General features: G+C 34.2%; 1 non-coding gene and 1 pseudogene across 1 annotated transcript; both read right to left on the reverse strand.

Moving 5' to 3' along the window:
- Nucleotides 1-16,165: 16,165 nt before the first annotated feature.
- LOC126019760 (U6 spliceosomal RNA) lies at nucleotides 16,166-16,274 on the reverse strand. Its single transcript, XR_007499384.1, has one exon. It is a non-coding gene; the product is annotated as a U6 spliceosomal RNA (small nuclear RNA).
- A 14,014-nt stretch (nucleotides 16,275-30,288) lies between these two features.
- On the reverse strand, nucleotides 30,289-30,435 carry LOC126019309 (uncharacterized; annotated as a pseudogene).
- Nucleotides 30,436-72,089: the final 41,654 nt, after the last annotated feature.

The raw sequence follows: 72,089 nt of genomic DNA on the forward strand, positions 1-72,089 counted from the left end.
TACAATTATAGTTTCCCTTGATTTTTATTCCTTGATTATTATTATCCAGCATCATTGATCATAGGTCATACATCATTTTACATCATGATAGCACATTGTTTCTGATAAAGGCATTACGTTGGTAAATCACAAAATAAAGAGAAGATCACAAAATGCATTAAAATGGATTGTTTTTGTAAGCCTATCTTTATAAATCAGTGGACCAGATTCATGTTGACATAACCTTTGGAAATGCCAACTAAATGAATAATTGGAATTTCCAACTAGATGAATAGTACTCCAGGATGTAATATATGGTCTACAGTTTCAAATGACATATAGAACAGTTTCTTTTATAATCACGATTCATGAGTCCAGGAGAAAGAGGAGTAAATTTTTAGTGTTACAATAGACACCTAATAGAATTGCTGACAAAACCATTCGACTTTGCTTGTCTCTGAGTCTAAATTCCTGAAGAGGATGCATTTATATTAATGCCTATGAACTGGTTATACTAAAATCAAAGTTTAAATTATACTTTTCATGTTTACTCTAATAAGTAAATAACCAGGTAAGATGAATGTTTTTATTCTGGTTTGGTAGTTATACTTATAAAGAAGAAATTATATTGCTATCACATAATTCAACACAGATGTATAATGTCTAGAACTCAAAGGTATTTCTGTACTCAGTGATTACACTCAATGGAAAATTAAAATGTTCTAAGATAGGATATTTTATGACTCTAAACAAAAACTAGTTGGAAGGTGACTGACAGAGAAAACTTTATTATAACAATGTAGATATAAATAACAATTATGATTATTGACCCAAAAGAAAGTGTAATAGTGAAAAATATATTTACCAAAATATTTCAATACCAATTTGTAATGATAACTTCAATATTTTCTTCTTTATTTGATTTTTATATAGCAAAAGAAATAGTAATAATAAGGAATTATGTACTTCAGTACTTGTCTTAAAATTATAAAAATTATCAATGAGAAGGACCAGAGAGATAGGGCAGGTGGCTACAGAACTTGCCTTGATTGCAACTAACACAGGTTTGTCTCTGAAACATTATATGTTCTCTAGAATCCAAACAAAAATAATATTTAAAAGAAAAGCTATGAATAAGCCCTAGCACTGCTGGGTATACATCCATGCAGATATATCAAAGAGGAAATGCAAATCATGTAATAAAGAAATGAATATAACTAAAGGAGGAATAAAGTGCTCTTTCTATTATGTGGGAAGAAATAGCTATTCAAGAACCAGTTTCATTATTTTACAGAACATAATTTTGCTAATATTATATTTATAATTTATAAGAATCATAAATATGGCTGGAACATTACTATGGCAGTTAGATTTCTTCCTTGCTTACAGCTCACCTGGTTTGATCTTTTGTACCACATATGATCCAAGCACAGCCAAAAGCGATCCCTCAACACGGAACCAGGATTAAGCCTTGAGCATTGCTTGAAATGGTTCAATAATCCCCCCCCAAATAAATGTGTAGGTAAATGAGAAATTTATAAGTGGTGAAATGTAGTGGAAAGTATTATGTCAAAACATTGTTACAAATGTTCTTCTTTTTATAATTCTGATTTTGTTGTGAGTCGAAAGAACTTTTGTGAAAATTGAAGTAAGTTGTAAAATAGCACTTACTTTACAATATATAATTGCTAATTTATGAAACTAAAACTGATCACAGAGACCAGAGCTATAGTACTCTAAAGCACTTGCTTTGTACACTGCTTACCAGGTTTGTTCCTCAACAACCCACATGATTTCTTGAGACCACAAGGAATAATTCCTGCGTGTAGAATAAGCACTGCTTTGTGTGCCCTCAAACAAAGAAGCAAAACAAAAATAAACAATAAAAATCATCAAAAAAACACCTGGATTTTCTGTGTGTTTTTCTCTTTTTTTATTTCTCTAGTGTGTGGCAAATGCCTCTGAACTTTTAGAAGTCCATTCCTGCAGTATTTCCACACATTCTGACTCCTGCTTATGTATTAATGTTCTTTTCCAAGCTTATGAATGCTAAGTTCTTCTTTAAGACAAACTCATTATGAAATTTGTAAACTCAGAGGCAAATTAAGGGACAAATTTAGTTTTTAGAAGTCTCACATTACTATCACTTACCTCATAATTTCCTTCTTACTATAGCTGTCCTCACTGGCATTTCATTGCCTTTTTTGCTTGACTGCCAACATGACATTGGGCTTCAGCAACGAGAAGATAAATGTGAAGCCTCCCAAAATCTATTTAAACAGCTTTTTAATTTGTTTTGAGATCAATTCACAGTATCAGTTGCACGTGTGCCATCTAGTTGTTCTGTTTCTGTGATTGAAGTCTGACACAATTAGTGAGAAATTTTAGCCAGTAAGAAAAAATGTTATTATTCTTAGCTTAATGGTCCTAGCAAACATAAGAAATTAAAGTTTAATATTGACATTCATCTCAATTAATAATTTTCATATAAAATATATGCATTTCTTACCCATTATATTTTACCAGTTTTTAAGAAAAAATGTCTATTTGCATAGCTGTGAGGAATGCACTTTAGCTAAAATTGACAAGAGCCAATTACTTCATTTCAGTATAAAACCAAAAGTGTACCTTACTGTTTAAAAAGTACAAGGGTGCTTATTTTTAAAAGTATTTAATAAGTGATAATTTTGGTATTTAATTATTATTTCTAATTTCAATAGCTTCAAATGCTTCTTAAATTTTAGATTACATTTCAATTAGTGGTAGTTTTTTTTTTCATTTATTTAGATGAATTGACAAGGTTTAAAGAATATTGTCTTAGCTGTGGGCATTTTTACAACAAAACACATTTTCAGCATTTAGATTTATTTTTTTCTTCTAAGTATATTCCCCCTGGGTAAAAGTGCTATTACTTACTAGATTAAAATATAAAAGAAAAAATATGGGCTTGGCACCTGACAGCAGTTATCTCTTCCAGCTCAAGATTATATTATTTTCCAGATTTGAATTACTGTGGAAACAGATGGACAGTCAGAAAATAAATGGCATGCTAGTGCATTTATTATCTTATAAAGCACAATGAACTCATAAATATTTTAATTTGAATTTTTGGGCAATAGCTTAACTTTGTCCATTTGTCAATAGGGCTGTTGTTACAGTGGAACTATACAATTCAGATAAGAGTGAAATATGGCATAATATAAAAGCAGTTTAGAAGATAACTGTAATGCCATAGTTTATAAGAGTAGAAAATGAAAAATGTGGCTTAAAAAGCACAATTGAATATGGTATTGTGACTTATTATATACAAGTCATCTTCTTATGTTAAAGAAAATTTTACACTGTAACAAGTCTTTATATATTTAAGAAGTATATTTTATGTCACTTGTCTAAATAGGAAAGAATCTAAATTGAAGTTGCATCAAAGAATGAAGCAGAGGAATGAGATGAAATCCAAAAGAATAATAGCTCAGCAAATAGATTCCTAGTGTCTGCTTTCAAAGGAGAGCACAGATTAATGGATATCAATGAGAAGCAGGGCAGAGATTTGTATAGTAAAAGATGTTGGGAATAAAGAAGAATCAAATGTAAATGACTAGTAGAAAAGTAATTCAAAACATTATTTTTATGTTTTCTCTTAATCTATACCAGGATTCCAAAGATTTTATTGTACCCTGAACTTTAAGGTAACCTATGTAAATTTCATTTCAAAGAGGAGTACAAGAACAGGACATAACAGACCCTTAAAAAATTTAGTATACAAGAATCTTGACATTTCAAATATCAGTACTATAAAAGATTGAATTTTAATTAAGATAATTTACTTTGGGACATAATACATAGATAGTATAATTGCTTGCCTATGTGCGACTGACCCTTTTATAATCACCGTTACCAATATGGTCCCTGAGCACAGAGGCAGGAGGTATAATCCAAAAATAAAAACAATCAACAAAACAAAAGAATGACTCAGTATATAGATAGATATGCTTTATTTTGTTTTGTTTTGTAATGATTTTCAATCACACCCATGGTCTCAGAGGTTACTCCTGACTCTGAACTCAGGAATCATTCCTAACAGTGCTTGAACCTTTTGGTTGCTACGGATTAAACCTGAGTTGGATAAATGGAAGGTAAGTGCCTAATGTACTGTATGATAGTTGTGGGCTCTGGCATACCACATGTTATGTCCTAAGGAGAATAAAAAATTTAGGAAGATTAGTGGACTGGAACTATAGTACAGTGGATACTTTGAATATGGTCAGGTTGAATCCTTGGCAACCATACGGTCCCTTGAGTTCTGTCAGGACTCATTCTTGAGTTCAGATACAGGTGTAACCCCTGAGTCCTGCCAGGTGTGACTCAAAAACAAACCAATCAAAAAATGTAGTAAGATTATTCATGTTACAACAAAAATAAAATTAAATAAATTAGAAAATTAAGGTGTTATTGAATGATTCTATTGATATGTGAAATATGAATTAGAAAACCAAACAGAGGGGCCGGGCGGTGGCGCTGGAGGTAAGGTGCCTGCCTTGCCTGCGCTAGCCTAGGACAGACCGCGGTTCGATCCCCCGGCGTCCCATATGGTCCCCCAAGAAGCCAGGAGCAACTTCTGAGCGCATAGCCAGGAGTAACCCCTGAGCGTCACAGGGAGTGGCCCAAAAACAAAAAAAAAAAAAAAAAAAAGAAAACCAAACAGGTTGACAACAATCAACAAAATAAACTCAGATTTCAAACTAGGTGTTGATTACTAGAAGGAACAGGGAATAAGGGAAGTAAATATCAATCTCTTTTGGGGGTGAGACAGTATTAGGACTTTGTTGATGGAATAATATTTATACATATGTAGCGGTGTCAAACTGAACTCCTGAAATTTTACAATAATAATAAATGATGAATCAATAATAATAAAAGGCTAAAGATAAAATAATAAGGATTTAATAAGGAATGTCTAGATATTGGCAATGTAATTAAAATAAATATTTAATAAAATAAAATGTATGTAAAATTTAAAATTATTTAAAGTTCAAAAATGTGAACCTAATAAAAGAGCTTAGGTATTGAAAGTTTGAGAAATAAATCCGTGGTAAAACATCAAGACTGACTGAAACAATTTCAATAATGTATATTGGGGCATTTAATCCAATGTTGGTGGATGGAGGGTTCATAGCAAAATGTCTCTTGAAACAAACAAGTTAAATAATGAAGGTCTTAAATAATGATTTCCTAGTACATTTCAATTTGAGGTAAAGTTCCACTACATGGAACATTATTATTGTGATCATTCAGATCTCAAATCAAATATGTTTATTTGAGGCTCTTTACTACCTAACCTAGTAGACTCTTGATCATTCTACTTTCTTTTGTTAGTATTTGAGAAATTATTATCAATGCTTGCAAAGTTAATATGTTGTTAATTTTGGGATAGTATATAATTTATTTATTATATTATTGATTTGACAGTTTGTTAAACACATTTTTCTTATGTTTACCTTTTCATTGTTGACATTTTGCTACCTTTTTGTTTTACCATTTGTCTATCATTTATTTATTACTGAATTGTTAATTAAGCACACGAATACATATTTTTCTAGTGCTAATTATAAAGACAGCTTTGAACAGACCATCAGGATAGAATTTCCCTCTTATATTCTCAGTTTTGGGAAAATAAATGAGATGATTATTAATTTCCTCCATCTGGCATCTTTTTTACTTTAACTTGATCAAAAAAAAAAAAACTCAAAATCATTCCATAATGTATGTGAAGCAAATTAGTAACTTTTCAATACTTTTCACATAAGTTGTTATAAATAGATCTATATGAATTAAAGAGATTGCATTTGTATTTAGATAGACAGGGGTATGTTATGGGAAATGTCAGCAAGAAACAATATGATCCATTCCTTGTATATTCCTAGTAAAATGGGTAAATGACTAAAAAAAATATGATCAGACAAAGGTTACAGTAACTAGGATGTAGTCATAGAAGAGGTAGAAAGGTGACATCACTTTAACTAGTGAGGAATATTTGGGATTTATGCATAACCAGGCAAAAAGGCTAACAGGTGAACAAACTCACATGGATAGAATTTAAGGACATCACTTCCTTAAACTGACGAGAAACTGATACTCAACACCTTATACTATGTTTGCCATATGGTTCAAGGTGTTATTGTATCAATGAATTATTAATCAATTCATTCATCGACTAATATTCATCATCCAACAATTTGATAAAAGTAAAACATAAGGGCAGCATAACAAAAAATTTCATAAATCATACTTTCTCTCAAACATTTTTTGTTTCTTTTTTTGTTTATTTGTTTTGTTTATGTTTGGGCCATACCCGATGGTGCTCAGAGGTTATTCCTGACTATGTGCTCAGAAATAGCTCCTGGCTTAGGAGATCATAATGGATGCTGGGGACAAAAACGAGGTCCATACTGGGACAGCCATGTGCAAGGCAAAAGCCCTACCACTGCACTATCACTCAGGTCTCACTATCAAATATTTTTGGAAGTTTTTTGCTCATACAGTGCAGTATTTGTATTACAAGTTTGTAACTGATCTTTTTAAAATCAGAGAGATATTTTTTCTATTCTTAGATTTAGATGATTAAACGATCAAATGGGTTTCTTGAAAGAATTCAGCACTCTTACCTTTGAGACCATGAAAATATTTTTAATGTGCAGAATATAGTAATTCTTACTCTTGAAGACCTGAGCAACTTCTAAGTAGGTATATTTTATATTACATTACATATTAAATATATTATATTTATTATATATTTTATATTTCATTTGAATGTATGGACAAACTATATTTTTTTATCTTAGCGTCATGAAGCAGGCATGCAGGTAGGTAAGAAAGGGTCTCTCCCAAACCAATGAATTCTTGAGATATGATGAAACCTAGAGTCAGAGTTTGGAGTGTTAGGCCAGTAAAACCCACAGAGATATGGAGACACCATACATAGATAGTCAAAGAAAAAAATGTTTATTATAGTTCAGTGTTGAGGCCTCTCAGATCATTGTGACGCTGAGGGCCTTGAGCAGCTTTCATCCAATGCACATTTTATACTTTCCTTATACATACTAGGGGAGACAAGGCCACATTCCTACCTTATTTGTTAAAAATAAATGAGAGGATAAAACGGAAAGAGGCAGTAGTTAGGATACACCAAGACCTCCTGGCTAGCTTGCAACACTCATCAAATTTTAGGAGTTTGCCTCCCCTATACCCATCGTCTTGAGTGCTATCAACCCTATGGGGAAGCCCATTTCCCTTCTTTTCTTAGGATAATTGCTCCAGGTGTGTTTCCTTTTCTCAGGTTCCTTAAACTGAATTAAACAAACACACCAGAATTAAGCAAACATGGTGGTTAAAATAGTCTGACAAGCTTATGACCTACATATTTTCTTTCTACTTTGGAAGTCTAATTTCTGGTGCTCCCTAAATTTGACAGGAATGTCCCTGTTCAAGGTGGGTTTTTAATTTTTACACGACTATTCTCGTCTTACAGAAGCAGTTATTTCTTTGCAAAGTGTCTCTCCTGACTCTACTACAGAACCGGAGAAAATAGCCCCACTAATGGGAGAAGTTACAGCAAGAACAAAGACCAAGAAAAGAATCTCAAAAAAGTCAATCAACTACCCTTAAACTTCCCCCCGACAAATAGGTTAGCAACGGGACTTATATCTGGTTAGAAAGCCTGTAATAGTCAACTTGGAACAAAGGTGTGGTGCACAGGTGTTTCAGGGTACATGGAGTTGTATGTTGCATTGCATCTATGCATTCCCTTCTTGAGATATGGACTGTCTACTTTCATGCTGGGTAGTTTACTGGTTCTCTCTCTCCTCTCTCTCTCTCTCTCTCTCTCTCCTCTCTCTCTCTCTCTCTCCTTCTCTCTCTCTCCTCTCTCTCTCTCTCTCCTCTCTCTATCATCTCTCTCTCTCTCTCTCTCCTCTCTCTCTCTCTCTCTCTCTCTCTCTCTCTCTCTCTCTCTCTCTCTCTCTCTCTCTCTCTCTCTCTCTCTCTCTCTCTCTCTGCCTTGGAGAAGCCTGCACTCTCTCTTGAGCTGGTTATCCTCTCTCTGTTGCCTAACCTCGGTACCTCTCAATAAAACCTATTTCTACTTTACTGTTCACCGCCTCCAGAAATCATTGTCCTTGAGAGATGGCGACGGACTCAAAAGTCCTTGGTAAGGTCTAGGACTGACTTTACTTTTCTTGCTAGAGCAAGGCCAGCAGACCAAGATCTTCCCGGCTGTTACTGGGATAGAGAGAAGCTGCAGATTTTCTTTTAGGGGCTTCTGCCTCTTCTCCAGCTAGTTCACATAAGTCATCTGGGACCAATGATTTCTGTACACTTGATAAATGGAGGCTAGGGAAATGAATTATCAGACTCTTGATCCAGTAATTGACATAGACACCAGAGCCTGTGCTTTATATCTGCAAGCTCCAGGCCAGATTTCAGCTGGCAGCTTCTAGTCGTAGACTGAACACAGTAAAACACTACTTTTTCCTGAAGGGGAGCTTTGTCAAGGGTTCTCTGGTGGCCTTGATGAAATGACTTAGCACTGAACTGCAGAAAGAGATACTTTTACCTAAAGCTCTTTCTGTCTCTGTCTTCTATAGGTATAAAACATGTCTGGACCACTTTATCTACCTCCTTCCAAATTTACTTTCACAGGCAGTTCACTTAATTAATCTCCTGCACATAGTATATCACGTTTTAGGTTCTTCATCCTCAGGTAACCCAAACCAAAAAACAGTTCTTAAATTGTTCTAAAAATTATAGGCTCTAAATGTGTTTCCTATTCTCTTAACAAACTGTCAGGTAATGTCACTCTAGCTTTTGAAACTAATTTAAGAAATGAACATTAAAACTTGAAAAGATTCTGCTTTCTGGGGCTGGAGCGATATAGAGCAGCAGTAGGGAGGTTTGCCTTGTACATGTGGCTTACACAGGACCGATCTTCCTGGTCTCATATGGTTCCCCAAGCCCAAGAGCTGTTTCTGATAGCATAGCCTCACTGGGTGTGGCCTCCAAAAGAAAAAAAAAAAAGAGAAAGAATCTGCTTTCATGAGGTATACCTATTTTGCGTTAACCCTTTCTGGGTTATAATTAGACTTGTAGAACCTTGAAACAATGTGTAAAATGCACATCTGAAAAAATACTTTAAAGTATATGTAATGGTTAGAATTCCTTTGTAACTATGAAACTGTAGCTGGTGGTAGACTTTAATTCCTGCATCCCTTTTTTGTTTTGTTTTTGTTTTGTTAGGGTCTGGGAAAATCCCTATCCTCAGGGCACCCCAAGAGTTCCAGGTATTGACATTGAGACCATGCAAGAGCACAGGTGAGATTTTATTCTGGATCCAGGGTCAGTGCCCTGGGACAGATCCCAAAGCCAAAGACCTCAAGCTTTGTCTGAGCAAGATTTATATAGATCATTTTCTTATAGGAACAGTGTCATCATTTCTTACAGGCGGCAGGCACAGTTTGTGCATTTTAAATTATAACTTAGTCAGAAGAAACATACTCGATGAACAAAGAGGTGGTCAATTAAAACTTAACAAACCGTAGTGTTACATATTGGAGATGGTCAGCTTATCACAGTGGGCCAGGATGGAACACCCTGGCCTAGTTAGTTAACAGAGAAGAAAGGAATCACTAAAACTCAAGGTTCAAATGTAGCTAATTGTTAGATTTCTTTGCACAGAGTGGCACATACGTCAGCCTCAGAAGCATGGGAGTTGGGCTTTCTGGCACCGAGAGCCCCCTCTGGTTGGTACTGCAGAAATCACTCTAGGCTTATTATTATTAGCAATAATATAAGAATACTTAATGGCTAACTTAACTTAATGATATATATATATATATATATATATATATATATATATCCTATAAAACTTAAAACTTACTTAAAGTGGCAGCTATAACATATATAAGTATAAACGGGCCTTGATCCTACATGCCCAAGTCTTTAACTCCCAGGCTTGCTGTCCTTGGGAGCTGTGAGAGCAGAACTTGCTTATCTTAACTCGAGCTAACTGTCTGAGGCCTCTTTCTAACTGTCTCTGCGGCTCCCGGCTCTTCTGGCATGGGTTTCTGTTTACAGGCTAGAATTCTAAAATGGGGCAGTCTTTGAAAAAAAGAAGTTTAAAATATATATAAGACCTAGAAACATTTAAGAAATTTTTCCTCATCAGTTTTTGGGCCATACCTGGTGATACTCAGGGGTTACGCCTGTATGTGCTCAGAAATTGCTCCTGGCTTGAGGGAAAATGTGGGACTCTGGGGTATTGAATACAGTCCGTTCTAGGTTAGTACATAGCAAGGCACTCTACCTCTTGTGCCACCGCTCTGGCCCTAATTCCTGCATTCTTGACAAGAAAATACAAATTATCCTTCTCCACTCACTTGGGAAACCTAGAGAAGTACCTGAGAGATTTTGAATTGTTAGTCATTAGTTCACTCTTGCACAAATTTTTGCGACCTGCCAGCCCCAAAAGGGCTCTGTAAAGCTGCAACTGAAGAACAGTTGATCTCATATCATGGGTAATGATTCTTGAAACCTGATTTCTTGACAAGCATTGAACTCAGGGTGGAGAAAGGAATTTTTCTTTTCAGGTAATATATTTCAATTCTAAATCTTACCGGATGTTAGGTTACACCTTATTTTACCTAAAACAAAGATCATCCCTGGTTCCTTTGTATGTATGTTGTTTACAACTTGTATTTACCCCCAAACAGAGATTATTTTACTAGTAAACTTGGGTGGGCCTGGTTCAGGATAGCCTGAGCTATCTGTCTTTACACTGTCCTTACTGTCCCACCCAGGGGTAGTCTCTGTACTCATAAAAATGGCAGTTCTGGCAGGCAGAGGGTTGGAGATGCAAGGTAGAAGACTGCCAGGCTACACGTTTATCACCTTCAAACTGGTTTGGATTATTTCATGTGCAAGTGACCCTTATTCAGACTCATTCACCTTGGGTTGGAGATAGCTGCAAGGTGTGGGGGAGTGATTTATACCTGGGCTTATCACCTTTTTTGTCACAGAAAATATTTTCAGGAAGAAACAAATAGAGAAGTAAATTTAGTTTATTGGGGAAACAAAATAAGGAAAGGAGAAAAGTGGATTGAGGTACAAGCTCCAGAATGTATACAGGGTTTCTCCAGAATGCAAAAAAACAAAGTACACATCCCAAACAATGATGTATAGGCTGGACATTTTAAAATGTATCCTAAAGTATGAAAGTTCACAAATAAAAAGGGAGATGCAGCTGTTAGGGTCCAGAGTCCAAGGATAAGACCACACAATTGAAATGAAGCAAAGCAAATCTTTAGCCCATCTACTAACAAGCTACAAACTGATTGGCCAAGGTCACCTTGCAGAGAAGCAACCTTGCCCAGGTGTCACAAACCAGGTTAAATAGGGCTAGAAGCAAGAAGTCTTGACCTTTAAGTTGATTGGCTGTTGTCTAGGGTATTTCTAGGATGTTTTATTATGTCTTTTTATGGCTAGATCGTTAGATGTCTAGGGTGGTATACTGTGGTTTATAATGCCTTCGGGTCTGCATCATTATTGTTTGAATAGAAACTTAGCCCTTAAATAGAACTTAGCCTTGTCAGCTTTAAATGGAAACTTAAAATTGGTTTAAAAAATAGAGTTTTAGTAAACTGCCCTCACCCCACAGTCCATAGCCAGGTGTTTGCCCATCTTAGGGCATTTGATAATTTTCTTTTGATATTCTTTGCATGAACTTTGTTCCTCTCCCTTGAGGTGGTCAGCCCCATCTCAGGAAACCTCGGGAATCTGGTCCGGAAATTTGCATCCAATTGTTTTTTCTAGATGCTGAGAAGATTCTTAGATGTCAAAGGCCCCTGTGCCTTCAGGTTGGTTTAAGACACTTTATTTCTAACCACTATTACCTTATCTTCCTACTTGCTACAAAATGACTTTAATTTTAAATTTATTTACTCAATGCATCCTAAATAAACTGTCTAATAATTGTATGTGTTTATTTAGATTTTGGAATTGAGGGGTTTTTAGGGGCAGAGTGATAGTACAGCCTGGAGGTTACTTCCCATAAGGCATCTGAGCAGTGGGTTCAAACTTTTGCATCACATGTAATCCACCAAGCACTGCCTGGAGCGATTCCTAAATGTATATCTAAGAGTAATCCCTGATCATTGCCAGGGGTTATTGACCATAAATTAAAGTAGTAGTAATAACAACAACAACAATAACAAAGGGCTAAGTTTAAATATTACTCTGGATGTTAAAAGTAACCCTTATTTTTCTAAATTACTTCAGTGCTCAGCAAATTCCTCTAATTTGCAGAATTCAGCATACTTCTTTTTACAGCAATTTGAGGGCATTTTGCTTTTGATGGACTACTATCTGGGGATATCTTTTCAAAAAGTGATGTCATTAAATTCATAGTTTTCCTCTGCCACAAGAATAAGTTCTAGTTGAGGTTTTCCGAGTTCTCCTTAAGTCACTTTCATGTCTTCTGCTTTGTTTTGTTTTTATAGTATCATTGATAGGATAGGAGAGAAGCCTTGAATCTACAGAGTTTAATGGTAATGGCGGTGAGTTGGGACAAGACATTGCAGCAGTGACTCATATCTTCCCACTTTTCCTCTTTAAAATTTCTAAACTCAAAATTTACAAAATTCTTTTAAAAATTGTTCAGATATAGTAATAACAATAACCAAATAATCAAAACTTTTAGGAAAACAACCACACAGGTTTCTCCCTTTCCCAACTAAGAATAATATGTATAATTCAGGGGAATGTGATTTGCTAGAGGCAGTAGAAAAAGAGGGAAACTTATTAACATCTGATTGTAAATATTGGTGAGAAGTCAAAGAAAAGCAACCAGTGGGTGAGCAATAGAAGAACACAGAATATCCAGCAAACATGATACTCCCCATCAGGACAACACATAATCTTTGCAAGTTACTGCTGTGAAGAAGTGTGAGAATAAAATCACTAGGACAGAAGAACCGTGAAAACGAAAACAAAATTAAAATGAAAAAGAGCACATTATCATGTATTTAGCTACCTGAAATATAACAGTAGAGGGAGCCATTGAGCTGAGAAATCAGACCATTCTAAAACCATCTTCTTACCTACTAATAGTTTTCACCTCATATTTGCTCATTGCTAGCCTCTAGGGAAATTCAGTAATAAGGAGAGACAAGAGTACTCGGTGGCAGGAGAAGAAATATAAATAACTGCAACAAAATAATCTCTGTATAATAATTGACATACTTTTGACTCTTTGATCCTCCATATGCACTACTTAAAATCAAAATAGTTCCCTGAAATTATAAAAACAAGATCCCATAACCTGAAACAAACCAAGTTGTATAAGAGTTTTAAAGGTGAGAGCACAAAAAGAACTTTAGTTGCATACAATTTGTACATTCTAATTAAATTAATCATAAATATGAAAAAATAATTTTATCAGTAATATAATAGTAATATGAGTCATGATCTATTAAATCTATTTTGTTTAATGAAATAAATTGAGTATAAAATTGGTATATAATTATTTGGGTCAAGATTTTCACTGATGGGGCTGAGCTAGCACAGTGGAGAGTACTTTTGACTTGTATGCGGCCAACCCAGGTTTGATCCTTGGCATTTCAACAAGGTTGGTTGCCTGAGCTCTGCCAGGAATGACCCTGAGTATAGAGCAAAGATTAAGCCCTGAGCACATCTGGGTTATGACCACAAACAAACAAATAAACAAGTGGAAAGCAAAAAAATTATTTCAGTGATAAAGTGAATATAATTCAAAATAAATCAAGAATTTAAATAAACTCCCTGCTGTGTTAAAATTTAAGCTATATTTATCATTACTATTTGTTTTAAAACATACATTCTATTTCTCTTCTGTGGATCTGTGATTGCAAAATGGTCTCAAAGCAGTCATTTTGCAAGTAATGAACATTTCTAACACTAAGCTTTGGCTCCATGATATTATTTTCTACTCAAGGAACCTACAAGTCCTCAGAACAATAGTTGCCTCAAGTCTAAGGCAAAAAGTACATTTAGATATTTGGGACTTTATGGCAAAAAAAAAAAAATCCTTAAAATGTATTGTCAAAAAGTATTCTAGAGTGTGAAGTTATTTGCACTAGCAATCATTATAAAGATTAGGGTATTAAATAACAATGATTGCAGTAAATAAAAATATACTAAGTTCATATATAAACAAAATAGGTTTAATACAAATAAAAGCTTTTAAAGTTTAAAAATAATCCCAATAAGCTATTTTATTTGTACAAAGAATATATCTTTATAAATGAGTATTAGAATGAGCTAGTGAGGATAAGAAAGAGAGAATATTTCAAAAATAAAATGTAGTTGTTATTGGGAGATGACTATATCTATTAGCTTCTGGTATATGCCAACTCTGATCTTTTCTGTTCTGTGAAGAGTGGAGGCCCATGTTTTGCCCGAGTCAGAAAGGTTAACAGCTTCATGATCAAACACAGGAGTCCACAGTGACTCACAATTTTTCCAGGTTTTGTTCTTGTCTCTCCTGCACTGAGATTTACAATTGTCAAAGTCATTAGACACTTCCTTGGTCTTGCAAACTTTATAAACTATATTGTAAGCCTTAGGTCTTGATTATAATAGGTAAATTATCTCTTGAACCCCTTGGACATTGTTCTTACAACATGTTGTTTTTATGGTCTTTATTAAAGCAAAGCGAAGAGTTTGCTCGTTTTCCCCCCACACTTTTCTATTTATGTTATAAGGAAGAAAGTTAATTACTAATTCAGAAGCTCTTTGTCTCAAATTTTTTTTCCATAATTTCAGTTGCCATACAAACAAGAACTCCTTGCCTTGGAAATGAATATTAAAGGTAAATGACTCAGCATATTTTTCATATTCTTCAAATGGGGACTACATTTCTGATAAGTATACCACCCAATTAATAAAAAAAAAATCCTTAATACCATAATGCAGAATTGGCATATCTAAAATGTGTAACATTTAAAAATTATCATATAACAACTCATGTGAAAATAACAATTTTGATCTTAAAACCATGACTTGAAATGTTCTGTTAGACCCCAGACCCTGAAGATCCCAGACACTGAAGCTCTAATTCGCCTTAATGAAGAAGCCTGAAGCTGCTTGAAAGTTTCCCCAAACCTTGAAACTATAATGAATCTGTAGCAGCTTGAAAGTTTATTCACCCCATTCCCCCTTTCTTCTCAGATACTGCCCTCCCTATCATTCCCAGGCCAAATTCAGGGAAAATGAGATGTCAGCTTATACCTTAGAGGAGCCAACGCCTCCTTGTTATGAAGGCTATTCTGTTTTTGAGCCCAAAAGGTATCATACCAGATAAAAGAGGAGTGGGACAGGAGTCAGGTCATCTGTGAGCAGTGAGACACCTGTTCAAGGGATGGACGCAATGAGTGAAAATAAAAATTGAAGCAACCATGTAGACTGTCAAAAATAAACTGTTTGTATTAACCAATTAAATACTTAACCTGCTAAAGCCTGTTAACTTATACAAACTGCCTGTTAGTTTCAGCTATAGCTGAATAAAATCATGTTTGCATTTTACATTATCAGAAATGGTCTCTGACTCTCAGCACCAGCTGGGTTATCTGCTCAGACCCGAACAGTTCATCAACATTAGAAATAGACAAGTAATGCAAAGGAAAGTCTCATTCGAAGAAAAAACATAATCTTTGTAATATTACAAAGAGATAACTTTCTTACCATTGCAATTCAGTGGTCATTTTTTTTATTAATCACAAATACTATGTCCTAATCAATAGTAAAATTTATTTAAATTTAATTTTAAAGGTAGTGTTCTTTTTGTTTATTTTATTTATATTTATATTTATATTTATTTTATTTTTTAATGTTAACAGAATACTAAGCTTTTCAGCATGTTTTGGCAAAAATGACACATTTCATGCAAATCATGCAAGATCAGGCCAACTCTAAATGAGGCTATAAATGCAGAATTCCTTGGAGAAAAAGAAGAAACAGAAAGCTGAGAAAATGTCTGCCATGGAAAGACCAATATCTATAAACATACTAATAATCATTAACTTTGGTCCTATTTAATTTAATTTGACAAAACACATGAAATTATATGGGATTGTGGCTAAAGCATATACTTTTTTTTTCTCTTAAAAATATAGAACGCTTCACGAATTTGCGTGTCATCCTTGCGCAGGGGCCATGCTAATCTACTCTGTATCGTTCCAATTTTAGTATATATGTGCTGCTGAAGCGAGCACAGCATATACTTTTTTTTAATTGTCCATGTAACTATAATGTATGGTTCTGTTTAAGAACCACTGGCAGTAAAAACTACTCAATTATCTTATACCTTTCAATCCTATACTAATTTGCCAAAATATAATATGAGTATAAACATTACTTAACATTATTAACATATTATAAGCAACATTAACATTTGAGTAATATATTAATATTACTTAAAGAAAGAACCAGTATTCCAAATCTATGTATTGGCAGGGCAGCTTATAAACCTTGCTTTTCGGTTTTTGGGCCACACCCGTTTGATGTTCAGGGTTTACTTCTGGCTAAGCATTCAGAAGTTGCCTCTGACTTAGGGAGACCATATGGGACTCCGGGGGATCGAACCGCAGTCCTTCCTTGGCTAACGTTAGCAAGGCAGACACCTTACCTCTAGCGCCACCTCACCGGCCCCTAAACCTTGCTTTTCTTCTGAAAGAAAAAAATATAACAAATATTGTCTTTGATATCTAAATCAAAACTTAGGTAATCAGTTGAAAAGGACAGGTTGGGAGTGAGCATATACAAAGATAGAGAATGACAAGCTATAACATAGATTTACAAAATATCTAGATACTGCTAGAATATCTAGGCTCCAGAGTCAAATTATTTGAACTAACAGATAAATGAATAGTGCTAGAGCTAAGTAGTGGACTATTACAATATTGAGGAAAAATTGGTCTGCATAATATGAAACACTATGGATAAATCTTAATAGCATAAATTGAGTGAAAAGACAAATTGTATTTATTTATTTGTTTAATAACTTTAATTACCATAGTTACAGATTTATTCATAGTTGGGTTTCAGTCATAGAATGTACACCACTCCACCAGTGTACCTTTCCCACCACTAATGTATCCCATTTCTTTCCCACCCACTACTCCTGCTTGTGTCTGGGGAAGGCACTTTGCTTTTTGCTCTCTATTCCACCCTCGTCTCTCTATATTGAATTAAAAATATCATTCAAAGCAAAAAAAATTCAAACAATAATAAAAAGATACTTCACTTAATAAAAGAGTATATTTGCACATAATATATCAGATGAAGGGCTAATATTCAAGATCTATAATGCATTCACAAACTCAACATCAAAAGTCCAACAACCTCATTCAAAAGTGAGGAGAGGAGATAAACAGACACGTTCCCAAAAAGGACACATAGGTGACTATGAGGCATATAAAAAAATTGGCTATTGTTAATTATTATTAGGGAAATGCAATTTAAAATAATAATGACACACCAGTGAAAATGGCATATATGAAAAGATTGAAACTAACAATTTTTGGTAGTGAAATGGTGAAGAAGGAATCATTGTTCACTATGAGAATATCCTTACTGTGGAAAACAATATGGAGATTTTCTAAAAACATAATGAGATAGCACTCTTGGCCTTAGCATCCAAATTTGGGGGGTAGATGCCAAACTGCTCATTGTGGCATTTAGAAGAATAGCCAATATATGAAACTACCCCAAATACTACTACTACTACTACTACTACTACTACTACTACTACTACTACTACTTCTACTACTACTACTAACAATGGATGAATGGAACAATCTGTTGTAATATATACATAATAAATATTAAGCAGATATTAAAAATGTGAAAATATGCATTTTGCTGCTTTGCAATGAACTAGTAAGTTTCATATTGTGCTAATGAAGTCAGTCAGGAGTATAAGAACAGATACTGAGTGATATCTTATATGTGTGATATAAAGATAAATAATGGAGCAACAAATGGTCAGAGGAAACAGCTGGGAATTGGTAGAATGGAATAAAGAAAGCAATGGGACATTAGTGAAAGTGAATAATAGTAAAACCATTTTTATTTTATTTTTTTGTTTTTGGGCTACACCTGGTGATGCTCTGGGTTTACTCCTTGCTATGCACTCAGAAGTTGCTCCTGGCTTGGGGGACCATATGGGACCCTGGTGAAATAGAACCGCAGTCCGGTCTGTCCTAGTTCAGCTGCATGCAAGGCAAATGCTCTACTGCTGCACCATCGCTCCAGCCCCAAGAGTGAAACTATTATTAAAATTTTTGAAAATTATAGTGCTTCAATATATATGATGAGTAAGCATTAAAATCAGGTTATAAATTCATATGATAATTTCTTTCTCTACAAGGGGAGCAAAAACCAACAGGTCTCTGTTGTGCCACAATGAGAAGATAACTGCCTATTAAACCATAAAGAGTGATTTCAGCAAAATGTAATTTACCAGGCTCCTATCTCTGACTTTTTACAACCTGCAATGGTGAGAAAATCAAATCAATGTTTTGTTATGACAGTAGGTTTATTTAACTGAAATTCTCTATAATTATAAAGGATAATGCCTCATTATAGCAACAGCAAGATGAAAAATAGCTATATAATCATTAAATAAGAATAATGATGATAAATACATTGTTTATTAGTGCCAATTCACGAAGTTGCAAAAGAAGATGATGCTTTAGGGACATGTAAATAAATTCAAATACAAATTTAAAAGATAATTGAAGGGCGGGAGAGATAGTATGGAGGTAAGACGTTTGCTTTGCAGGTAGAAGGATGGAGGTTCAAATGCCGGCATCCCGCATGGTCCCTCAAGCCTGCCAGGAGCGATTTCTGAGCATAAAGCCAGGAGTAACTCCTGAGCACTGCCGGGTGTGACCCAAAAAAAACAAACAAAAAAGAGATAATTGAAAAGATAGAAATAGCTAAAGTGATAGATGTGAGTGGAATGAAAAAATTAGTGAGTGGAATGGATACGAAACTAAAAATGTGTAGGACCATATGTTTAGAAACAAAACATGTAAAACCATTGAATCTTTAAACTTGTATACATAAAAAAATACAGAATTATAGAAGAGTGGTTTAGCAGGGCTGTAGTTGAAGCAGTGATTGTGAGTGATGGGTGCAGTAGGCTTGGCTTTGGCAGTGTGGGGAACTTGGCCCTTCCTCTCCTCCTGAGCTTGCCAGCTTTCAGTTGTGTGGCCAGTGTACCTGTAATTTTTCATAGTTTGTTTTGCCTCTCTTTTGAGAACATAGCGAGTTTACGAAGCTGCCAGGTGCAGTCATCTTACTACATTTTGGACATGGTTTCAGCTGTAAGATCTTAATTAAGAACAAAAATAAGTAAGTTTATATGTGCTTGATGTTTAAGTTTCAGCAACTTATTTTGTAATAGCATTTAATTTGGAAAGTAAAGTAAAAGCGAAATGTTGCAAGAGCTGCAATTTCTTTTCCCTCATACTTAGTTTATGAATAAATAAATGCTTAAGACTGGATCAGAATACTTTTTGATCTCCTTTCTCTGTGTTTAAAATCTGATAGGGAGTGTCAAAGACAGTAGCCTGGTACTTTTTGATCTCTCTTTTCAAAGCTTAAGATCTGGTAGGGAACACCATCAACTTTCATCTACTTCCCTGTAGACTAAAATTGGTCCCTCATTTCTGTGGCAAGAGGATGAAAGTGTTACTTATTTCAAGTCTACTTTCAGCTTTGTTTTGAAACTAGGTGTCTTGTCAATCTCATTACAAACAGTGGAATAACCTAGCTAGCCCTGGAGAGAGAAGGTATTTCTGAAAGAAAACTTTGGTGAACAGATGTGAGTAATCAAAATCTATACAAAATGGAAACAAATAACATTTCCAAAATTTAGATTTGATATATTCTCAATCAAATATTAGTTTGCTCTTCTGCATAGTTCTCTACTTTATGTGTTCTCAGTATGGACCCGCAGATTTAGTATTTCTAAATTGTCTTCAGTCATTTTCTGTTACTTCTCTATATTTAAAAATTTGCTAAATTCAACTGAAATTCCTTTTTCATTAATTTATTTGTTTTGCATTATAGTAACTATAGTTCATTACTATTTGCTTAAATTTTTGAAGTTCCTTGCTACTAGTTTAGCATCCAGTTCAACCTTAATATAACATATTTGCTGGCATATAAGACAACCCTTCAACCCATGAAAAACTTCCTAAAAGTTGGGAGTCATATTATATGCTGGTATACGGCATGCTGAAACTTGTTCCAGCTTCAGGGATGAGTGATCCGCACCCATCTTACTTTTAAGAAGTAACTTACTTTTAAGACTTTTAGGAAGTTTTTCATGGGTTGAAGAGTCATCTTATACGCTGGCAAATATGGTAGCTTCATATTTTGATATTTCTGTTAGTTATTGTCATTTAAGAAAGATGATTTCAACTATTTTCTAGCAGAAACATGCCTTACAATGAAAACAAACTAAATATTTAAATGTAATAACATTGGTACTCTAATGTTAAGGAATATTATAGAACTTAATACTAAATCTAAGATTTTTCGGATATATGTTCTGATACTGTACAATTTTAAAGTTATAAAGAAGCATAGACTATTATGAACTATACATGCTTATAGCGTACATCATATACAAATGAATTTCATAAAACCAATAGATAATCATCAGACATAATGCTAGAATTACAAAACACTATTTTTTCTGTTGATTATTCAGTATTTCTGATAAGAATTTATAATTTCATTCTATAATCATATGTTCTTTGAAAAGGTTAACATTTCTCAGTTTGATTGGGTTTTTTTTTTGTAGGAAGTTGGGTACTATGATTGTTTTTGACCTGCATAGAAATGACTATGGAATTTTATAATGAAACATTTATATGATCAGATGAACCTTTCCAGCTTTCTTTTTTCAATTAGCACAATGATCTGAGGAGAATTATTATGTTAAAACAAAAGAACTTTGAAGTTTTACAAGGATGAGTCACACAATTTATCGATTATGAAAATTGCCTCTGAGTCATTCAGGCCCACAGTGTGCTTTGTATACGAAGAAATATAACTGTTTGGATTGTATCAATATCAAGGTACTACTATTGCATTATTTTTTATACAACATAACATAAACAATCCTGATTCATACATTTTAGAAAGAGAAAATAAAAAAATTAATAGTAAAATTAAAATATATATGTTTAACTCAAATGACCTGTAATTAAAATTACACTTTTCCAAAATTTCAAATGCTTTAAAAGTGAAACATTTTTTTCCTACTGAATAACATTAACTTGATATTTTTTTAGGTTTTCCAAGTCTATCCTGGTCATTTCCTAAGACATCTTGCATTTAGTCTTTTAGTGAAATAGAAGGTTAACATTAAAATCAAACATCATTATGTTTATTTCATCTATAATTTAGGTTTACTTGTTTTGTTTTGTTTTGGGTGGACCATAGCCAGTGGTTATTCCTGACTTTGCACTTAGAGACCATATGGGAAACCAAAGATCAAATCTGAAAAGTACCCTACAATTGTGCTATTGTTCTGGTCCATAGATTTGATTTTTGATGCATTTATTCATTTTTAAATAATGTCACTATACTGTAATTGAAACTATTCATATGCCAATTTTAAGTACCAAAAAACACAAATAATGGTAGTCACAATAAGCAAGTTCATTTGCTAAATAAGCTTAAATATATATCTTACTTGACCATACTTTAACAATTTAGTTTAGCCCTCACATATTATGAAATGCCTGATTACTATTCTAACTTTAGATAAATAATATAAAGTTCACAAATTTTAAGTAATCAGCCCACAGCTGATAAATGAGAACTGGTATTCTAATTCATATCTAACCTAACACCTGGTTCTTTCCTTTCTCTTAATTCTGATCATACACTCTAGTTCACAGTTTACATTTATTGTTTGGTTTATTTTCAAATAGATTATTCTGTCATTTTCCAATACCAGAAGATAAAAATGGTCATCTTCATCATGCCCTGAAGCTTCAAGTTTTCACAGCCTATGAGGCAGGGAGAATCAAACTATGCCTTGAGTTAATTTGGAATGATCACATGTTCAGGAGAAATTGAAAGTGCTATGATTTATTTTAGCTCTTTATTCTTCTAAGTAACAAATAGAATCTAAATTTAAAAAAAAGAAATTCTAGGAAAAGTAAAAATAGGAAAAATGGAGAAATTACATAACCAGAACTCCAGTGACACTAGGTATTTTATATATATGTATATATATGTATGTATCTATCTTCTGTATCTATCTATATCTATGTATCATCTATCTATCTACCTATATATCTCTATCTATCTATCTATCTATCTATCTATCTATCTATCTATCTATCTATCTAACTATCTATACTGAATTAGTTTGTCCCTTAAGAAGGGGATTGAGGGAACACTACAGATAGTATAGGAGGTAGTCTATTTGCTTTGCATATGGTTTACCTGAACACCACAAGGGATGTTCTTTCTCAAATAAAATTTAAGAGAATAAAAGAAAATAAAAGAAGAGCAACAATTTGACTAATAGATTTTTTTTGTTTGTTTTTGTTTTGTTTCTGAGCCATATCTGGCAGTGCTCAGGAGTTACTCCAGGGTCTATGCTCAGAAATCACTCCTGACAGGCTAGGAGGACCATACTGAATCTGGACTAGAACCCAAGTCAGCCACATGCAAGGCAAACACCCTACCCACTTTGCTATTACTTGGGTCCCAATATGTTAAAATTTTTATGAGTTTTCATACCTTTATTTTACAGGATTAGGGAATAGTAACCAGATAAAAAACCAAGGTAATATAGATAACTAGGAATTTATAGGATATTTTCTTAAAATAATAAATATATAAGGATAAATAAATGAGGATGATGATTTTTGAACATAACATTCACCTCATTGTGAACCAGCATATAAATTAAGTATGAATTAAGTACAATTTTTTGGTAGATATGGACTTGTTTTACTTCCAGACTATACATCAATTCTATGACTCTGCTATTAGATGTATTAGATGCATTACATTGGATAAAAGCCCAGAGAATAAGTTCAGGGTATGACACATTTACCTTGCATGAGGTTGACTGCAGTTTGATTCCCTGTATTGTCCCCTGGGCAGTTCCTGCAGTGTTCTTTTGACACAGTGCAAGGATAATCCCTGAGCACAGTGACTATAGCTCAAAAAATTTATATAGAATTATGAAGAATAGATTTAATCAACATTGCAATTTACTTGGAAGCAATGTCAGACATCTAGTATGCAGATGAAACTACAGGAGAAATGTAAGAATCAGAAATATTCCACTAATATTAATTGTGTCTTAAATAAGTTTATTACTAATAAAATTATCTAAAACACGTAACAGTATATCTTAAACTTTGTATTTACTTTAAAATACAGAAACCTTTTGTATCATTTAAAGACTTTGTATTACCTTCTTGTATTTGAGGATACAAAGCATTCTTTGTAATGAGAACAAATTATGTTATTATCAAGCAGTATTCTAAAATGTAAAGTAATTCATGCTTAAAATTGGTGAATTAAATACAACTAGCATTTCATATACCAGTTATAATTAAACTATTTATCCAACAAAGGCTCTGCAATTAAAGAAAAGAAAGATGTAATTTTGGACCATCAAGTTTATTCATCTACCTTTTAAAAACTGACATCAAATCTTATATTTGGAGAGATAAATATAAAAGGAAACTTCATAATTTTTCACTTCAGAAATTTGGAATATTATGTTTTACTACATGTAAATTGTGTAATTTATATTCTGGTGAATTTAATATTAAAGGATAGTAAAATGGGGGAGGAAATAAAGAAGTATAAAATAATTATAATCTTATAATTATTTATTTTTCAAGTGAAATGTTTTATACAACCTAGTTTCAATTTTGTTTTTTGGGGGGCCACACCTGATGGTACTCAGGGGTTACTTCTGATTCTGTACGCAGAAATTGCTCCTGTCGGGCTCAGGTTCTATACGGAATACCATGGATCAAACCCAGAGCAACTGTATGCAAGGTATATACCCTGTTGGCTGTGCTATTGTTCAGGTCCACGTTTCAAATTTCTTATCCAATGGGACCTATAGTAGAACTTAAGGCTCTTGCATTTAAGCAACTCACCTTTAGGTGTCTAAATAGGGTTTGATCACCAGTACCCAGTATGAACACCATCATGAATGATCTCTGAGAGCAGAGCCAGGAGTCAGCCACTGTTCCAACTCATCATTGTTCTCTGCATGACTCTATCAATCCCAGACATAAGAAACTTCTAGTTTTCTTTTCTGTTTATTTGAAGGGGGGGAGTTCGGCCTCACGTGGTGGTGCTCAGGGGTTACTCCTGGCTCTGCACTTAGAAATTACTTCTGGCAGGCTTGTGGAAATGTATGGGATGATGGGAATAGAATCAAAGTCGGTCCCTGGTCCACTGCATGCAAGGCAAAAAACATGCCTGCTGTGCTAATGCTCTGGCCCTGAAACTTATAGTTTTATAAGTATAAAAATATGGTTTCTAGTGGCCAGAGGATAATGCAGCAGTAGGGCATTTGCCTTGCATGCAGTGGAACAGGGACCAACATTGGTTCGATCCCCGGCATCCAATATGGTCATCCAAGCCAGGAACAATTTCTGAGCTCATAGGCAAGAGTAACCCCTGAGTGTCATTGGTTGTGGCACAAAAATTTTTTTCTAATAATTGTTTTAAAATTATAATTTTATAATCTAATTTATAATTTTATATATATTATATAAATTTAATATATAAATTATAAATTTATAATCTAATAACTATTTTAAAAAAACAGTTCAATATATTATTCATGACAGCTATACATTACCATCCAGTTTAAATGGTCTAGAAGACATATGCACTAAAAGAGACAAGAATTTACAATTGTGGTATTGTAGTGATAGTAAACAGAGTAGGGCTCTTGCCTTGCATATGATCAGATGCCCATATATATGGGCTAGTAATGAGTGTAGAACCAAGAGTAAGCCCAGAGGTCTGACAGATATGGTCCACTCCAAAATGAAAGAAAACAAAACAAAATAGTTTAGAACAGAGAATCCAATTTACCTCAAAGTTTTTATTGTTCAGGTTCTACTTTCTAAGACTATGAGGGGAATTATTCCAGTAGAATTCTTTTATTATCACTATAGATAAAATAGTATCTCTGATTATTATTTTTAATAATAATTATAGGTCAACTTTCTTTAAAACTGTGACTTGGGGCCGGCGAGGTGGCGCTAGAGGTAAGGTGTCTGCCTTGCAAGCACTAGCCAAGGAAAGATCGGGACCACGGTTCGATCCCCCAGCATCCAATATGGTCCCCACAAGCAATTTCTGAGCGCTTAGCCAGGAGTAACCCCTGAGTATCAAACGGGTGTGGCCCTAAAAACAAATAAATAAAACCCAAAAATAATCAGTTCTTGCCAGTTGCACAGTACAAGTTGGTGAGGGTGAGCTGAAGATTAAAACAAAACTGTGACTCAACCACAGAAAAGTAGAATATCTTCAAACAAGTTATCAATGTAAAATGGAAATTATGGGTCCAGAGCCATAGTAAGCAATTAAGGACCTGCCTTGCATACAGTCAACAATGGCTCTATTTCAGTACCCTTTATGATCCTACAAGCCCTCCAGGGTGGTTCTTAAGTGAAAAGCCAGGAGTAAGCCTTAAGCATCACTAAGAATGCTGCTTAAAAAAATAAATAAATAAGGAAATTATTAATAATGTCCTAATAAAAACAAACTTATTAATAATCTTGTTGAGTTGCTTAAATTAAGCAATTTAAGTTATGGGTATAGATATATTTCTTACATGCTAAATATATGTTTTATTGCATTAAAATTAAGAGTGTGATTTTATGAAAACACAGGAATAAGACAAATATTTGCACTATAAATATATGACAAAACCTGGTTTCTAGAACATATTTTTGAAGTCTATAAATAAATAGATGATATTTTGTCAAATGGATCAAAAATTTTAGTGTGATTAACACATAATTTACAAAGTTATTTTGTCTGTGGGTTATCAGGCTCTTATAAAGCAAAATCATTAAGTTATTATTATACAACAAACATCCTGACTAGGTATACTGTTCTCTCAAATATGTAGCATATATAACAAGAAAGTAATGAAAGTTACTTTAAATTATTTACAATCTTGAAAATTATATCTTTATATTTACCATCTATTTGCTATCATATACAATTTACCCCCACCTCAATATCTCAGAATTTTTTTTCTTGAAGTTTGAGGAAAATGATATATTTGATTTATCTGAGGCTCCTTGGTAGTTGCTATGGTGAGGAAGGCATTACTTAGAAGGATTCCTTACATTTTTATAGAAAGTAATAAATTCATACTGAAAACTATTTGGATATGGTGCCTAGTTGTTTGTTTTCAAATAAGAATAAAATAAAATGAACACTTGTCAGAATCAGAGCATAGAATTGAATATCTGAACTCTATGATTTCTCTCTCTCTTAGATACTTCAAATATTTGAAAAATATATACCTTGAATAAATTTATAGTGATCTATTTGCAACTTAGAGATCTTAGAAAGTAAAATTTACAATAATTTTTAGAATTTTCTTTAACCTTGGAGTTAGTTTTTAAATCTTTTTTTATTTATTCCTTGTTTTGCTTCATTTTGTATTTTTTTATTCCAAATATTAATTCTAATTGTATTATAAACTTATTTTAAGAAATATTTCTTTATTCTGTAAATCTATTTTTATTTATTTCTTTTTCAATTTTGCAAGTTAAAAAGTTTATTTGAAAGTAGAAGAGAACGGAGAAGGAGCTCTTCAAGTGGGAAAGAACTTATCATAGGACTAAGTATGTGAATCCATTTTTAATTTGAAATTTTAAAATTTAAAAATTATGTTTTGGTATGGCTCTTACCATTGAACCTGGGTTCCTCTCATACAAAGTAGGCATTCCAGACATAGAAGCCATCACCTCACCCCCAACCATTTCTCTTTATGCCTCTTTATTATATATTTCTAATAATATTTTATTTTCTTAATTTCATTTTAACTTATCTCTAATCTTCAGTTTCATTTAAGATATTACCACATAAAAAGAGGGGCAAAATCATGTTTTGTGTAAAGTTGCTAAACCAAGGGTTTTTAATAGTATATTGCATCATTTTTATTTTTCAAGTATGGATACTAAAAGTGATTATGGAGCATGCCCTACATCTGAATAATGATATAAGAATTTTTAGCAAGTTAAATGGGGTATCAAAAACTAATGGCCTATAACATTTTATGCATCATTAGTTTTGTATGCAATGGCTAGCTATGTGACATAGATAGTAGTGAGGAATGCTAAGAAATGCTATGCTGAAGACCACATGAATTTATCAATGAGAAGAATCCTTGAACCTTTTAGTCATTGCATTGATCATCTGCCTTGTTTCTGAATTCTAGAGTCACACTCATAACATAATACTATATATAGATGATCTACAACTTCAGCTTGGATTCCACTCCAATTCATTTTGACATTCTTGGCTATGACCTTCCTACTCATTTAATACCTTTTTTTTTTATTGTGGAGTCAATTTTTTCATCAAGGAGTCAGATTCCATACTCTTTCTTTAATTTAGACTTTTACACCTGTCTCCATTCTAACTTAGCACTTCCACAATAAAATGCTATTTGAGTCTATAATAGTTTAGTTGCTAATAGTTCACACTTCAGTTGCCCCAGTTAGCCACATAAGTCTTTCATTTAAGTACAGTTCTTGCGATTGATTCTAAGCATTTTGATTCTGTATTCATGGGCATTTCTCTGAATCAGAGAAGAAATCTGATTGCTAACAAACTTTCAATCATTTAAAGTCATAATCAAGCAGCAGGAATGAGTCGATATTGCTTTAGACTGCTAATGAAAAGTTTCTAGAATGTTATCAGCTCATGAAAACATAGAGTGCTTGAAAGAAGGAACAGTTTTCTACTTTTATTAGAGAGGTCTTAACTAAAAGTTAAACATTTGCATATGTGTGTTATTGGAGTAGCTCTTACTCGAGATTTATGTAGCTGTTGGAGAACAGTGAGACATGTAAGGTGATCATGTTGAAGCATAATTTTAGGTCTCACATATTATTAAAAGATCAAATTTATAAATGCTCTACTACGTAATGTTCTGTGTTTTGGTATACAGAGTATGATCTTGTATTATTTTAGGCAAGTGGAGCTAACTAAGAAAACATGAGGTAATGTCACCAGCTTTCTAAGTAAGTCCACTGGCAACAGCTGGGGAAGTATATGCATAAGTTTTGGTTGAAAGATTCAAGAAAAAAATGGTTGTGCATTTGAGAAGACTGACACCTATAATTTATCAAAACAGCCATTTGAAAAATGAATAAAACATAGCTACACCACTTTTGAATCACAGTTTTCAAATTTGCTTGTTAAAAGTTATTTATTTTGAATAGATGTCAGCTGCAGTTCTAGTGTGTAATTTTAAAGCTTTTACAAATAAATATGCTTCAGTGTTTCTGCTTCAAAATTTTAACTTATTTCCAGTTGAGATAATTTACAATAAAATAGGAAAAAAGAAAAAATACCGCAGTTTATAACCCTCCCTCCAAACTCCAAACACCCTAAAACATATTAAAAGACATATGTAATCGAGAAACAAAAATAAAAACGGAATTAATGCAGGATGTACACTGTATTGTACACACTAACAACGTGCTTTAAAAATAATTTATAGAACTAAAAATCAAATATATTAGGCAGAAGTAAAAGAATGAACAATAAAAATTAGTGAAAATTGAAATGGCAAAGATATAATACAAAGTCTATAGAAACTTAGGTTAAGGAATAGTTGATAATAGATTCATAGTAGAACACACCAAGATTCACATTCTTTTTCTACTACAATATTTAATTAAAAGATGTTTGACCAACACATAAAATGGGATTGTGGAATAGTTGAAAATAAGTCTGAGTTCTATATATCTCCAAATAGCAGTCATTGCATAAGAATAAACTGAACATTTGCTATCCTAATTTTTATTTATATAATAAATGAACTGGTTCTTTCCAAATAATGACTCCATTACACACAACTACATGCATACAAAACCTGATGTCTAAATATTCCAGTCAGCAATATAGATAAAAAGGGAGACAAAATCAGAAAAGAGTTGTATCTAAAGCCAGGTAGAAAATACCACAGGTTTTCTGGAAAAACAGATCAGCCTGTAAACTCTGCCATGTCATAGATATTTTTTGGAATGAAGAAATTTTGAGGATCAAATTTCATTGATCTCCATCACTAGTTCTTGGATGTTGATAGTTACTAAGAGATATCCTGAGAATTTTTGTGGATTTATAGACTTATTAAACCTGGGGTTAATTCAGAATTCTATAGATCAGCCTGGGCTTTTATATTCATTGAGCTCTTGGATACAATGTCATCTTTTGTTGTTAGAATTTGTAGCACAAAATATTTCTTAAAAATCTTAAGGAGCAAGTACAGGATTTAATTTAAGACATCTGTCTTAAAAGCTTTTGACCCCAGTTTAAATCTAAAGCACCGGGAGGAGTGACCTCTAATCACAGAGGACAGGAGTAGCTCTGAGTACCACTTTTTTCAGTCCAACCTTCCAGCTCAGACCAATCCCTTAACAAAATTTGTTATGGATTTTTAATATAATCCTTCTGAAGATATTCTTATGGAATATAGGAACAACTTTGAGTTGGAAAGATACAAGCAGAATCAAAAGTCTAGTGAAGAAATTCCATTATCTAAATCTTGAGACAAGCAGTGAAAACTAAGCCTTGCAAATATGGTACTCTTATTTATTTTTAGTGTTATTAATTAGGGAGGGTGTTCAGATTAGATATATCTATTTTCCATTCATTATCAAAGCCATATAAGTTGGAATGTGGAGTGCTCTGTATGGATTCAGACCATTGTAATTATTCCTGTCACTTCTAGGACATGGCATGCCATTCATTTTTTAATTCAGGTTTTCTTCTGATTTTGTTTTTGCTTTGTTTTGTTTTTGGAAACACTTTGTGGTGCTCAGAAAAATGTTAAGATGTCTCAGAATTGCTAAGTGATACAGTTCAGATACATTTATATTTCTGGGGGTCAGCATATTTGGATCTCATTCTCTTCAACTAAAATTTTATTTTATTTATTTTTTCTAAATTAAATTTAAAGTCCCCCACTATCACAAATTTTGCAGTCGAGTTTCCCACATTTGGGGAATTCGCAGGGGTCAGCACACCCGGAGTGCAATGGGTGAGCCTTGCCCTGGGGAAACCACCTTCTTGATCATGGTATCTCCCCTGCCAGGTAAGTATCAACTAAAATGTTATTAATAAAATGTGGGTTACTTCTGAATTTCTTCATTATCCTATTGAGGATAATTAATGAACAGTCTCAGTATGTCTGCTAGATTCTGTTTCCTTGATTGGGCTTTGTTTACTTAAATTATTTAATTTTCTTATGATGGATTATTGATAACACATAGCATTATTTCATTTGGTTTTTCATCCTGAGTTATTTAGTATTATGCCCTTCCTCTGATTATTTTAATCTTACAAAATATTATGAATACAATAATTAGATAGTTCTTTGAACTTTAGAAAAATCTTCATACTGTTATTGATCTTCATGTATGTCATATCTCCCTCTGATTTATATTCACAACTAATTGTATGCAGTGGATAAAATTTTTGACGACTTCAAATTATGCCTTAAATCACATTTTTATTGTGTTCTCATTTAAATACATGTGTATAATAGGTTCTGTTCCCAGAGCTCCAACATGAGTGATCCCTGAATGCAAAGTCAGGAATAAAGCTCTGGTCAGTAGTATGGCACAAAAAAAAGAGGTAAAACACAATAATCACACTTAGTTCTATACTACCCCATGATTTACTTTCTGGATGTAACCTGTCTTAATTTGGAGTCAACTTTGTTCAAATCTGTCATTTGTGAAAAAGAAATGTCACAAGTCTATTTAAGTATAAAGATGAGGGAATATATGGTGTTTTTATAACTCAAGATACATAGTAACAGATATTGAACATTATTAAAAGAGTACTGCAACAGCATCCTGGAAAATCAACAAACACAAGGGGTTTCTGATGTTCATGCAAAAAAACTTCACCTGCCAATGTTGGTTCTCTCTTTGAGACACAAGAATTCATTATATTCCATTAAACTTGTCTTTCCACTTTTCAACATACACACTTCAAGGTCAACCTGGAAAATAAAAGTAATGCTGGAGTTTCACACACAGTATTTTCAAAGAGACTATCTGAAAGTGACATTAAATGTCTTCTGGTTTATTATATATGCTATTAATATCCTTTATTTATTTATTTATTACTTTTTAACTAAATATCCATTGCCCAATTTAATTGCATAAAAATTTAAAAAAATAAAATGGACGGCTGGAGTGGTGGTGTGGCAGTAGGGCATTTGCCTTGCATACAGCTGACCTAGTAAAAAACCATGCTTTGATCCCCCAGCATCTCATATGGTCCCCCAAGCCAGGAGCGATTTCTGAGCACAGAGCCAGGAGTAACCCCTGAGCATCACCAGGTCTGGCCCAAAAAACAAAAAACGAAACAAAATAAAGAATATTTTATGTTTTTGCATAAAAAACTTGAGCTTTTTAATTTTCTGGGAATTTGTTTATAACACCTTTATAGACACTTAAAAAACCTACTTTCTATTTGAAAGTTTACCAGATTTCTTTCAAAGATAAATCCTCTTTCTCCTACAATTTTTTAAATGAAGGCCATCTTTATTGTAATACTACAAGAAAAAAGGAAGGAAGGAAGGAAGGAAGGAAGGAAGGAAGGAAGGAAGGAAGGAAGGAAGGAAGGAAGGAAGGAAGGAAGGAAGGAAGGAAGGAAGGGAAGAAGGGAGGAAGGAAGGAAGGAAGGAAGGAAGGAAGGAAGGAAGGAAGGAAGGAAGGAAGGAAGGAAGGGAAGAAGGGAGGAAGGAAGGAAGGAAGGAAGGAAGGAAGGAAGGAAGGAAGGAAGGAAGGGAGGGAGGGAGGAAGGAAGGAAGGAAGGAAGGAAGGAAGGAAGGAAGGAAGGAAGGAAGGAAGGAAGGAAGGAAGGAAGGAAGGAAGAAGGGAGGGAGGGAGGGAAGGAGGGAGGGAGGGAGGGAGGGAGGGAGAGAAGGAAAAAAGGAAGGAAAAAAGAAAGAAAGAATGAGAAAAAGAAAAAGAAGAAAAAATGCTTAGAAGTACTAACAGTCTGGAGGGAGTACTAAGTAGTTTTCCTTCCTCCCTTCCCTTTTCTGTTAATATTTTTTCATGTTTTCTTGGTTATCCTTCTTGCACATTTTTTAAATGCTTGACATTCTATACTTTGATTTTTTTAATTTTATTTTATGACTACCTCCATAGCTTCCCTTTATAAATGATAGATATTTAGAACTAATACTTTAAGTAAATAATCAATATCTTTATATATCTGAAACCTGTTTGTGATCTCCTCATTTAATTGTACCTCATGTTCTATAAGATATATATATATATTATTGTCATATTTTATTTGTTTGTTTATTGTCTTTGGGGGTAAATTGGAACTACATTTCTTGGTACTGAGGGCTTACTTACTTTGTGCCCAGGAATCAATACAGTAGTATTGAAGGATCAAACTGGGGTTAGTCTCATTCAAGTTAATTGCCTTATTTTCACTATACCATCTTCTGACCCTATGAGACAAAGAACTAAAAGAAAATAGTGCCACAATATAGAGCTGATTATTTTCATAAAGTGGAATCAAGGACTGTATGAATCCATAGTAAAGGTGCTTCCACACAGTTTGTATCTCCCTCCCCAATACTATATTTATTTTATATGAAAATTAATAAAATGCATACAATCATATCATACATATGATTTTTCCCAATTTAATATTTAAAACTCCAGGGCTCAGCATCGTAAAGGTTTACTAATTATCTTTTGATAAATGATAGATCACAATTTAATTAATCATGTGAAAACTGTATACTTTAATTTTCACAGGATTTGTTTAGCAAAGGTTAACTGGAAAATTCCAAAACTTACTTCGAAGTCAATAATACCTTACAATAAGATCTTAGAGATAGTAATTCATAGCTTTTATTTAGCTCATATCACCACTTTTTATGGAACGTCATTGTATCCTATCCTTGCTTTGACTTTTACCTATATTGTTTCTTTAGGGAAATTGCAAAAAATATCAAAAACTTAAGTGGCAAACAGGAATTTATCTTTTGCATTCTTTTTTGTTTGTTTGTTTGTTTTTGTTTTTGTTTTTGGGTCACACCCGGCAGTGCTCAGGGGTTACTCCTGGCCCTATGCTCAGAAATCACTCCTGGCTGGCTGGGAGACCATATGGAATGCCACAATTTGAACCACCGTCATTGTGCATGCAAGGCAAACACCCTGCCTCCATGCTATCTCTCCTCTGGCCACCATCTTTTGTATTCTTGAAGAAGCTAACAAGCCAACCTGAAGGTATTTGCAGGGCCATGTTCATTTGATATCTTGGAGAAGAAATTTTTTCCTTGCTCTTTCCTACTTTCTTGTGGTGGCAAGACATATTCCTGCTTTTTACCAGTTAACTTCATCAGCCTAATTGAGCATAACTGAACTTTCCCCCACACAATGAGTTTAGTGCTATTTCAACTTTGCCAAAGCACAAAGTTGTGGAAAATAATTCATGGGTGAAACCATTTTAGAATATTTTATTTTTGTAATTATTTTTAAATGTCTTTAATATATGGAACTACTTTTCAACATGAACTTTAGAGAAAGAGGGGAGTTTCAACAAAGATTCACATATATATTCATGTTAGTTCTTTAGTTCTGTCCTTGAAGAGCCTTAATTTTATACATTCTAAGCTAAATTAAAAAGGCAACGAATTGTGAACAATTAGATTTTCAGTTTCTGAAGTGCAGGGTTATTATTGTTTTTCTCTCTTTTTTTAATCTATGGTGCCAGCACAATTACCTACTGCTCAAGTAGATATACAACAAAAGTTTGCTAAATAGTATCATGCATGATTAGAAGTATAAATACTACAAGAAAAAAACTATATTCCTTACATCTCTAACTAAAGATGCTTTATTTAATCACTGCATCTTCAACTTTCACTGTGGGCTCTAGAATATTGTAAATTTGATTCTGCTCTGATTATAAAAATATTTATGTATATTTTATAGACCTTCCCCAATTTTAAAATGAGCTACAGTCTGCTTTTATTATCATTTGTTGAAGTTAGTTAAGAACTTACCTAAAGAAAAATCATTGAATTCACTTCCACTCGATTGCTTTTTATTCTTGACCAAAGCCTGCTAATTAATTCCCTACTATATGTTCTAATTTTGTTACATCTGCTAATTACATTTAATGCATTTTAATTGCAAACTAGGATAGGTAGTATAGGCTCGATGTAACTTGCTATTATTTTCTTCATTGATTGTATCTAAAGTTCGCTGATTGCCTGGAACAAGTTTCACGACTTTTAATAATTTTTCCAATGAATTGAAGGGAATTAGATAATATATTTGTAACAAAATATATAATTTGTTTAAACTCACTATAATTGGCTTTAAAGTGCCTTCTCTGTTATGCTTTCTGATGAATAATGATTAGTAAATAGCTTGTTTCTTTGAAAAGTGTGCTTTAAGTATACATTTTTTCACAAAATTTGTAGTTGGCTCAAAAGACAGAGTGCATGCTGAGCATGCAGGGGAATGGAGTTTGATCCCCACCACTGCATTGAGCAGAAATGATCAACAAACAATTCTGGGAATATTCTTCTAAAAAAGAAATAAACAGACAAAGAAAACGAATTGTCTGCAATTTATCTATAGTCATTACTTTACATTATTTATAAACATTGATATTTCTCTTCTATAGATGTTTATGATATTCATAGCTTAAGCCAATACTTAGTAATAATGTAACATATACTCATTTTAAGCTAAAATTAGAATTTGTTTACGAACTTCATAAACTTTATGTTTGAATTATTGTGACAAAGTTTTTGTAAAATATTTCAACACTGAACTTTTTATAAGTAATGAGTCAGATAGAGTCAGATATAATAATTTTTATATATTGAAAATATAACTTCAAATTTTTCAAATGTAATAATTGAAAACAATCTAGAGGGATTCTAAACCATACTTTGTGCAAATCAATGTTTATTGTGGCACTCATTTTAGTAGCCAATATCTGAAATCAACCCAAGCACTACAACAGATGAATGGATAAAGAGATTATGGCATATTAGTAGACAATGTTGTACTAAGATATAATAAAAAATAAAGTATTTTATTTTTCTACAGCTTTGATATAGGCATGAGTTTGAAGGAGGAGGACAAATAGTGGATGCTCTTATTTATATATAAAGTCTTAAGAAACAAAGTAAGGGGAATAAATAATAGCCATGAAAATAGATCCACAGAATCTGCCTCCTGAATCTAAAACTGAATCTAAAACTGAATCTATATGGAAAAGAGAGGTTGGATGGTAAATTAGAAACCACCTAGATAGTCCAAAATTTATGGAAAGTGACATGGATATTCCTCCAAAAAATGGAAATTGAGCTCCCATATATCCACCTATACCACTCCTAGGGATATACCCTAGGAACACAAAAATACAATACAAAAATCCCTTCCTCACACTGATATTCATTGCAGCGCTATTTACAATAGCCAGACTCTTTAAACAACTAAGATGCTCTTCAACAGATGAATTTCTAAAAAAAACTGTGGTACATATATAATGAAATATTATGCAGCCACCAGGAGAAACGAAGTCATGAAATTTTCCTATACATGGATGTACATTGAATCTATTATCCTGAGTGAAATAAGCCAGAGGGAGAGCGATAGATGCAGAATAGTCTCACTCATCTATGGGTTTTAAGAAAAATAAAGGACATTTTTGCAATAATTCTCAGAGACAAAAGAGGGGAGGTTTGGAAGGTCCGACTCATGACATGAAGCTCACCACAAAGAGTGCTGAGTACATTGAGAACTATCATAACCATGTGAATGAATGGGAGGAGTAGAAAGCCCTTCTAAAGTACAGGTGGAGGTGAGGTGGGGAGGTGATTTGGGACATTGGTGATGGGAATGTTGCACTGGTGAAGGGGGATGTTCTTTACATGACTGAAATCCCACTACAATCATATTTGTAATCAGAGTTTAAATAAAGATATTATTAAAAAAAGAAACCATCTAGATAGGGATAGAGGAGCAGTGATTGATGGGTATTGGCACTGTGGAGGTATGTATGTTGCAGTAACATTGTAGGCTTGAAACATTAATAATCTTACTAAATCAAGACTCCTCAATAACTGCATTTTTCAAGGCTAAATTGAAAAAATTATGATCATAAAGTCAAATTTATGATCTATATACTTATTCTTTCTCTTTGACCTATTTTATAGCGGTAGAGTCAGCATAACAAAGTTAAAATTCCCTGAATGTGGAGCACCAAAATTTTACAAAGAAGTCTGGGAGCAGTGGAGCACTGTCATGCTTTCTGAGCAGCAGTAAAGTTCTTCTAAATCCAAGAAAAATAAACTAAGTTTCTGGGCTAGATATTTTCTAAATTATCAAAACCAATTCTTTTTTAGTTAGATGAGGAGTTTGAATTAAAAGGAGCATAGCACAATATGGCCTACATTACCTTTCCAATACAATAGACCTGGGACCATTGTTGTGAACTGCCTAAAGAAAATAAAGTAAGGCATAAATCAAATACTTAGAAAATCAATACTTCTGATGATAAATGTCTGAAGTTTGAGCTCTCTTCTTTACTCTGTCGGGCTGCTGGAATTCAGATTGTATAAGGCCACATATATCAAACACTACAGCAGTTTAAATCAGTTTAAATTCTTAGGGGAAAATTGACCAGAAAGAGAAAAGAAGAAGGCAGAGACTCATATAACTTCTGTAAGTAGACGTATTGGATTAGTTGGTGATCAAATGAGATTGTGGAAATAGGAGGAATAAATATGAAATCTCAATGAAATTCTGATTAGATTATAGGAAATAAATATAGTACTAAAATCAATGGAAAGAAAACATTTATATATACATTTATATATACATATATATTATTTTGGTTTTGGGGCCACCCTTGTCACACTCAGGGGTTACTCCTAGCTATGAGCTCAGAAATCACTCCTGGCTAGGGGGACCATATGGGACATCTGGGGATTGAACTGGGTCTGTCCTAGGTCAGCCACGTGCAAGGCAAATGCCCTATCATTGTGCCACCACTCCAGCCCCAATATATTCTTGAATATGTTTAACTATGACATCTATTAATAAAAAAGCAGTAATAAAATTAAAAAATAATAAAGAAGAAAACAGATTATATGACATATACATTACAACAATTTCACACAATTTATAGTATTGAAAAGTTTTAAATGATATTAAATGACATTTTAAATGACATTAAGCAGTAGATGAAATAAAAGATAAACAAAGAGGAAAACAATGATAAGACATACATTACATTTTACACAATTTATAGTACTAAAAAGTTTTAATTGACATTTAAATGACAAAGTTTTAAATTATCTAAGAGCAAGATTATTAGAGTCAAACTAGAGAAAATGAAATCAGTGGTGTATGAAAGAGATTTGGAAAAATTATTCAAGAAGCACAGTAAGGCAACAGAAAATGCAGCATATAAAAGAAGCTTAATATATGATAGTAAATAAAGATTCAAATATAGAGACACAAACGTAACAGAAACAAATATATACTTCCATTTTGTCCAGTATACTTTCAAATAAGCTTAATTCCACATACCAAATAGAATCACTGTGTGTAAAATGAAATGTGATCATTAAAACATTAGTGGAAAATATGCTGAACTTATAAGTAGCAGTATCCTGTAAACCGATTTGTCAGAAGACTCACTTTAATATATCAAATCTTAACATTTTTATTATTTTTTCTAGTTTTTCTTTCTTTCTTTCTTTCTTTCTTTCTTTCTTTCTTTCTTTCTTTCTTTCTTTCTTTCTTTCTTTCTTTCTTTCTTTCTTTCTTTCTTTCTTTCTTTCTTTCTTTCTTTCCTTCCTTCCTTCCTTCTTTCTTTTTCTTTCTTTCTTTTTCTCTTTCTTTCTTTCTTTCTTTCTTTCTGTCTTTCTTTCTGTCTTTCTTTCTGTCTTTCTTCTTTCTTTCTTTCTTTCTTTCTTTCTTTCTTTCTTTCTTTCTTTCTTTCTTTCTTTCTTCTTTCTTCTTTCTTTCTTTCTTTCTTTCTTTCTTTCTTTCTTTCTTTCTTTCTTTCTTTCTTTCTTTCTTTCTTTCTTTCTTTCTTTCTTTCTTTCTTTCTTTCTTTCTTTCTTTCTTTCTTTCTTTCTTTCTTTCTTTCATTCATTCTTTCTTCTTTCTTTTTTCTGGTTTTTGTTTTTTGGGTCATACCTGGCAGTGCTCAGGGGCTACTCCTGACTCTACTCTCAGAAATCGCCCCCAGCAGGCTCGGGGGACCATATGGGATGCTGGGATTTGAACCACTGTCCTTCTGCATGCAAGGCAAACGCCTTACCTCTATGCTATTTCTCCAGCACCATATTTTTTTTTCTAGTTTTTAAAAAAGACTTCATCCAAACTTAAAAACAAATGACTTTTGCAATTTTAGAAATTTGACCCAGGGCCTCTCACAAATACCTGGTCCAGTAAAGTCATCTTTTTTACTAAGCATTTTATTATGATGTGTATGTGGTATGAGTAGAAAATGAATAATAGTTTGTTATGTAGATAGAGAAATTGATAGAAATAATGATAAAGAATAAGTAGAAAGTAAAGTTGTAAAATTAAGCTTTATTTAAATTGACTTTAGAGAAAAGTTATTCAGTACACTCTTAATTCTGACTGAGTCACAACAATGTAACTCATTCTATGTCACACAGATTTTGATGAATGCATGTGTTTTGACATGAAAATGATCAGAATGAATAATTTAAATGGAGATAGTAATCATAGGCAAAATGATGTGTAAAAATAAAATTTCATGTGACATAGTACATTTGAGTGATGTATAAGAAAAATCTCCATTGGTGTTTGTATAAAGTTGAATTTACCTCTGAAAAATAAGAGCTTAAGTTATTTTTTAAATATTAGGCATATGGATGACTTTGATTGCTCAGCATAAGTGAAAGTATCTGATTATATATCTGGTTATATATTGTTTTACAATTTGGATTAAGTCTTCCCCCCAGTCTTTTCTTTAAATAATATTTTTTTAACTTTACTAAGTTTGTGTTCTTATACTTCTAAATCTTTGACTTTAACTCTGGTTTTAAACATACATTTAATTCTAAATTATTTCTGGAATTTAAATCACTATTGACAATAAGCTGAGAAAATGCATGGTATGTAACTAGTAACTGAGTTTTTTTGTTTTTCTTTTTTTTTTTTAATTTTTATTGTGACCAAAGTGCATTACAAATCTTTCACTGCATCATTTATGGTACATAGTGACAATAAATGAGGTGCATTCCCACCACCAGTGCTGTCCTCCCTTCGCCCCTGTTCCCAATATGCATCCCATATCTCCCTCTTCTACCCCCCAGATTGCTAGTGCAACTGGTCTCCACTTTACAGCTTGTTGTAGATTGAGCATCTATTCCACCATCATTGGAGATAAAAAGGATAAGAAAAAAGGAAGAGGGGCCGGGCGGTGGCGCTAGAGGTAAGGTGCCTGCCTTGCCTGCGCTAGCCTAGGATGGACCATGGTTCAATCCCCTGGTGTCCCATATGGTCCCCCAAGCCAGGAGCGACTTCTGAGCGCATAGCCAGGAGTAACCCCTGAGCGTCACCGGGTGTGCCCCCCCCCAAAAAAAAAAACAAAAAAAAAAAAAAGAAAAAAGGAAGAAAAAAATGTGGTGACAACTACCAAAAAAAAGAAAGAAGAGAGAGAAAAAAAGAAAAGAAAAATGAAAGAAAAAAGAAAAATAAATGGACCTGGCAAATAAACATAAAAATAAATCTCTAAATAATAACCACAAGAGTGAAAAAGAAAGAGAAAAGTGGAAGAAAAAAGAGAAGAAAAATTAAGTCAAAAACTAACAAATAAAAACAAAACGAGAAAAAGTAGGGGTGCTGGAGTGGCAGGGTTTGGCGTTCCCCCCACTATTTTTTTTTTTTTTTTGCATAGGCACAGTAAGGATTGGGGAAGAAAGGGAATTCCTGTGGCCTAAAAGATTCAGGGTTTCTCCATCCTTGAAGCATACCATCATGGGATTAACCCCTGGCTCCATATATACTCATTACCCCATCCCAAAGGCTTTTTTGTGATGCCAGGAAAGTTTCCTCTCCATTGTGTGTGAGAAAATTAAGCCACTGTAGCTAGCGATCTTGATATTTGTGCGGGTTATAGGTCAGAGTCTAGGATAGAGTCTCTAGGTTCTAGAGGTTCCTATCCATCATTGTTGTTGTGTTCAGTCTTCTGTAACACTTGCTCCCTGTTTTTGTTCAGTCCCTAAACTGAAGCCTAGGATATTATGGATCCAAAGGTTCTGCTCAGTCTCTCTTGTCCAAGTTGGACCTCTGCAATAAGACATCTTGTTGTTGTTGTTGTTGTTTTATGTGTCCTGGGCTACAGCCTAGGGTAGGGTTTTCCTTATTAGTCCCAAGGTAGGTTCTGTTCAGTCACGGTTATCAAAGTCAGTTTTCTGTTGTTGGTGCTCTTATTTTTCACAGTTCAAAGGACAATATCTCTTCTCATTTCTATTTAGTGTTAGGTGATGTGATAGGACAGCCTGGTCGTAGGTCAAGTTTTCCTTTCCTCGTTGTCATATCAAAACTGGCACAAGTTGGTGCCAGAGTGTGATATAAATCTCCCAATGGAGCTTAGTTCCTGGTGGTGTTGCCAGGAGTTGTATCATTTCTACATTGGGGATCGGGGGTTTGGGGTTGGACTAACACTGTCCAACCTCCTGGGGATTGGTTGTATCCACATGACACATGTTCAGGATGGGAGGCACCCTTCTGCTATAAAAAGTGAGTTCTTATCCCTAGAAGATAAGATCTTGTTTCTGTGTCTATGGTTTCCCCTTTTTTTACTGTGCCCTTACAAAAACATATGGTCTCATACTGTGTTGCTGGTGCTATTCTGGGTAAGGATGACAGGCTGCACACAAGTCTCTGTCATCTGGTTTTGTTCTGAGCTTTTAACCCAGTCAAGGCTTTTTGTACCAAGCAGCACCAAAAATGGTAAGGATAGAGAAAAAAGTATATATTAAAATAGAACAAATAAATCAAACTGAGTTAAAAAGAAAAGGTATTCAAATAAAACAAGTGGTGGAGGAGGCTACTTGTATATTTAAGAATACACATCTTAAGATGAATTACTATACTGGTATTGAGCTTCTATAGGCAATATAAGACTCCCAAATAAGTCTTTTGATATATTCTTGTGGGGAGTAAAAGCCATGGTACTTTTCAATTCACAGGCCTTGGAGTTGAATTTGAGAGATGCTTTGCTGTGTTATGAGACCATATAGTGTCTTTGAGCTGGGAGTTTTGCTGAGTCCGATTCCTGTATTGTGCAACAGTCAATGATTTGGTGGGGGTAAGAGGGGCCATCAAGCATGAGTCAGAAGGCATGCTGGTTGTAGTTTTTTGCCGAGGCATGAGAACGGGGACCCAAAGGGTGTCTTTCACTGAGGAGCTGGAAGGTGGTCTGTTGGGGCTGGAGGTCAATCTTGGTGCCTACCGAATTAGGAACTGAGGGTAAAGAGGGTTAAATTGGGGGAAGATAATGGATCAGGATTGGGAGATGAGGGGATAGAAAAGACACAGGGGTAAGGGAGAGACAAAACATGACAGGGGCTATATACAATATATATATATATATATATATATATATGAATTGTTTGTGGTTTGGGCTTGGAGTCAGTACGGAAAGTCACGTACATAAAGACTGACTTTAAAGATCTATTTGAGTGTTATCCTTCAAATATTTGGTATTTCATTTCCTTTCCTAGGAACCGTCTAGAATAAAGAACATTTTTAGATAATGCTTAAAAAGTATATTTGCGCCCGTGCATTTATGAAAATGAGTATTGGTAAGAAAAGACACCACTGCAGGGGCTCCAGTATGAATATGGGAGGATTTTCCCTCCTACCTCCTCCCCCAGAGCCCAGTTGACAGACGTGGCCCTGAAGAACAGTTTGGCATGGGGGGATCTTGGTCTCCTGGACTAAGTGGTCAGCCCAGGAGGCTATTGACCAGCTGTCTGCCCAGATTCCCAGCCATACCCATAGGAGAGGAGCAGAAATCCTGGCATGTGGAATCATCTCGGTCCAGCTGAAGCCTCCCTCTCCTGTACAAAAAAGCATGGGGGAGGAGTTTGCCTCCTCCCCATCCCTCCAGAGCTCAGATGCCAGGCCTGGCCTTGAGAGCCAGCCTGGCGTGGGGAGCTTTCGGTCTCCAGGACTAACTGGTCAGCCTAGGAGGCTTTTTGCCAGCTCTGTCTAGATTTCCTGCCATGCCAGTAGAAGAGGAGCAGTAATCCTGGCATGTGGGATCTTCTGAGTCCAACTGCAGCCTTCCTCTCCACTTTGAAAAAGCATGGGATTGGAGTTTCCCTCCTCCCCACTCCCCCCAGAGCCCAGTTGCCAGACCTGTCCCTGAAGATCAGTTTGGCATGGGGGAATCTCGGTCTCCTGGACTAAGCGGTCAGCCCAGGAAGCCATTGTCCAGCTGTCTGCCCAGATTCCCAGCCATACCCGTAGGAGAGAAGCAGGAATCCTGGCATGTGGGATCGCCTGGGTCCAGCTGCAGCCTCCCTCTCCCGTAACTGAGTTTTTTATATTCTATAAAAAATTTACCTATTGTTGATTAAATTTGTTTCATTTTGTGTATTCCTAAAGGTATATTAATCTCCTTTGATTTAAGAGTTAATATACTTCAACCATTCTCTTAGTAGTGGTAAAATGTTAAGGAATTTTGGAGGAAAATATCTTAAGTCAATATCAGAAATAAAGTCTTCTGAAATGATATTCTGGAAGTTTTGAAGACTTATTAGACAATAAAATTAAGAAATCTGAAAAGCTTTATTAAATAAAAACTAATGAGCAATAAAAATAATTTTGCAAAAGCTCTCTGAAGAAAAATTTGATTGAGAAATATTTCTTCAAAAATTACAGAACTTTAATAAAAATAGCAAAGGTCAAAGCATACATTTTATCCACATCCTGTACTCTCAGCTAAATTTATTGAGAAAAAAATTTTACACAGGGCACATGCAGATCAAAAGGTAGAATTTTTTCTCTTAACATTTCAATATATGAATCTATATTTGTTGTTGTTATTTTGTTTTGTTTTAGGGCCACACCCAGTGATACTCAGGGGTTACTCCTGGCTTTTTACTCATAAATTACTCCAGGTTCGGGGGACCAAATGGGATGCCAGGTTCATCCTGGATCTGGGCCCCTAAAAATCTTTAATTTTTACAGATATAGATTCAATGCAATAGTATTCATATTCAGACAATATTCTTCAAGGACTTAGAAAAATCAATTATAAAATTTGCGTGGAAGCATACAATACCAAGAATACTCAAATCCATGTTAATAAATAAGAAACAAAAGGAAATATTATTATCTAACTTGACGCTCAACTATAAAATCATAGTGATCAAAATTGCATGTTATTAGAACAAAGGTAGAATTTCAGACCAATGAGTCAGAATAGAATATCCAGTGACAAATCACCAAATTATGATCAATTAATCTTGACAACGGAGCCACAAATTTGAAATGGAATAAAGTAGTCTCTTAAAAAAATGGTGTTGGAATAACTGAATAATCATGTGTAAGAAATTAAAGATTAATCCATATTTCACACATTATATAAAAGTCAACTCAAAGTAAATTAAAGACTTCAGATTAGACCAAAATCCATAAAATATTTGAGTCTTTAGATGGATTAGATCCATAATTCATTGAGGAAAACAGGCAGAACACTCCAAGACTTGTACCTCAAAGAAGTCTTTATATGTTGCCAATAGCAAAGACTATAGAATCAAATCTGAATACATGGAACTACATGAAACTAAAAATTTTCTGTATAGCAAAAGAACTATGGATAAAATTAGAGAACCACTAATTTAGTGGGAGAAAAAGTTTGCACTTAACACATCAGATACAGATTTGAAATCTAAGATATACAAAGTAATCATAAAAGTTTACTACACAAAAAGTCTATAGTTAATCCCGTGACAATATACCCCAAGGGTGGAGAAACCCCATAGCGCTAAAGCCAAGTGAATTTCTTTTTGAATGATCCCAATATTTACTGTGCCAGTACAGGAGGGGAAAAAAAGGCAAAAAGCACAAAACATTTTTATCTTTAATATATTATTTTTACTTCATTTATTATTATTATTTTTTTATTTACCTATCTACTTTTTGTCGATTTCTTTGTTTTGGTGTGGTTATTGAAGTTGTTGTCCCCATTTATATTTATATTGTTGTTGTTTTTTTCTTCTTTTTTTTTCTTTCTTTAGGTGCTCTGACATGTTTTTTAACTTTAGATCATGGCTGTTTTTGTGGCGCCTATCTTTATTACTGGAGTGCTCACTGGATATTTGACTCTTCTTTTTGTACTGTTGGGGTGTTTCACCTTCTTTTTCTCCTTCATCTCTCAAACTGACGAGGAGAGCCTCTAGAAGGATTTAGAAGGATTCTCCCCATTTTCGGCATATTAGATTTTTACCCCAGTTTATTACTTTTCTCTTCCTCAAATAAAACCACATAACTTGGGGCCGGGAAGGTGGCGCTAGAGGTAAGGTCTACCTTGCAAGCGCTAGCGTAGGACGGACCACGGTTCGAGCCCCCGGCGTCCCATATGGTCCCCCCAAGCCAGGGGCGATTTCTGAGCGCATAGCCAGGAGTAACCCCTGAGCGTCAAACGGGTGTGGCCCAAAAACCAAAAAAAAAAAAGAAAAAAAAAAAAAACACATAACTTGAACTATGTGGTCTTTCCACCCAGTTAGAGGGGGAAATAAGGGAGGCACCAAGACCAAGACTACTAAGTAGTAAGGTAGGTAGTAGCTAGGTACAGAGGGGACCACAATTTCTCCCAGCCCCAGGAGTGAGGGAGGAGGATATGGGAGGTAGGACGAACACGGAGGTGTAGGGAGGAAAAATTGGTGATGGGAACCCCCCTGATTTTATGTAAATGTGAACCTGTAATATTATTGTCAACAATATGTAAACCACTACGATCAAAATAAAAATTATATTAAAAAAAAAGAACATGCATCCTCCTAGAAGCTTTCCAGATTCTTCGTGGCACAGAACATCCTATAAGCAAGAGGCATCTGGCTTCAGCCAGCAAGTTGGGAGAGGGTTCATTTGCTAACTACAGTAATTGATTTCAAGTGTTATCAATTCTTTTTTTCTGGTAGGGTGGGAGATAACATAAATCTTATTTTGCGTAGAGACTATATCATTTTAAATAGAGAAATTATCATTAAAAATGCAATTTTGAAGTACCAAGATTTATACTTCCCAAGCATACATACATCATACCAACACCATATCCATCACCAGAGATACAGCTTCCTTCCAGCTTCCCTGAAGCCTGTTCCAGTCATCTTTCTCCATGATATCTCAGTTTTGTAGACAAAAAAGAAATTATCATTTGGTTGCATTACTTCTTTTGTGAAATATCTACTTATCCTGGAGAGCTCAGGAGACCATATGGGATGCTAAGGACTGAACTTGGGTTGGTTGCATGCAGGCCAAATGCCTCATCATTGTACTATACTCTTCTAGCACCTATTTAGAATTTCTTTGGTCATAGGTTATGAAACAGTCAATCTCTTTTCTCCAACAGTTAGTGTAGTCAACAATTTCACAGTTAGTTTACTTCTAATCTATTCAACTTTCTTTTTAATGGTAAATGGATTTTGTTAAATGTTGAATTGCAGAGTAAAAAAAGGTTTACTCCTCAAAAACTAAAAACTCCATCAAAACCTGGGGAGAAGAAATGAACAGATACTACTCTGAGGAAGTCCAAAAGATGACCAACAGACACAATGAAAAAAAGTTTATCATTACTTATCATTAGGGAAATCCAAATTAAGACAACTGTAAAATATTATCTCACACCAGAGAGGGTGACACAAATTAAAAATACTGGAAACAATCATCATTGGCAGAGATGTGGGGAGAAAGAAACTCTCATCACTTATGGGAGGAATGCTGCATGGTCCAACCCGTATGCAAAACAGTATGGAGGGTTTTTAGTAAACTCAAAATTGAGTTGCCATATGACCCAGGACAGAAAAACATTCATCCAAAAGGATGTATACACATCTATATTCATTGCAGCATTCAGTACAATAGCTAGGAGTTGGAATAAACCTGATGTCCAACAACAGATGAATAGATCATGAAAATGTGGTACATATACACAATAAAATACTACATACCTGTAAGGAATGATGTAGTCTGCAGCAATGTGGATGAAAGTGGAAGATATCATGTTAAATGAAGTAAGCCAGAAAAAAAGTATAAATACAGAGTGATATTACTTATAAATGGTATTTATAATAACTTCATGAAGAAATTCAATGCATTAAATGGAATTGTCTCCAACTCTTGGTCTTGGAGTATAGCAAGGAGAATGAAAGACATTGAGTGGAAAAGGAAAAACACAAATATGAAAGATTGGGGGCCAGGAACCAAGGGGTCTCAGGTGTACAGATGGTGTTAAAAACTGACAGAACTAAATATCCAAGCCAAAGTCAACAATAATAATATCAAGAGACACAAACTTTAACAATCTAAACTTAAAATGGGCCTATTATTCTGGCAGGCTTGGAGGCAAGGGGTGGTGGTAAGGGATGCACCCTTTGAATATTGATGGAGGGAGGTCTACAATGGTATTGGCATTGGTCCTGATACATTATATGTCTGAAATCCAACTATGAAGGACCTAGTATATCACAATGGTTTCATTATAATAAAATAAAAAAAATTGAAATACTAATCTCTTACTCACCCATGTGTTAAAGCAGTATTTCAAGGAAATTTCACATAGAAGGTCTGTGATTTCCTTTTTTAGTCAACTTTAGAACACGCTTAACTAGAATGCTCTTTATTTTTGGGCCACACCGGTGACTCTCAGGGGTTTCTCCTGGCTATATGCTCAGGAATCGCTTCTGATTCGGGGACCATATGGGATGTGGGGGTATCGAACTGCGGTCTGTCCTAGGCTAGCACCGGAAGGCAGACACTTTACAGCTCTGCCCCACCTCTCCAGCCCCAACTAGAATGCTTTTAATTAGAAATGACAAGTTAAAATAAGGGCTTCTAGGGGCTGGAGAGATAGCACAGCGGTAGGGCATTTGCCCTGCACGAGCAGACAAAGGACAGGTGGTGGTTCAAATCCCAGCATCCCATATGGTTCTCTGAACCTGCCAGGAGTGATTTCTGAGCACAGAGCCAGGAATAACCCCTAAGCCCAACCCAGTGTGACGCACCCCTCCAAAAAAAGGGGGGGTTTTGATCTCTTACATTTGCTAATCATAAGTAGGAGATTCCACACTATGAGAAGCAAGAAAAGAATATCAGATTACATTTTCAGGAGTAGGAGAGTAACACTTAAAAAATAACTGAAGCAATTTCTCCATTACCAACACAGGAAAGTGCTGCAGTACTTCTTCCCAAGAGAAAATATCATCAAACTGAGAAACATATTTCTTTACTTACAGGTAATGGTTTTATTTAGTTCATATTATAAGGAAGTTTAGGTTGAAGATTAATATTGTAAATAGTGGAGAGTTTCTTCATCATCGTCCTCATTGAGGGTCATAGTATCATTATAGTGTCAACAAATGAGGTGCTTGGTCTTGTAGAAAATAAGAGGGAACAAGGAGAGCTGGAGCAGTGGTAGGGCATTTGCCTAGCACACGAATGACCAGAATTTAATTCTCATCATTCTATATGGTCCTCTGAGCCTTCCAGAAGTTATTCCTGAACATAAAGGCCAGTAGTAATTTTTAAGTACCATTATTGTGTCCCCAGCAAATAAACAAACAAAAATAGTGAATAAGGAAGGAACTAAAGTGTATATGTCATGTAAAGCAAATCCTAGGGATGTATGAGGTCTTGGGCTCAAGCTTAAGCAATAGTGTCCCTGTTCAAATAAGTGTGTCAGGGAATTAGAAAGCTAAAGGACACTTAGCATTCATGTAGAAAAATTACTGAATTTGTTACAGAAAAAATTTTGGGAAGTTTTGATGATAAGTGAAAGAAACTAGCTTAAACTATTCTATAATTTAGAAAAAGATACGAGATACATATCCAGAGGGCATTGTTCTGAGGACAACCATGAAAAAACATAATGCACAATTGAAATAAACATTGCACAATGTAATCATCATTAAGCTAATATATAGGCAAATCATAATTCAACAATAAAACCAAGATTCAAACAGGACAAAAACACAGTGTTATAACTTATTATCTCAAAAGATAAATTTTTAAAAATAATATCACACATCTCCAGACACCGATAAAAATTAGACTTCATACAGGGAAAGACTTATCAATAGAATCTGTATGTGAGGGGAGATAAATATTAAACAAAAGCAAAGCAGAAAATTTAAAGTTGATATTAAAATATATTCAAAGAACCAAGGGGTTCATGGCTTAAATAACTAAAATAGGTTTGATGATATGCTCTCATCAAGTAGAAAGTATTAATGAAGTAAACATTATAAAGATTGCCTAAATTAAAATTTTGTATTTGAGTTATGCAACAAACGAAGTGAAAAATTGGGTAACATTTTTTGTCAAGGTAATTATACTTTTGAAATCATTACTGAACTATACAATGGAGTTTGGCTATAAGCATCTGAGAAAAGTGTGCCTACAGTGTCATATCTTACAGTCATATCACATGACTTTATGAGTCATGCTCCCCTATTTCTGAATTCAAGGATGACATATTTGAGAAAAGAGACAAAAAGAATAAATTAATTACAAGGTATAGCAAAAGGAACAGTACATGAAGAAGACAAAAATAAAATCAGTGCCTGGGGAAATGTGGGGCATCCTTAATGAAAGAATATGTATAATGAACTTACCAAGCATATAGAGTAAAAGGGCTAGAAAACTTGGTATTAATTTCAAGAAGTCTAACTCCAATTATGTCAACAGAAAAAACATGCACTCCCACATACAGTTAACATGTTGCAAATCAAAGAATTATGAAATGTAGAAAGTGTCCTTTGGGATCTCCTATGAATGACTTGTAAACTCCCCCCACTAATATTTTTCACTGAAATGTCAAATATTATCAGACATTATATGAAGCATGATACAAAAAATAAGCTTTCTACAAGAGATGTACATAAGATATCAATACATACATGAAAGGTAGGAGAATGAGCATCATATAGATAATATTAAGATGAATAAATTATAACAAACTAATAAAATAAAATGTTAGCTATACCTATTAGTGTAATTTTACTTTTTAATGGAAAAGGTAGTATTGGCATTGATGTATTATATTTATATATATGGATGTATTTATATTTTTACCAGAAATGCAAGAATATTTCAAATTGTGCAATATCTTTGGAAAGACAGTTCCTCAAAAAGTAGAGTAGATCTTTTCTATGATCTATCAATTTTGCCAGTATGTAAGCCTGTACTAAATATTGCTGCTAGATTTTTTTTCATAATGACTCCAAATAGTAATAGCTTAAATGTTTATCAATTGACTAATGCATAAATATATATAGTATACTATGCAAAGATTATTAGGAATAAAAATATAGATTAGTAATATAATGATACATGCGTGGCATGAACTAAACTGAGAAAATTACTGTAAATAAAGAAGTTAAAGTTAAACTCCACATTTTTATTCTCATCTAAATTAAATATATATGTGAAACAAATTCATAATTATAATGCAGCTTACTATTGGTCCAGGTCAATATATGAGAAGATTAGGGGAAAAGAAAGTGTCTGCTAATAGTTTCAAGGTTTTAAGTTACTATAGCTTGCTAAATTAAATTTAAACTTGAAAAACACAAATAACTATTTAGCATGTTTGTTAAATATTTCATATATTAAAATAATGTGTAATTTTTCTTAAAATTAAAATTATTACTTAGAAATGCTTATGTTACAAATCAGTATTCTTTACTTTGTCTAATTGTAAGTTTCATATTTTATTTGATAGATCTGGCATTCTACATTAAGACTAAACTAACTCACAAAGGCAGTCTCCATATCTCCACTTTGTCAGCTCTATAAGACTCACTCTGTCATCAAAAAGATATAAAACAAGTTGTGAAAAAGCACGTGTACACTGGCCATGCAACTAAAAGCTGGAAAGGTCAAGAGAAGGCAAGTCAAACATCTGCCCAGGTGAAGTTCATTATCCATAACCCCTGCTTTGATTGTCCTACTTCACCACTACTCTAGAACAATCTGCAGAGACACCAATCTGAACAAACCCCAGGTAAGTGAGTATTTAGGCTGATATGATCATGAATTTTGGGGAGTGTGTATGGGCATCCTACCTCCACCTTCTTGTACTTATGGAAGACCTGGCAGCCAAAAATCATGCCCCACTAAGCCACAGTATCAGTAAAAGGGCTTTGTCTTCCTGGACCACACAATGCAACTGCACAACAACTTCAATTTTGTTTAATAGTATCATCCCGGGGCACAGCAGTAGGGCATTTGCCTTGCATGCAGCTGATTCAGGAAGACGATGGTTCGAATCCCTGCATCCCATACTGTCCCCAGTGCCTGCCAGAAACGATTCTTGAGCGCAGAACCAAAAGTAACTCCTAAGCACCACCGGATGAGACACAAAAACAAACAAACAAAAAATAGTGTCATCCCCATGGGTACACACCAATTTAAATGCCAATGTGTAGCTGAAATCATGTTCAGAAACAATTGAGGTGATGAAACGGTCAATTAGCAACAAGAGGTTATTAAACTTCCTGAAAATGACTAATGACAATGACTTAATCTTCATTGGAGATATAATAATTTTCACAGATTTTCTTGTCACTGGATTCTGGAAATATTCCACACACACAGTTGAGAAGGAATAGCAGGCCAGAAACTCACACCACAAGCAGTTCATCCACAAGCCAGTCACTCCACCACATGAAACCACAAGCTAAAATGACAGCTTCCCCTCCAGGCCTCTAAAGCAGCCTTTTTTTTTTTTTTTTTTTTTGAAAAAAACAAAGCCCACTCTCAAGGGGAGGAGAAAAAGCCAGATGTGGAGGCAATGGGGAAACATCTTTTTTTTGTTTTGTTTTGTTTTTGTTTTTGTTTTTTTTGTTTTTGTTTTTGGGCCACACCAGGCGGTGCTCAGGGGTTACTCCTGGCTGTCTGCTCAGAAATAGCTTCTGGCAGGCACGGGGGACCATATGGGACACCGGGATTTGAACCAACCACCTTTGGTCCTGGATCGGCTGCTTGCAAGGCAAACACCGCTGTGCTCTCCGTGCCCGGGAAACATCTTTTTAACATGTAAACCAAATGAACCAATCGAGAGACATCTAATAAGAAAGCAAAATAAGGACCAATCCAAAGGCCTCTATGAACAACTATACCTCTTTCTCTTCTTTTGTTTTCTCTTCTCTTTTTTTTTTCCGTTCAAAATGTTTTGGGGGTGTGATATTGCTGTCACTTATCTAGAAACAAATATATTACAATAAACTTGTCAATTTTATGGTACATGCTTCTTAAATAAATTAAATTAAAAATGACTAGATTGGATATAAAATGTATTTCATCTACATTTTCTTTTAATAATTGTATAGAGAACTCCAAGAGACTTTTAAACAAAGGTACTTTTAAAATGTTGACAGGGCATAGTAAATATTACATCTTTCATAACCTAACACATATCTTAAATTTTCTTGCTGCTTTTGTATAATGTCTGACTAATATGTATAAAAAATGTAGCCCAGGTCTAAGTATACAATAGTAATAATAAAATTCATCTTTCTTCCATATATCTTTGTTAAATTATTAAAAGAATGATTTTATATTTTTTGTAATGATAAAACTCTAAAGCATTTTGTGATAACTGAGAAAAGTCTTTAAGTGTCAAATAACCTCACAATACAGATGTACATTTACATTGCTTTTTTTTTTTTTTTTTTTTTTTTTGGGGGGGGGGTCACACCCGGCAGCACTCAGGGGTTACTCCTGGCTCTACGCTCAGAAATCGCTCCTGGCAGGCTCGGGGGACCATATGGGATGCCGGGATTCGAACCATCATCCTTCTGCTTGGAAGGTAAACGCCTCACCTTCATGCTATCTCTCCAGCCCCTACATTGCTTTTTTTTAATAATAAAATAATTTCAATAACCAAACAAATTTTGGCTATTGCCAAATAAAACACCTTCCTTAAATATATACTATTTTTTAAAAAATGCTATTATCTAGGTTACTATTCAAGTAAAGAGATAAAGAGACCTAGAAAAAATTTTTTTATAGTTATAAATCAAAATTTGTGTTAAAAGGGGCCAGAGTTTCGGCCAGGGAGATAGCATGGAGGTAGTGTGTTTGGCCTTGCATGCAGAAGGATGGTGGTTCGAATCCCGACATCCCATATGGTCCCCTGAGCCTGCCAGGAGCGATTTCTGAGTGTAGAGCCAGGAGTAACCCCTGAGCACTGCCGGGTGTGACCCAAAAAACAAACAACAACAACAAAAAAAAAAAAAAAAAAGGGAGGGGGGCCAGAGTGGTGGTGCAGCGTTTGCCTTGCACACCGCTGACCTAGGACCGCGATTTGATCCCCTAGCGTCCCTCAAGCCAGGAGCCGTATCTGTGTGCATTGCCAAAAGTAATCTCTAACCATCACTGGGTGTAGTCCAAAAAGCCCTCAAAAATCTTTATGTTATTATGCTATGTTATATTATGCTATGTTATATTATGTTAATGATTTATGGAAATCATTAACTACTCAATATAGTAGTACCATGATAATCTCACTACACTCTATAATCTCTTGTGTTAATCAGAGAATGATGCTTGTCTAATCTTATTATAAAATCCACATGCAAATGACAAATATTTGTCAAAAATATTTTAATAATAGTGTCAGCAACAGAAATATCTTTGGAATAAAAATAAACCTGCCAAGTGATATTATTTATTTGGGCATATGTATCAACAATTTTAAATTTAGAAAAATGTGCAGTCAGCTTTCACTGAAGTTTAAAACAATCTTTACCTTTGGAGTTCAGCTTAACAAATAATTTTGGGGTTTAGCACACGTTCTTTAAACAATATGACGGGCAGTGTGTCTATTTTTTCTATTTAATGTTTAGAAGGTAAAATAATATGCACATATTGCAAAAGTACTTTGTAACCACTATGAACACTGTAATTATTTATGAATATCAGAGTAATTTAGAAAACTTCTAAATTCTGCCTTTTTAAATTTAATATTTTCTGCTGTATTTTAATTTTAATACTTTATTATAAATATGTGGTCTTCTATCAAATAATATTGGAATTTGCATAGTCAAAAAATGTGTCAGGAAAAGATTTGACAGACGGCTATCAAAATAAAACAACTGAAAGTGAGAAACAACTGAGCTCAATTGTGAAGGAAAACTAAAACCAATCCAATTTTGAAGTGTGGCGTAGCCCAAGACTCACTGCTCTTCAGACTTTCATATTTTATACTCAGAGAGGTTATATTTTGACCAGGGATATGGCTCAATGATAGTGGACTTACTCTGACTAGGCAAGTCCCTGGATTCAAACTTTACAACTGTGGAAGATTGAGTGATGAATATGAATATCTATTTATAAAATAAATTTGTATAGACAAAGAATCTTTGAAAATTGTAGAAAGCAAACTGGGATATGTTGTTAAAAAGAATAGAAAGAATTAGAATTAAACCTATCCACCATTCATAGACCAAGAGTATTTGCTTCAGTTAAAATATAATCTTGATGGAGTGAAAACGATTTTTCTTGTGTTATTCCACTGGTATCTGTCATTCTATAATGTGCATTTGTTGATTTGTTGTTTTGTTTTGTTTTGTTTTTTTAGTCTACTTTGCCAATGGTTTCAAATTATTATAGATAACTCTAGCTTTAATGTCATAAAAACCTATATTTGTTTTTTTCCTCAATGTATTTTAATGATTCAGGTCTTTTTTCTTTTTTTCTTAAAATTTTTGGTTTGTTTTTTGGTCATACTCAACAGCATTCAGGGGTTACTTTTGGCTCTGCACTCAGAAATCACTCCAGCAGGCTCAGAAGACCATATGGGATGCTGGGATTCAAACCACCATTCATTCTGGATTGGCTGTGTGCAAGACAAGTGCCCTACAGCTGTGCTATCTCTCTGGCCCTCTTCTTTTCTTTTTGTAATGTTTTATCCTTTTCTTTGTGTTTTTTTATTAAGAGTGATATTCTATTTTAAATCACAAAAAAACTTTAGGCTTATGTTGCATGGCTATTAAAGTCAATTATCTTGCCTTAGGAAATCAACAAAAAATGACAAAAAGTCACATATTTTTTAATTTTTTGTTTGATTTCCTATAGTAAACACTTTTAAGCACTTGATAAATTAAACAAAAATATTTAGAAATTGGGGCTGGAGAGATAGCATGGAGGTAAGGCATTTGCCTTGCATGCAGAAGGACGATGGTTTGAATGCCGGCATCCCATATGGTCCCCCGTGCCTGCCAGAAACGATTTCTGAGCACAGAAGCAGGAGTAACTCCTGAGTACTGCTGTGTGACCCAAAAACAAAACAAAAAAATATTTAGAAATTGTAAAGTATATGACAGGAGAGATGCACTTGTTATTTACTAGTGAATCACAGCAATTAAGTTTCAAAACTTTCTCTGACATCAGAAAACTGAGATTCAGAGAAGTTAAATGACTTTCCCTTTTTCTCCTAGCTATCAAAGTTGGGAAAAAATAGAATTTAAGTCCTAAATACTCTAGAAATGAGGGTCTCATTATAAAGTCAAGTTTCTCTCAGTGGAAGAGAAGACAATGCATGAGCCTCAAAATACTTTTAGCATTATTAAATTTAGCATTAGTAGCATATGATCTCAGCAACGAGAAAATAATAGATAACTATTAAAATTATTTAGGGCTTAACTTGTTTACACACAACTATAAATCCCACATCATCAATTTATTTTCGCAACCTGTTTTTAGTATTATCTCTTTACTGATTGCATAATAGGAAATGAAGATTTGAAGCTGATATAACTTTACTAAGAGCACAGAGCAAGTGCAATATAAAACCAAAATTGAAATTTGAAGAGTCACAAGAAAAATACTAATTGTAAGTCATAGAATTCTTCTGAACTGATCTCCTGGTCATGAAAATGAAGAAAGAGCATTGAATTTTTATGTCTGTATGAAAATTTTCAAAGAAATTTTAGTAGATGCAGTGATTGTTGACAACAAACAAGACCCATTTCATTTGTTTTGGGGGGTAACACCTAATTGTGCTCAGGGCTTACTCCTGGCTTTGTGCTCAAGGGTCAGTCCTAACAGGTCATGTGAAATCACATGGTAACTGAAGATTAAAACAAGGTTGGTTACGTGCAAGACAAGAATCCTTCCTTCTTCTATTTCATTGGCTGCCACAAGACAATATTTTAAGCTTCTATGACATGACTGCATATTGTTTTAGTTCAATTAACTATTCATCAAAGGTTTTGGTAAAAGAAAAATAAATAGTCTTCAGTTGTTTATAATTGTATGTGGTTATTTTAATGGATATAGCCTATAAGGAAAACAATTTTATTCAACAAAACATACTATAATTTTATGATGCAAATTACTTTTATTGTCTTTTCAATTCACTTTATACAATAATCAGCACTCATTCATCATGCTAAATGCAAGTAATCTGAGGCACTTATTTATGGCAAAATGAGGTTAAAGAATCATGTCTTCTTTTTTCTTTACTTTTCCTAATTCTTATAAAAAACCATAACCTATAACAAGATACTGCTTAGCAATTTACAACTTTCCTTTATGATCAGAAAAATGTTCTCTATAGCAACTCTTAATAAAATTACTTATTTATATATTAATTTAATTAGCTAAATACATTGATCCTCTACAACAGTGTTTTTATGTCTTTATTTAAATTATTCATCATCAGTAAAGAATTCCCTGAGCTCTATATCTGTAGCTGGCATAATGAGAACAATATAATTTTCAAATAGAAAATGCTACTCTAATAATACATATGGCCCTTATAAATCATATGTTACAGCTTTGCCTCAGAATTTTCACTTTAATTTTCTTCCTCTTTTCCTTGGTTTTTTGAATACTGACTGTAACACCAGATTATTACTTTTAACAGACACATTGTTTCTTTAGGTGTATTTCACATAACAAGGACAAATGCTTTTTATTGCTTCAGCTCTATACTCTAATACCACTTCCCATGTGACAAATATTTTAAGTTAAATTTTGGTATAGTTTTGCATTAACTTTATTGTAATTGTAAAAATATAAAACAAAATTTTATTATCTGAGTCATTTTTATGCATACAATTAACTAAGTTTCAGTATAATCATATTTTTTGCAACCAGTCCATAAATGTTTTATCTTTCAAATTCTACCCATTTTAAAATATTTTTGGTCAGAAATTAATTAGGCAACTTGATGAGTTGTATAATATAACATCTCTATGTTAAAAAATTTATTTTTAAAATATTTTAAATAATTTTAAGTAATTACAGTTAGAATCAAATTTGGAACTAGACAGCAGTAAAACTGTTTTTTGTTTTGTGTGATCACCTCCAGTTAATTCTGAAATCTCTCACAATCAGTAACTAATATGATCTTATTGGGTAGTTATATTCCATTATTTTTCCTATTAAAACAAACACCTGTATCTTTCTGAGAAGTTTTTTCATCTTTCTATTACTTCCAGACCTTTGCTAAGCCTAATCTTTCTGTAACCATACTTCCTCCTTTCCGTATGGTAGAAGATCCCACACCCATCGTAGAATCTCTGATAGTTTAATTTCTTGACTGCGATTCATTCTACCCATACTGGAAAATATGTTTTTCCCCATTATTGTTGTATTTTATGTAATAAAGTGAGCATATAATACCCACATACTCTTTCACAGATAGTCTTATCACAAATCATGAGTCCCAATTCCCTAAAAACTCTTATATATTCATATATATTCAAATATAGAATATTCTATATTCATTGCAGTGCTATTTACAATATGAAGACTCTGGAAACAGCCTAGATGCCCATCAATAGATTAATGTCTAAAGAAACTGTGGTACAAATATACAATGGAATATTATGCAGCTGTCAGAAGAGATGAAGTCATGAAATTATCCTATACATGGATGTATATGGAATCTATTATGCTGAGTGAAATAAGTCAGAGAGAGATATTGACAGAATGGTCTCACTCATCTATGGGTTTTGAGGAAAATAAAAGACATTTGTGAATGATTCTCAGAGACAAAATAGAGGAGGTGTGGAAGATCCAGCTCACAACATGAAGCTCACCACAGAGAGTGATGGGTGCAGTCACAGAAATAATTACACTGAGAACCAATAAAATGTGATTGAATGAGGGAATTAGAAAGCCTGCCTAGAGTACAGGCTGGTGTGGGGTGGGGAGGAGAGACACGAGACATTGGTGATGGGAATTTAAAAAAAAGAAAAGAAAAAAAATAGGATATATAAAAAAAATCTCAAGTTAATTTTTACTACGTAGTGATTACAAAATTTTATTTTATGAAAATTATTTGCTACCTAAGCAGACAGAGAATCTAAGTTGTCTTTCTTTAATTTCTTGAAGCCTCTTAGGAAATATACTGCTGAAGCTCAAAACCATATTAGAATTAAGAAACCAAACTGGTAGTTTACTTGATTAAACAATAACGAAGTGGATAGTTCTTTGTGCTTGGTTTTGTTGTGATTCCTCCTGAAGCGTCTTCCCACATATAGCACAAGCAAAAAGCAGAGAGAAAGTATAGAAAATAGGGCCAGGAGAGATAGCACAGCAGTGTTTGCCTTGCAAGCAGACAATACAGGACCAAAAGTGGTTGGTTTGAATCCCAGTATCCCATATGGTCCCCCGTGCCTGCCAGGAGCTATTTCTGAGCAGACAGCCAGGAGCAGCCCCTGAGCACCACTGGGTGTGGCCCAAAAATCAAAAAGAAAGAAAAAGAAAGGAAGGAAGGAAGGAAGGAAGGAAGGAAGGAAGGAAGGAAGGAAGGAAGGAAGGAAGGAAGGAAGGAAGGAAGGAAGGAAGGAAGGAAGGAAGGAAGGAAGGAAGGAAGGAAGGAAGGAAGGAAGGAAGGAAGGAAGGAAGGAAGGAAGGAAGGAAGGAAGGAAGGAAGGAAGGAAGGAAGGAAAAAAGGAAGGAAGGAAGGAAGAAAGGAAGGAAGAAAGAAAGAAAGAAAGAAAGAAAGAAAGAAAGAAAGAAAGAAAGAAAGAAAGAAAGAAAGAAAGAAAGAAAGAAAGAAAGAAAGAAAGAAAGAAAGAAAGAAAGAAAGAAAGAAAGAAAGAAGTATAAAAAATAAAGCTTCGTTTATGTAATCTAAAATTGTCTTCTCTACTCATGTATTTTTAAGTAATTATTTTCCCTTTATTTAAACACTATGGTTGCAAAGCTGTCTATAATTGAGTTTCAGTCTTACAATGTACACTGTATACCACCCTTCACCTATGAATATTTCTAACCACCTATGTCCCCAGTTTCCTGCTTACCCTCTTCCAAGGGGTACCCTGGGGATATGCATACTGCTCTATCTCCATTCTACAGCTAGTTTTTCTCCAGAGTGATCAGTTATAAGTTAAATTTTAAGTTATTGGGGGAGTCTCTTCTCATTCAGACTTCTCTTACTCTGTAAATTCAACATTTTCCAGAAAAATAATCTCAAGACAAGGAAAAAAGATTAATTTTTATGTTGTCTCATCTATGCTATTTAATTCCATTACTATTACTACTTACCTTACCTATATTCATCACAACTTATCACACTTATTACTAATATGTCCATGTTAGACCAAGTCACTATCACTTCTCATTCTTACAAATGTAGTCTCTATTGATGTGCCTGTCAAAAGTCATTTCTCCTTAAAATCTTAATGATGTAACACCTGCCAACCTCTGTACCATCTTGTTATTTTTCCCTTCTTCTCTATACTTTAATCACATTACACTTCATTCAATTCAAAATCCACTTTAAGTTCTAATCCATTTTATGTTCTAAACATAGATGCCCAGTATTTTTAGCAATTTAAATTCAAGAATAAGTATCAATTGGAAAATATTCTTGAGATCATTCAGTCTAAATGGTAATAAATGTGAATTTGTTAAAAAAAATTCTGAGAATTTTCACAAGAGTGCAATGATAAATTTCTATGTCTAGTTTCAATGTTTTGTCATGTTAGCTGCTCATGTAAGAAGCATTAGAATAAGAAAATATGGGGCCGGCGAGGTGGCACTAGAGGTAAGGTGTCAGCCTTGCAAGTGCTAGCCAAGGAAAATTTGCGACCTCGGTTTGATCCCCCGGCATCCTTTATGGTTCCCCCAAGCCAGGGGCAATTTCTGAGCGCTTAGCCAGGAGTAACCCCTGAGCATCAAACGGTGTGACCTGAAAAAAAAAAGAATAGGAAAATATTTTACTATAAATAAAACAAATGTTATTATTTGAGAACAAAATTTACCAAACATTTTGTATGCTTGAGGCTTACTTTCTTCTTTTAAGTTCAAGAAATGAGAGTTTTTATCAAGAATATAATGACATGGGCTCATTAATTGATTTGACTTCTGCAGTAAGAGGTTATCATAATAGACCTCGAATGCAGAGAGATTTTTCAGAGGGAGAGAAAATTGTTTCATTTAAAACTAAATGCTTTTGAATCATAAGGAATTATGATAGAAACATTATAGAAAAAAATATGATAAAAAGTTGTATGTACTTGGAATTCTAGTAAGGGGTCTGGGGGAATCAAATAATGAAGTTGCAATAAAAATGTGGACATTAAGGTAATTCAGAAAGCAGGCAGGAAGTAATGTATGTTTGTATTATATTGACGTTCTTTACATTATCTATATTGCTCTATTTTGAAGGTTACAGAAGCATCTCAGGTTCTCAAAGACACTGGCTTTTATTAGGAGCAGTAACAATTCTACAATTCATTGAAAAATACAAAATTGTGACAAGTTTTTATATACTTTTTGATATGCTATATTTATTAATCCTAACCATTTTGTAGAGTTAATATTATCATTTTCATTTTAGAAGTATAAAAATATAAGTTCAAAGTCTTTTATAGCTACTGGAAGGATAGTAAAATGAGTAGGGTAGAGTGCTTACCTTCCACATAGCTAACCTGGTTCCACTCCCAGAACCTCATGTGACACCTAGGTGTGCTCCATCAGGAATGATCCCTGAGTATAGGTAGCAGTAATCCTTCAGCACAACCCCAAAAACAAAAATAAAATTGGTAGATAGATAGAGAGATAAAGTCTTCTATAATTGATCACAGGCTATACTGTCAATACAAAATGGAGTTGCTGAGTCAATTTTATCTATATTTCGTTTTTATTTTACTGTTTTTTTTAATTTATTACCCTATATATTCATTCAAAGACGTTTAAGTTAAAGACTAAAGCTAACTATTTTCAACCTAATGTATTTTTACTAAGCATTTGGAGCCTACAAGTCTTTGCAACTACCTACCTTCAACTATTCCTAATAACATACTGTTGAGACCTGAATTTTGAACAAGGAGGAAAGCCATTTTGTAAAGGCCACATGTAAGACTTCTTCTCAGGTTCTGAGCAGGGATAGATGCCATTTTGTAAGAATCACATGGTGTAAACCACATGTTAGGTCTTCATAAGCCTATTTTCATAGGCCCCACCCAGAGTGTAGGATCTCAAGTTTATTTGAAGTAGATTTTTGTTTATTGAAAGTGAAAACTATACTCTTCTTTTAATCTCCAAGGCTACTTTCAGAAAGTCAGGGGTCCTGAATTGTGCCTTTGATGCCAGTATGAATTGCCAATCTTTCCCTAGGCTACAAAATCACAATCCAAAATTACAAAGCATTACTTTTGGAAGCCTAGCAGGGGAGGAAAGAGAAACACTGAGCTGATTCCCTCGGAGAACTCCATAGGGGCAAAACTAAAAAGATTCACCATCAGAGCACAGCAGACACAATTGAAAGCAGGCTAGAAGCCTACCAAGCTTTCCCAGAAGTACAAGGGAGCAATAGGAAGGTAACCCTAGTTAGTAGCCAATCATTTTGAGAATCATCAGAAAGCTGGAATCTCCCTATATTCTTTCCCCTATATAATCTTCTTCGTGATATTGGGCAGAGCTCATCTCCTTTGGGGGATGGTCCTGGCTGGCCAATGTGGGATCTTGTTGGCAGATGGATTAAAGTATTAAACTTTATTTCAATTGTGTATTCTCATACTTCTACTCCGGACCCAAGCAATATATGTTCCTCTTAGAAGCAAGAATATTTTTGTCAATTTACAGTTCATCGCATTTTGTTTCTTTCTTTACAATTGTTAGCAGACATTTAAAATCTCCCTCGCCATTTTATTGAGGTTTTTTTTTGCATTACTTTATTTGTGCTAGGTTTTTTAATGTACTACTAACTACTATAATGCTACAATACAGTTTTAAAGACAAATATTATACTCAGTGCAATTTAAAACATTTTAGCATTATAATACTATTATATAGATATTAGAAAGAAGATACTTGAACAAACTTCTATTTGTGTGGTTAAAATCGTGATCTTAAAAAGTAAACTATATTGTGTAGGATCTCAAGTTTATTTGAAGTAGATTTTTGTTTATTGAAAATGAAAACTATACTCTTCTTTTAATCTCAAAGTCTACTTCCAGAAAGTCAGGGGTCCTGAATTGTGCCTTTGATGCCAGTATGAATTGCCAATCTTTCCCTAGGCTACAAAATCACAATCCAAAAATTACAAAGCATTACTTTTGGAAGCCTAGCAGGGGAGGAAAGAGAAACACTGAGCTGATTCCCTCGGAGAGCTCCATAGGGGCAAAACTAAAAAGATTCACCATCAGAGCACAGCAGACACAATTGAAAGCAGGCTAGAAGCCTACCAAGCTTAATGAGCAGAGATAATAGCCTGGAAAACTCTACCAGTGTCAACTAACACTGTAACTTTTCTAATAATGACTTTAGGGAAACTGTGATGAAGTTGTTCAATGAGCTCAAATGAACAATGTTATAAGTAATCAATAAAGCGCAAGGAATAAGAGATTGGAAATAAGAAAACTACTATTAAAAGTGACAGAATTGAAGAGTATGGTAGATGAAATAAAGTAATAACTTGAAGGGCTTGAAGAGGTCATACATAGGGCAAGGTGTTTGCCTTTCACACAGCTGATACGTATTTGATCCCTGGAACTACATATGGTTTCCTGGATCCTGCCAGAATTAATTCTTGAAAGAATAAAAAGAAAGGAATAATATATATTTAAACAAATTGAAGACATCAATTACTGTTATAGAAAAATGAAATACCTTGAAGTTACAGAGTAACAGTTACTAAGAAAAAAATGATTATATGAAGAGATTCAGGAAAGCTTTATTACTATTTACAAAGTTAATAGTCTACTCTGGGCCTGAGCACTACCATAGTGGATAGGGCATTTGCCTTGCATGCAGCCAATTACGGGCAGACCTGTGTTTGATCCCTGGCATCCCATATGGTTCCCCCAAGCCTGCCAGATTTAATTCCTGAGTGCAGAGCTAGGAATAACTCCTGAGCACCACCAGGTGTGGCCCAACGTATACAAACAAACAAAAGAAATATCTACCCTAAACTTTTATGTATTGCTTGAATATAATAGTTGATTTTATCTCACAAATCTTAGTGGAATTTACGTTATTTAATTTAATTTGATTTTCTAAGCTTCTAAATAAACTATACTGGTTAGACAATTGATTAAATCTATGCCTTCCCATATCATCTGCCTACTACTGACCTGTCTTACCATGTTCTACTATTTCTTTTCCTCAGAACATTATCATTTTTATACATATAAAATATGACTTATTTCTGTTTATCAATGCTCAAAACTTCCCCTCTAAAAGCTTTATCTCTACCAAAACCTTAGTTCACATTTTTTATGCAAAAAATGTAGTTGCTCTTGGGGCTGAAGCAGTGGTGCAAGTGGTAAGGCATTGGCCTCGCATGCACTAGCCTAGGATAGACGACAGTTCAATCCCCCAGCATCCCATATGGTCCCCAAGCCAGGAGCAATTTCTGAGCACATAGCAAGGAGTAACCCCTGAGCATCACTGGGTGTGGCCTCAGAAACCAAAACAAAAAATAATGTAGTTGCTCTCTAGGTGATATTATACTACAAGAATAGTCTCTATGAAGACTAAATGAAATTTAGTAAAAGACTAAATGAAACGTGGACATTTAAAGCATCTCAATGAAGAAATGACACTGACTCACTAATAGTGCAGTGGCTAATTATCAAAATTTGTTAAAGTTTATATCTTCAAAAGAAAAGCTATATGTGTAATGAAGCATGATATACAGAGGAAAATGTAGTAAATAGGGCATTACAATTTTTTTACTTCCAAGTTAATCATTAAAAAATGAAGAGATAATTAAGGAAATGCAAATCAAAACAGAAATGAGAAAGTATCTAATACCAATGAAACTTGCATACATTTAAAAAAAGCAAAAACAACCAGTGTTGGCATGGATGTGGGTGAAGACAGACCCTTTCATTGATGATGAAAATGTCAACTGATTCAGCTTCTTGGAAAAATAATATGGACACTTATTTAAGAACTAGGTATTGCTTTTTTTGTATCTATACTAAGGGACCAAAAACCTCTATTCAGTGACGTTATTTGAACTTCTATTTTCATTGAAACACTATTAGAAACAATGTAAGTATCTAAGAGTAGATAACTGAACAAAGAAACTATGTTTTATACACACACACACACACACACACACACACACACACACACACACACACACAGAAATACTACCTAACTCAAAGAAAAAATGAAGTCAAACAATTTGCTGCCTCATAAATGGATCCTTAGAGTCTCATGTTGAGTAAAGTTAGTAAGAAGGAGAGAAACAGAATTTTCTCTCAAAATAGGGTATAAAGAAATATAATAATGGGACTAACAAATGCTTTTAGGAAACAGAAACTGAGAACAGGTCTTCATTAGGAATTTTACCCAAGGGAGTTGTAGACACAAATAGGATGGGAAAAAGCTAGGAAAATGATGGAGGAAGGACACCCTCATAGATGGTGTGGTGTGCAAAGTACTGTGCAAGAAACCCTTCCATTAACAGTATTGTAAGCCATTGTACCTAAAAAAATTTAAAAAACTCGACCAAAAATAGATAGGTAAATAAAAATAATAATAGTAGTACATGAAGATAAAAAGTAATACATGAAAAATAAACAATGTTTTTTTTTCCTCCTGCCCAGGCACAGTAAATATTGGGGTCATTCGAAAAGGGATTCACATGGCCTAAGAGATATGGGGTTTCTCCGCCCTTGGAGTATATTGTCATGGGATCAACTATAGACTCTGTTCATGATCCTTTATTCTCCGGTGGTGCATTTGTGGTGTTTGGGAGGCTTCTGCTCCGTCCTGGGTGATATAGTGAGAACTCTGTATCTGGAGATCTCAGTATCTGCACAGTTACAGGGGTGGGACTTATGATGAAGTCAGTCTTTGTGGTTGTAGAAATTCTGTTCCCTCAGTGTCACTCCAGTCCATCTTCTGTGGTTGGTGGTCTTGGTCTTGGCACTAACCCTGGATAGCACCTAGGATAACGCCTTTTCTTGCGTTTCCAGAAGCCCCATTCTGTTACAGTTGTCTCTGCCAGACCTTTGGAACTGGGGATCATGGTTGTTGTGCAGGTCGTAGCTCAAACCCTAGGCTAGGGCTTTTTTTATTGGTCCCAAGATATATACAGTCTGGTCATGGTTCTAGCAGCCAGTCCTCTGTAAATCGTGTTCTTGGCTTCTGGACCTACCAGCGGGTGACAAGTCTTCTGATTTTGTCTTATCGGTGTTTGGTAGGGCAGGATAACCTGCTCTTAAATCAAGTTGTTCCCCTTTTCCTCGGTGTCAGGATATCGTATAAGAACTGGCACTCGTTGGTGTTCCAGCAGTAATAAGGTTGTTCCGGATGGGGTTTGTTACCTGCAGCTGTTGTGAAGGACTGTGGCATTTCTGTGACTGGGATCCAGGGTTCAAGGTTGGATGGATGGGATCTAATCTCTTGAGGTCTAAGTTGATTCCACATGACGTATTTTCGAGGTATGAGTTATCCCTGTATTGTAAACAACTATGAGTTTCTATCTCTAGTAGATAAAAACCCTTTTTTATGTGAAAGCTTTCCCCTTTTTTTAGTGTGCCTTTGCAGAGAGAAATGGTGCTGCATTATATTGTTGGTGCATTTGGGGGTGGACAGAGAGGAAAACAAAAACAGGTCACATACCCAAAAAAGATAAAAAAAAAAAATAGGATTAAAAATGTATGTGCTCACATATGTATATGTGGACCAGAAAATTAAAAAATGAATTAACAGAGTTTTTAAAGGACCAAAGAAGTGCAAAAGACTACCTTACATTTGGGGAAAGGCAGGTAAAGAGGGGGTGTAATACAGGTCTTATGTTTATGTTGGGAGTATAGGTTTTCCCATTGTCTTTTGGGTTTTTCTTGTAGTGTGTGGGTTCCCAGGCACCTTTCCATCACACCCCCTGACCTTCTTCAGATTGGTGAAAGATTTGAGGCAGGGAGGTCTTGGGAAGAGTTCTTGTATTGGGGCTACTTTTGGAACTAAGTCCGGTTTCAAGTAACAGTCCTCCTTAGGGGGAGATGGTAGGGATTTTTCATATATTACTTTTTATCTTCATGTACTAATATTATTATTTTTATTTACCTATCTATTTTTGGTCGATTTCGTTGTTTTAGTGTGGTTATTGAAATTATTGCCCCCACTTATCTTTTTTTCTCCTCTTTTTTTTTTTTCTTTTCAGATTTCTGGGTGGCACCCGGCAGTGCTCAGGGATTATGCCTGGCTCCAGGCTCAGAGATTGCTCCTGGCGGGCACGAGGGACCATGTGGGGCGCCGAGATTCAAGCGGATGACCTCCTGCATGAAAGGCAGACGCCTTGCCTCCATGTGATCTCTCTGGCCCCTTCTTTTCCCTCTTCATGGGCTCTGCCATGGTGCCTATCTCAAGACCACGGCGTTTTTTTTTTTTTTGTTTTTTTTTTGTTTGTTTGTTTGTTTTGGTTGCTTGTTTGTTTTGTTCTGTTTTTGTGGTGCTTAGCGTTATTGTTGGAACTCTTAATAGATATTTGACACTTCATTTCGTAGGGGTGGAATGTTTCACCTTCTTTTTCTCCTTCGTCTCTCAAACCGATGACGAGAGCCTCTAGAAGAATTCTGCTTATTTCCGGCGTATTAGACTTTTACCCCAGTTTATTATTTTTCTCCTCTTCAAACAAAACCACATAACTTGAACTAGCTAGTCCTGCCCCCCCAATTAGAGGGGGAAATAAAGGAGGCATCAGGACCAAACAGGTGTAAGACTACGAAGTAATAGGATAGGTACAGAGGGGACCACATATTATAGCAGCCCTGGGGGTGAGGGAAGAGGATATGGGAGGTAGGATAAAAACGGAGGAGTAGGGAAGACAAACCAGTGATGGGAATCCCCCCTGATTTTATGTAAATATGTACCTAAAATATTATTGTCAACAATATGTAAGCCACTATGATCAAAATAAAAATTATGTTAAAAAAATTTTAAAAAACTCTAAACACTTTAAAAATATATGCTATACATGTGCTTAAATCCTTGTATACAAAATACATGAAGAATTCTTTCAATTTAAAATAATAATATCATTAATGACTAATCAATATTAATGTACATATATCTTATAGTCTAAAAAGCAAATGAGCATAAAAATATGCTTGAGATTAATTACTAGGTGCCTGATTTCATCTCATGGTGAAAGGGCCTGAAGCAGAGGTGCCAGGAAAATTAAGAAAACAAAAAAGATAATAGAGATAAGCATGGGGTCAGTGAAATCACTGCCTTGTTGTCTGAGAGTCTGGACTGTTCTATATATAAAACATTTATTGTTCAGGATTAATCAGTAATAGGAAGAAGAGTGGATAACAAATAAATTCATAACTAATGCTAACAATGCATAGGTGGATTTTATATTTCATGAGGGGATGTCAGGAAAAAGGAAGCTAAGGTAAGTCTTTAACTATTGTCTTCCTCTGAGGGGGGTGGCACTTAAAAGACTAAACAGGACTCTTGGCTGCCCACAAGGCATTCCCTGTGGCCACCCTTGTTCTGGTAATTTGCATTAAGAGCCCTCAGATCTTTATCTGTGCCTCCCCTTAGACCATCAACTCTAAACTTGCTTATTTCTTGGTTAAAATCTTTAAATAAATCCTCAATGAGAAACTATTTCACTAAATTCAGAATTGCTAGCAAAAACAATCCTGGGAACAATGCTATGAGTAAGCCTTCACATATGGGTGATGACAATTTAATATAGGATAAACATTTTGAAACAATAAACAAAATTTTAAAAAATAAAATGTCAGCTTAACATACAGCATAGTGACTTTACTAATGTCTCTATATTTGTATTCACAAAAAGCAAAACATATGTTTATAGAAAAAAATTCACACAAATTAAAATTAAATTATGCTATCAAACTGTAATAATCAAGACTGTATGGTACTTGAATAAAGGTAGAAACTCAGATCCATGGATAGAAATAAGGGACCAGAAACAGACCCTCAGGTGTAAGGAAAGCAAATCTGTAAGAAAAGATTTAGAAATATAAATAGAATAAGAAAATTTTCAGAAATAGTACCAAGGAAAAATTTTAGACAAATGCAGAAAATGAACTCAAATTTATCTCATACATATTCAAATTTTATTTAAATTAATTAATGAATTTGATGTTATATTTGACTCAATAAATTTTATTGAAGAACATTTAAACAGAATTCTTTATACCTTTGAGGAAATTTTTTTTTTTTTTTTGGTTTTTGGGCCACACCCTGTGACGCTCAGGGGTTACTCCTGGCTATGCGCTCAGTAGTTGCTCCTGGCTTCTTGGGGGACCATATGGGATGCCGGGGATCGAACCCTGGTCCGTCCTAGGCTAGCGCAGGCAAGGCAGGCACCTTACCTCCAGCGCCACCGCCCGGCCCCATCCTTTGAGGAAATTTTAATGAGTCATTGGTTTTGGCTAAATAGAATTTAAAAAAACAAAAAAACAAAAAATTGGATTGCATTAAAGTAAAAAGGTCCCGCATACAAAAGAAACTGTGACAAGAATAAAAAGAAATTGCTAAAAAATAGAAAATATTTAATCATTACCCATCTTACAAAGATTATATTTTTTAAGTCATGGGTTTGTACTACACCTGGTTGGCCACATATAAGTCCAGCACCCAAACCTTAGGACAAGAAGATCGATTTTAAATGCTACATTTTTATTAGAGAGACTGAGTAACCAGCTATATAAAGGACTCTGGGTTTAGAAACAACTTCAATGAAAGTAAGATGAATGCAAGTATAATCATGCAGTGAAAAAAAATAGATGAAAGTAAAAACAACTAAATCCATCAAAAGTTGGAGGGAAGGAAGAGATAAACAAAAACTCCCTCAAAGAAGACATACAAATGGCCAAGTGATACATGAAAAAAATATTTTGCACATTTATCATCAGAAAAATGCAAATCAAATCAATATTTATTTATTGACTAATACCACTGAGAAGAGAATACATCACAAGTATCGCAAGCAATAAGTATTTGCATGAATGCAGAGGAAAGAAGACTCTTATGTATGGCTGGTGAGGATACTTATTTGTCCAGCTTTTCTGGCAAATAAAATAGATACTTCTGAAAAGGCTAGAAATGCAGCTTTCAAATAACACAGCAATTTAACTTCTGGGCATCTATCCCAGTGGCACAAAATCTTTATTCAGAAAAGAAATTTACATCACTATGTTCATTGTACCCTATTCACAATAACCAACATCTGGAAACAACCCAAGTCTCTAAGAACAAACTCTTGATAAAGCACACACAAAATAATACTTGGCTTTGAGAAATTGTGAAATCACTTAGTCTGATGCTATGTGGATGAATCTAGGTAGAGTCAAGCTTAGTGAAATTAGTCAGAAGAGGTATAGACACTGAATGATTTCTTACATGTGAAATGTTAAGAAACAGAAAGAAAATAACAAATGACCAAAGGCAACAAGAAAATGAGAACTGGTTTTAAATAAGAAGTTTACCACAGATCCCTATTAGGAGTGTGTAGTGACATTAGAATAATGATAGAGGGAAGCAGACACTGTAAGAAAATGTGATGCTGAACATGCTCATGCAAAACTACTATTAATAGTTTTGTAAACCATATTCCCTAAAATATTTTAGTTTTTAATTTTTTAAAGCAAAACTTTAAATAATAATAAATAAGGGGCTCATGCTAGTAATATAAATATAGTAAGCATTTTAGGGGAAAGAATTAAGATGCTCTAGATTAGAACATGACTTGTGTCCTGTAAGCATAGAAAAAATAGAGTCCATAAAAGCCACACAGTTAATCTTGGCTTAAATTGATCAGTTCTTTACAACTATTGTCCAGTTTATGGAATTAAATGATAGAAAACATTTGGATTAGTATAGGCCTATTATTCCTAACACTGTAAATACAGTTATAATACTGTAAACCCATGGTAAATCAATGCAAATTATTTAATTAAAGTTTAGTGGCCTACATTGAACAACATAGGATGATTTTGCAATGTTTTGATAAAGTTATGACTAGAATTAATCTATAGTCAAATTACAGAGCTAACCTAGATTGTGGACTACAGTTTGAAGAATAAAAAGGGTATGTGAGGAAGCATAGGAAATTTATGCAAAAGCAAAGAAAATAGATTATTCTATTTTATACAGGAATAATATTAATGGAAGGACTAAAATGTTTTTGGGCACCAGAAATATTTTTAAAACTAGAGTTTACTAATGTCTTAGATCACTAGAAGAAATAGAACAGAAATAGATCTAGATCTTGCCTTAAATATTAGGAGAATAGAAATCTAGGTCTTCAGTTTAACAGGGAGAAAAAAAAGGAATGTGAGTGATTAAGTAATTACATAAATCCATAAAAAAGATCTTTTACTAGAATTAATATCAGGTATAAAATCAATGTTTTGCATGAAAGGTTTTACACATATAAATTAATATTATCCATCAAGTACTTTCTTAAAATGTTTGAAATATTGGTCATAATTTAAACAGATTAATATGGGTTTTCACTTTACTTAAATGGAAACATAATTAATGAAAGATTACAAATAAAAACAAACACAATTCAGAGAGCAGAAATCTTTACTTTTATTTTTTGAACCACACTCAGTGGTTTTCAGGGTTTACTCCTGGCTCTGAACTCCTGATGGGTATTGGGGGATCATATGGGGTGCCTAGGATCAATTTTGGTTTGGCTACATGCAAGGCATTAGGCCTATATGTTGTGAGGTTGTTCTTTCTCCTAAAATACAACTCTTTGTTTGTTACCACAAGTCTTTTCTTAGAAAGAAATAATTCTTGATTCAAGATTCATTAAACGTAATTCCATTTATTCAATGACTCTCTGAACGTCTAAAGCATTTAGCTTAACTATCTTTACCTCTGGCACCTTCCCTTCTCAACTCTTCCCTTCTCAACTCACTATATAAAACATAATTATAAATCATGTATATTTGATAAATCATATTTAAATCTTATATAAACTATATGTTTTATATATAATCAAACAAAAAAAAAACCTTCGTTCTTCACTAATTATGTTCTATTTCCAAAAAAATTGCTTTAGTTTTGGCCTTTATTATATTTCTCCTGTTATAATGACTTTTCATTAAATTTTTGCCCACAATCTTTTTACTCCCAACTCTATTCAGGATGCAGAGTGATTGAACTCTATAAAACTATAAAAAATATCCACTGAGAAAAGATACACTGATTTTCTGATTTCAGTGGGGTTTGGGGGGGGGCTTTAGATAATACATATAATTTAAATGGGCTTATTATAAATAGAAACCGTGACAACCACAGCTTAAGAGACTAGGGTTATTTGTGATTTATAAAAAGCCTTAAATAATTTGGAAAGGCCTAGCAAAACTCAATCTCTGTCATTTACCTTGCTTTATCAGCTTCTATTTTAGGCAGGATCTGTTGCACAGCATGATATCTGAAGATTGTTTAAAATTTTAAGAACTTTTATTGAATTAATAAATCTCAAGTAAATGAATAATATATCTCAAATTTTATTTTAGAAGTTATATATAAGATTCATTTTATTTTTTCTTTTAAATTTTTGAGAAATTAATGTGATTGATGTGTGTGAAGAAAATAAAGCTGCCCTAGATAGTACTGATAATAAATCTCATTCATTGTTCCCTCTCAGATTTTAGCTCTTTATTTTTAGCTGCACCATATTTTCCTATTGCTACTGCAGAATTTAACAAGCTTATAAAAATATCTTTTTAAATGTTCCAACACTGATGTGAATATGGAATAATGTTTGGTAGGTAGTAATTCTAAGGTACTTGTCTTGCATGCGGCTGACCAGAGTTCAAGTCTCAGCATTCTATATGGCCCTGAGCACTGCCAGATGTGATTCCTAGTGCAGAGTCAGGAATAAACCCTTAATACTGCTTGGTGTGGCCCAAAGCATCAAAAAAATTATTGCATATTTCTTAAGAGGAGGCTAGTCCCTGCTTATGAAATTAAAGACAGTTGGTGATTAGTTGTGTTTCCATGAAAAAAAGTAAGAATTAAGTTTAGAAAAAATGGGAGAAAGCAAAAGGT

Source organism: Suncus etruscus, chromosome 9 (genome assembly GCF_024139225.1).
Source record: "Suncus etruscus isolate mSunEtr1 chromosome 9, mSunEtr1.pri.cur, whole genome shotgun sequence".
Lineage (NCBI taxonomy): Eukaryota > Metazoa > Chordata > Mammalia > Eulipotyphla > Soricidae > Suncus > Suncus etruscus.